At 44.4% G+C, this 52,454-nt stretch overlaps 3 protein-coding genes across 16 annotated transcripts; 1 reads left to right on the plus strand and 2 right to left on the minus strand.

Moving 5' to 3' along the window:
- Positions 1-1,483: 1,483 nt before the first annotated feature.
- Positions 1,484-15,257, minus strand: SDHAF2 (succinate dehydrogenase complex assembly factor 2). 2 transcript variants are annotated; one of them, XM_004264188.3, is made up of 4 exons: positions 15,100-15,257; positions 10,468-10,691; positions 10,278-10,387; positions 1,484-2,220 (listed from the first exon to the last, which is right to left on the minus strand). In XM_004264188.3, the coding sequence occupies exons 1-4, from the start codon at positions 15,133-15,135 to the stop codon at positions 2,090-2,092; spliced, it is 501 nt and encodes a 166-aa protein (XP_004264236.1). In that variant the 5' UTR covers positions 15,136-15,257; the 3' UTR covers positions 1,484-2,089. The 2 variants fall into 2 exon arrangements, with proteins under 2 accessions (XP_004264236.1, XP_033269988.1); XM_033414097.2 differs by lacking the exon at positions 15,100-15,257 and adding an exon at positions 11,123-12,175.
- Positions 15,258-15,288: 31 nt separating this feature from the next.
- CPSF7 (cleavage and polyadenylation specific factor 7) lies at positions 15,289-38,010 on the plus strand. Of its 12 annotated transcripts, none has more exons than XR_007478644.1 (11): positions 15,309-15,358; positions 15,976-16,084; positions 22,573-22,791; positions 23,633-23,736; positions 24,338-24,510; positions 27,376-27,790; positions 28,295-28,413; positions 30,642-30,810; positions 31,434-32,825; positions 34,904-34,938; positions 35,962-38,010. XR_007478644.1 is itself a non-coding variant. In XM_033414067.2 (11 exons), the coding sequence occupies exons 2-9, from the start codon at positions 16,031-16,033 to the stop codon at positions 31,594-31,596; spliced, it is 1,416 nt and encodes a 471-aa protein (XP_033269958.1). In that variant the 5' UTR covers positions 15,309-15,358; positions 15,976-16,030; the 3' UTR covers positions 31,597-31,601; positions 34,904-34,938; positions 35,962-38,010. The 12 variants fall into 12 exon arrangements, 9 of the variants coding, with proteins under 9 accessions (XP_004264235.1, XP_033269963.1, XP_004264233.1 ...); XM_033414067.2 differs by having other exon boundaries at positions 31,434-31,601; XM_004264187.3 differs by lacking the exon at positions 34,904-34,938 and having other exon boundaries at positions 15,289-15,358; positions 24,338-24,483; positions 31,434-31,601.
- A 3,151-nt stretch (positions 38,011-41,161) lies between these two features.
- Positions 41,162-46,304, minus strand: TMEM216 (transmembrane protein 216). Of its 2 annotated transcripts, none has more exons than XM_012537949.3 (5): positions 46,180-46,304; positions 45,496-45,597; positions 44,830-44,922; positions 42,013-42,214; positions 41,162-41,747 (listed from the first exon to the last, which is right to left on the minus strand). In XM_012537949.3, the coding sequence occupies exons 1-5, from the start codon at positions 46,190-46,192 to the stop codon at positions 41,732-41,734; spliced, it is 426 nt and encodes a 141-aa protein (XP_012393403.3). In that variant the 5' UTR covers positions 46,193-46,304; the 3' UTR covers positions 41,162-41,731. The 2 variants fall into 2 exon arrangements, with proteins under 2 accessions (XP_012393403.3, XP_004264231.1); XM_004264183.4 differs by having other exon boundaries at positions 46,166-46,227.
- Positions 46,305-52,454: the final 6,150 nt, after the last annotated feature.

A 52,454-nucleotide genomic window follows, 5' to 3' on the forward strand; every position in this document is an offset into this window, starting at 1 on the left:
CCAGTCTTTACTGGCTGGTAAGACATCCCATGGTTCCTAACAGGTCTGGTTTTCTACCTGCAGGACTCTGCCTTGCATGAAGCTCTGGTGACCTCGCTGACACGGCAGGCCATTTGTGTTAGGCCACAGCTCCTAGATCTCAGGCTGAGGCCATGACCTAACGCTGCCACCTAATATCTACCGAGCGCTTACCGCGTGCTGGGGACCACGGAAGAGCTCCGTGTGCTTTATCTCGTCACGTCTGATCTTCACAGATAGTTAGACAGGGAGCATCATCATCCCCACTTTATAGATGAGGAAATCGAGGCTCAAGCCAATTCATTTATCCAGACAGTAAGCAGCAGAGTCAGGATGTGACTTGTAACCAGTTCCTACCCTCACTTTACGAGAGCTACCGTGGGTGGCCAGGTGCTTACTTTGGGAGGCACCTGGCAGCTTCCTGTTCCCCGTGTCAGCGGTCCCCAACCTTCATGGCACCAGGGACCAGTTTCAGGGAAGACAATTTTTCCACAGACGGTGGGGGTGGGGTGGGGCATGGTTCAGGCGGTAGTGCGAGCGATGCACAGCGGCAGGTGAAGCTTTGCTCACTCGCCCGCCGCTCACCTGCTGCTGTGCGGTCCGGTCCCTAACAGGCCGTGGACCAATACCAGTCCATGGCCGGGGGGTTGGGGACCCCTGCCCTATGTGACACACAGGTCATGGCTCAGAACCGTCAAGTTTCTCTGCTATAACTTCCCAAAGCGTAGATTTCTACACAGTTTCCACCAGTAAGGTAGCACGTTCTGGCAGAAAGTTCATGAGCTTTGGAGACAGACTGAACTGAGCAAGACTCTGGCTTTCTGACTGAGTAGTGACTTCATGTTGGACAAATCACTCTCTCTGAGCCCACTTTCTCATCTACAAAATAGGTGTGACACCACTTGTCTGCAGGAGAGCTGTGAAGCTCTACTGAGATCGTGTAAGTAAATAAAGGCTGGTTCTCTCCTCAGCCAGGGACACTGAGGGGCAGGCAGGACCACGAGGACGCTCCGTGGGGACCGCGAAGCTCAATAGTGCTGGAAACGTGTGCTTCCTGCCTGCGCGCAGCTCTGTGCTCACCAACCGCCTGCCTAGCGATTCAGGCCTGCCTTCCTCCGATCGCACCTTTGATGGTCCTGGCCCAGTCTGGGTGATGGCCGTTCTGATTGGATTACAGCTCCTAGGGGAAAATTCCTCCAGTGAGACTACCCTCCTGGCAATGTCGAAATCTTCTAGTCCTAGAGCTAAACACTTTCAGCTAATTCATCCTAACATATTATTTCTTATGCATTATTAGTTTGTCAACTAAAACGATCGTGGAGACTGTAGAAATATAGAAAATGTTTGCTATAGTGCTGCACGAAGCTAAAACCTACGACTGTGACCTTGTAAAGCTCTATAAACGTATGCCTGTGGATTACATGAGAAGAGACAAAATTAAAATAATTGTGTGAGGGCTGGGGAGTTGTGATTTTCCTTTTTAAAATACTCTTTAATATTCAATTATCGTTCAATTTACAAAGTGAGCATTTTAGAGAAAATTGGATGAGGATGCGTGCCCACACCATTCCTGCCCACTGCCCTCATCTGCCTGCTGGGCCTTTGAAGGATTCCGCTCAGGGGGCCTGGATCAGCTTCCCTTGGCAGAAAGAACCATCCCAGGTTGGAAGGGGGAATTTCACTGGAACAAAGCCCTGGGTCACGCGGGGAGCTTTCCACACAGCACGAAGAGCTGGCTGCCCCTCTGCACTGAGTTCACTTCTGGCTGAAGCAACGAGCTGGCACAATCGCTTCCCCTACAGTGCCCTCCTGTGGAGCCAGAGAAAAGTTGGGCCCGAACACCGGTAACTTAGACAAACCGCTCTGAGGCTTAGAACGGAACCACAAGGTCTTAGAATGAGATACACTGAACATTTACATGTCCTCAGGAGAGAGGCGGGTCCATCACTGGAGGCAGGACCAATGGTCTGGGTGGGCTGAGCGTCTAAGGAGAAGCAGGACATCAAGGCCAATACCCATCATAAGCAGTGAGCATCCGCAGACCGAGGCCAGGCAGGCAGTGGCCCTCAGCTCAATGTGGCTTTTCAAAGAGGTATTCGAGATCTGGGGCCCGCAGTCGCTGCTCTCTGTTTTTGTTCTTAGCAAAGTCTCTCAGCAGGGCCATGACTTCGTTTTCAAATATTTCTGGGGCTGGCTTTGCCTCTGCAAGAGAAGGATGGGCAAAAAGAATTACGTTGGTCAGTCAGTTGCCAGGTATAAGGATCTTGAAACTTGAAACTCTGGCCTTGGCCAAAAAGCACAGTGGATACACAGAGCAGCTCCATTCTTCCTCTGAATATACAAGGCAGCCTGTACCGTGGGGTGGCAACCTACAGCAGCCAGTATTTGTAAAGAGCTTTACTGGGACAGCTGCTCTCACTTGTTTACGTACTGTCCGTGGCTGCTTCTGTGCTACGATGGCAGAGCTGAGTAGTTGCCACAGAGACCATATGACTGCAAGACGATGACATTTACTATCTGGTCTTCCATGAGCAATTCTGCTGACCCCTGGCCTGTCCAACCTTGGCCGTACTGTTTTGCTCTGCATTTGGTACTTCAGTTGTTTTCTGAGTACTGTGTTTTCCCTTCTAGCCTATATATTTCCTGAGGCAAAAATCATTGGATGTAAGTGACAATGACTGATAACTCTAGTAAACTTAAGTATGAAAGAATTTACTGGAAAGCTAATAGAGGCTCCCCAAATTAACATGACCCTGGAGAACCAGATTTGCATGGAGAGGCAACAAAGGCACGGAGAGCAGACAGATGAGGATGCCAGCCTCAGGCCAGCAGAAGAGAGTCTGGCAGGATGCTGCTCACCTCTGGATCTTTCTTTCCAACCGTGAGATGCTCACTTAAGGTTCAAATTACAAGCAAAGCCTCCCACTGGGAAACCTTAGGTAATATGCTTTGGAATTACCCTCCTAGCAAGACTAAGTACAATGCTAGGAGAGGGAATTCCCCCAAACAAAGCTTGATTTCCCCTCACTTGGCACAGAGCCTGGCATCTGTTTTTTTGTGTGTGACGACCAGAATAAGATCAAGGAGGTTTAGGCGCCCCCCAGGATGCTGAAAGTTGGAAAGAACATTATACTCATCCCAACAAGAAAAAGTCAGATCAAGTAGAACTATCACAACTTTCTGAAGTCATCAGAGAGCTGAGGTCACAGGGCACCCAAGAGAATAAAATCTAAGCAAAGAGAGGCCCCTCAAAGGAGAAAATGGATATGAACACATGCTCACTTGAGAGAGGGCACAGGAAGACGAGGCACTGGGCACATACAAACAGGTAAGAAGAATTTAGCTAAAACTGTTCATCAGCTGCTGAAAGCCAAGTAGGCTAGCATGAGAGGTACAAAAATCTCTGGGAGACACAGACACAAGGAGAATTTGCCCCAATGTGCAGGTTCTTCTCAACAATCCCCCACTAAGTATGTGCATGACAAAGACTGTGTCCAGAGCAGGAAGCTGGAGAAAGCCTCCCTCAGTGATACAGGCCAGGAGGAGGGGAGCGGCCAATACTGCCCGCCCACCCACAAAAGCACAATGCCCGGCCTGGCCCTTCCTTCTCCGAAGAACAAAAGCCTCAAAGGGCTGGGAGTGGATCAGCGAATCCTGTCTCCTACAGGGCACATGTGAGGACACATTTGGGCTGGTGGAAGGGTAAAAGAAAAAAAATCCTCTACCCTGATGGGACCAGCAGGATCACTGAGAAAGCTCACCCCCAAGACCCATGGCCACAGGGACCAATGGACCAGGATAATAGAGAATACCCTCCCTTCCCCAAAGCAACAAGCACCAAGTGGAAATCAATAGGTATCTACAGCTGGGAGAGGGCAAGAGCAGCATGGAGAGAGATCTCCTTGAAGCACAGAAATACAGGAGGAGGCACATGGTAACAATAGGGGCTGGTGGTGAACTGAAGGGAACCAAAGCAATCACAAAATCCAAAGTAAGCTTAACTCCTAACTAGACTGACTCGATTCCCATTCCGACTGCTCCGCGGAAGGATCATGCCCATTTCTAAGCATAAAGACCATTTCCCTCAGTTTTTACTGTCTCACTCATGATGTCTAACATTTAATCAAATGTGTCTAACACCCACACAAAAGAAAAGTGAAAAACAACACACTGTGAAAGGACAAAGCAATCAACAGAAACAGACTCAGGGATGACGTGGATGTTAGAACTATTAGACAGGGGATTTAAATAAAGTAACTATGACTATTATGTTAAAGGTGCTAGTGGAAAAAGTAGGAAAAGTGCATGAACTGATAAGGAGCTCCAGCAGAGGTGGAAACTGTGAAAGTCAAATGGAAATGTTAAAAATAAAAATAGAAATATAGTAGCCCACAAGCAGAATGGACTCATCATAATATTTAATGGTCAAGGAAAGAATTAGTGAAGTGGAAGAAAGGTCAATAAATATTATCCAGTACAAATTACTCAAACTAACACATGAAAAGAAAAATAAGAGTAAAAGACACAAAACACAGAATCCAAAAGCTGTGGGACAATATCAGTCTAAACCAAGTGTAACTGGAATCCCAGAAGGAAAAGAGGAAGAAAATGAGGCAGAAGAAACATATGAAGAGATAATGGATGAAAACTTTCCAACAATAACATAAGGTAGGAAACACAGATCCAAATCCAGCTCAATTCCTAACCAGACTGACTCGATCCTGCGTACTAACAGCCTCACAAAAGAAGAGTGCCCATGTAAAGTGCTGAAAGAAATAATTGTGGGGACTTCCCTGGTGGTACAGTGGTTAAGACTCCGAGCTCCCAATGCAGGGGGCTTGGGTTCAATCCCTGGTCAGGGAACTAGATCCCACATGCATGCCACAACTAAGAGTTCGCATGCTGCAACAAAGGAGCCGGTGAGCCGCAACTAAGGAGCCCACCTGCCACAAGTGAGACCCAGCACAGCCAAGTAAATAAAATAAATAAATAATTTTTTTAAATAAAAGAAATAATTGCGAACCTGTAATTCTATATCCACTGAAAATACCTTCTGAAAACGACAAACAAAAGCTGAGAGAATTCATAATAGCCAACCTACACTACAAGAAATATTAAATGAAGTTCTTCAAGCAGAAGGAATATGATACCAGAGAAACACGGATCTACATAAAGAAATGAAGATCTCCAGAGATGATTAAAATGAAGGTAGATATACTGTACCTTATACATAATATGTGTTATATGTTACATACATATTTATATATAATGTGTTATAATTTACTTATTTATAAAATACAAAATACAATGTATTTTCTCCCTTATTTTAAATTGCTCTAAAGATAACTGTCTAAAGTAAAACAACAGAAATGTAGTATAGACGTACAACGTAAGTAAAAGTAAAAAGTGTGACAACAAAAGCACAAAACATGGAAGAGAGAAATTGCAGTGTACTACTGAAAGTTCTTACATTACACATGACGCAGTATACTATTCCTTTTTTTTTTTTTTTTTTAGTATACTATTCTTCAGGGTAGACTATGATTAATTAAAGATGTATACTGTAAATCCTAGGGCAATCACTAAAAAACATTATAGAGAGATATAAATGATAAACCAATAGTGGAGGGGCTTCCCTGGTGGTCCAGTGGTTAAGATTCCACGCTCCCAATGCAGGGGGCACGGGTTTGATCCCCCTACATGCCACACAGTGCGGCCAAAAAAAAAAAGAAAAGAAAAAAAAAATAATAGCTGAGATAAAATGAAATTTTAAATACCCAAAAAAAAAAAAAATCCATGGTAACAGAGGGGGAAGAGAACAAAGAACAGACAGCAGAAATAGGAAACAAAAAAAAAGATGGTAGATTTTAGTTCAACCACACTGGTAATTAATTATGTGTAAATGGCCAAAACACACCAATGAAAAGATAAAGACTATAAGATTGGATAAAAAAGAATGATTATATATGCTATCTATAAGAAGCTCAACTTAAAGACAAAGATAAATTAAGAGAATGGTGTGGTAAGCAGCCTTCTAGGCTGGCCCTCAGTATCTCCCACTCCCCTGTGTACAAGCCCTGTATAATCCCCAGGACTGTGAATATGATGGTCTTCACACCCATGACTGGGTTATGTTATATGGCACAGTCAGGACAGGAAAATTATCCAGGTGGTTCTGACCTAATCACATGAGCTCTTTAAAAGCAGAATCTTCCCCAGCTGGTGGCAGAAGGGGACGTCAGAGAGATCTGAAGCATGAGAGGGATTCCACGTGAGGGAGGATCTCCAATGCTGAGACAGAGGGGCCATGTGGCAAGAACCTGAGAGCAGCTTCTAGAAGTTGAAAGACATTAATAGCAAGCAAGACAACCAGGATCTCAGTCCTACGCCTCAGGGAATGAATGCTCCCTGAAACCTGAATGAGCTTCCGGGCAGGAATGTAGAAGAGATGACGTTGATTTCAGGTTGTGAGGTCTCGGCACAGCTTCTGACCTACAGGACTGTGCGCTAATAAATGGTTGTTGCTTAAAGTCACTAAAGTTTGTCGTAACAATAGAAAACTAATATAAATGGACAAATATATACCATGCAAACACTAATCAAAAGAAAGCTGGAGTGTCTACTATCAGACACTTTGGAACTACCAGCAATAAAGACAGACATTATATAATGATAAAGGACTCAATTCATCAAGAAAATCGAACAATCCTAAATATGTCTTCACATAATCACAGAGCTATAAAATATATGAAGCAAAAATTGTGAGAACTGAAAGGAGTAATAGACAAATCCATAATTATAGTTGGGGATTTCAACACTCCTTATTAATTGATAGAGAGTACAGACAAAATCAACCAGAATACACAAGACATGAAGAACGGTATCAGCCAACTTGACCTTGTTGACATTTACAGAAAACTTCATCAACAAGTGCAGAACAACATGTTGTGTTCAAATAAATGCACATGGAACATTTATTAAGATATACACATTTCAGGCTTCCCAGGTGGCGCAGTGGCTGAGAATCCGCCTGCCAATGCAGGGGACACGGGTTCGAGCCCTGGTCCGGGAAGATCCCACATGCCATGAAGCAACTAAGCCCGTGCGTCACAACTACTGAGCCTGCGTTCTAGAGCCCATGAGCCACAACTACTGGAGCCCACGTGCCACAACTAGTGAAGCCCACACGCCTAGACCCTGTGCTCCGCAACAAGAGAAGCCACGGCAATGAGAAGCCCGCGCACCACATTGAAGAGTAGCCCCCACTCGCCACAATTAGAGAAAGCCTGTGCGTAGCAACGAGGACCCAACACAGCCAAAGATAAATAAATATATTTTAAAAAAAAAAGATATACACATTTCAGGCCATAAAACAAATTTTAAGAAATTTAAAAGAACTGAAATTATATAGCATACATTCTGTGGCAACAACGGAATCAATAACAGAAAAATACCTGGAAAATCTGGAAATATTTGAAAATTAAACATACTTTTAAATAACTCACAGGTCAAAGAGGAAGTCACAAGGGAAATTAGAAACTATTTTGAGTTGAATGAAAATGAAAACACAACACACCCAAATTTGTATCATAAGGCTAAAGCAGTGCTTGGAAATTTATAGCATCAAATGCTGGTGGTGAAACAGAAAACAAAAAACCCAATTAAAAAAAAAGGCAGGAGGAAGATTTAGGGACACAACACCAAAGAGGTATGAATGGCAAATGACTTGAAAAGACCCTCGGGACTTCCCTGTTGGTCCAGTGGGTAAGACTCCACGCTCCCAGTGCAAGGGGCCCAGGTTTGATCCCTGGTCAGGGAACTAGATCCCACATGCCACAACTAAAAGATTCCGCGTGCCGCATCGAAGATCCGGCATGCAGCAACTAAGACCTGGTACAGCCGAATAAACAAATAAATATTAAAAGAAAAGAAAAGAGAAGACCCCCAATATCCTTAGTCATTAGGGTTGTGCCAACTATAACTATAGTGACACATCACTACATGCCTCTTAGAATGGCTAAAAACAAAAACAAATTAAACCCTGACAATACCACGTGTTGGTAAAGATGTGGAACATCTCCTTCTCCCCTCTCACTCCGTCCTGGGCAATCACTGGTCTGTTTTCTGCTATGTAGTTTTGCCTTCTCCAGAATACGATATAAATGGAAATCATACAGTGTAGAGTCTTTGAGGCTGGCCTCTTTAACTTGGCATAGGAGTTGACAAACAATGGCATACTGCCCATTTCTGTATGGCCTGTGAGCTTAGAATGATTTTTTTTTTTTTTTTTTTTGGCGGTACACGGGCCTCTCACTGTCGTGGCCTCTCCCGCTGCGGAACACAGGCTCCGGACGCGCAGGCTCAGCGGTCATGGCCCACGGGCCCAGCCACTCCGCGGCATGTGGGATCCTCCCGGACCGGGGCACGAACCCGTGTCCCCCACATCGGCAGGCGGACTCTCAACCACTGCGCCACCAGGGAAGCCCTAAGAATGATTTTTAACCGGTTGAGGGAAAAGACTCAAAAGAATATTTCATGACACATGAAAATTATACGAAATTCAAATATTAATGTCCATCAATAAAGTTTGCTATAATGTTAAACATACATTTACCATATGACCCCGAAACCCTTTTCCTGGGCATTTACCCAAGAAAAACTAAAACCTACATTCACAAAAACCTGTATGCAAAGATTTACAGTTTAGGCTTTATTCATAGTTGCCCAAAACTGGACATATCCTAATGTCCTTCAACTGGTCAGTAGATAAACGAACTGTGGTACATCCACACGTTGCAATTCCACTCAATACAAAAGAATGAACTATTGGGACTTCCCTGGTGGTGCAGTGGTTAAGAATCCGCCTGCCAATGCAGGGAACACAAGTTCGATCCCTGGTCCAGGAAGATCCCACATGCCGCAGAGCAACTAAGCCCGTGCGCCACAACTACTAAGCCTGCGCTCCAGAGCCTACATGCCGCAATTACTGAGCCCGCGAGCCACAACTACTAAAGCACGCATGCCTGGAGCCCGTGCTCCACGACAGAAGAAGCCACTGCAGTAAGAAGCCCATGCACCACAACAAAGAGTAGCCCCCGCCCGCCACAACTAGAGAAATCCTGAGCGCAGGAATGAAGACCCAACGCAGCCAAAAAAAAAGAATGAACTACTGATACAACAACATGGATGAATGTCAAATGCACTATGCTAAGTCAGGGACAAATATTTTCTATAAAGGGCCAGGGCTTTCTATAAAGCCCACTCTGTGGGCTTTCTAATGGTTATATAAGCCTCTAGACCCTGTATTGTCACACTTCACACTTGGAACCTATAAAACAGCTTCTATTTTAAGGTACAAATAGTGAGTGGAAACACAAAAACAGGAGATGCAGAGTGACAGAAATGGATGAGATGTCTCCTAATATCTATTCTCCCATTTTTCCTTGATAATAGGATCCCCAATTTAGCTGGGCACGTGGAATAGGCTACATTATTTCTTCCTTATGGCGAGGTGTAGCCATATGACTAAAGTGTGGCAGGTGGAAAATAAGTGGAATTATGGTGTATAATTTCTTGAGAAGGATCCATAAAAAATGGGGTGCACTCTCCTACCCTTTTTCCCTGGCTGAAATATGGACATGACAGATGGAGCCTCAGCAGCCATGCTGGGGCATGAGGTAGCCCTACACAGGCGGAGGGTGAAGGAAAAGCAAGTCAGGAGGTATCTGGCCTTCGTGACTCTGAAACCCCTCTGTGCATTCTGGAGATCTACCTCTGAACTTCTGTTATGAGAAAGAGAAACATAGTTGTCTTCTTTAAGCCATTATTGTTTGGGGTATTTTTACTCACAGCCAAAGCTAATCCTAACTATACACAATGAGAATTCATTCCTCACAAAGGTGGTGCCAGAGTGAGACTCCTGAAGACCTCGTGCTATGCAGCCTGAGCTGTCTCATTCCACTCCATTCCGGGCCTGGTTTTCTTCAACCTTCCCTTTGATAAGTTTTGTATGGAGCTTCCGATACAATTCCACTAAATTCCCTTTTTTGCTTAAGTAAGATAGAATAGGTTTCTTTTGCTTGCAAAGAACCTTACCTCATAAAACAAATTTTGCACGCTTTGGAAAAATCTGAAGAGTGTTTGGGTTGAGTGTCTACTACATGATAAAAGAAAAAAAAAATGCCCAGGATACCATTCCAGACTCAAATCAGCCCAAGTCATCCTATTTTTCACCTTATGTTGCTTATCATGCCTAGTACCTGTAGCCCAGTAGTAAATATCCCAGTCATTACTGGGTTCATTAATCAGGCGATCGTAGAGGTTCAGTTGTTTCTCTGTCATGTTGTGCAGATGTGCCTTAGCGAAGAGGCTAGAAACAAGAAAGAAAAAGAAGTTGAAAAGCTTGCCTCCGGTCCAAGAGAAGTGCTATCCCGACTCCTATCCCCTTACCTGAGAAGGATGCAGTTTTCCAGCATCCCCCTCTTCCTGCTCTCATAGAGCAGCCGGGCCCTTTTGGTTTCTATGGATTCATCAGTTCGCTCCTGCCATGGAGGCAAAGGGATTTCAATCATGTCCTTCTGGGAATCTGTCGGGCTGTCACCTCTGTAGCAGCGTCTGAATGATGTCACTCTGAGTGAAGGAGACACTAGGTGGCGTCTTGACAGAGCAAGCACCTGAAAACAAATAAGTCACAAATATCACAGGTTTTTTTTTTTTTTGGCCTCGACCTGCGGGATCTTAGTTCCCCGACCAGGGATCGAACCTGCGCCCCCTGCAGTGGAAGTGCGGAATCTTAACCACTGGACCACCAGGGAAGTCCCCACAAACATCTTTTTAACAAGGACGACCATCCTTGTCATTCACTCAACACTTACTAGGTGCAAAATGCATTTGATCTCCTTCAGTCCTTAAGAAGTTATTCTGATTTTATAATAACTATAAATGGAGTTTAATCTTCAAAAATTTGAACTACTACATTGTACCCCTGAAACTTATAAAATACTGTAAATCAACTATACCTCAATAAAAAAAAAAGAAGTTATGCTGATACTGTCCCCGCTTTACAGCTTAGGAAGCTGAGGCTCGGAGAGGCTGAATGACTTACCAAGTTCACCCAAACAGTAACTACTGTGAAGACTGGAACCGCCCGTGACTGCAAACATGTTCTAAACCAGTGTCTTTCCAGAACCTCTCCAGCAGAAATATTTTCTTTCCTTTGCATTCCCTTAAAATTCTTACAATATGGTTTGCATTCTAATCACCTGCCTGTGTTAAAATCTGAGCATACGGTGATGGTATGGCCCCTAATTCCCCAAAGTTTCCCAATCTAGAGAAGGGCAAAAACTATCAAGATGCAACGAGGGCTTCCCTGGTGGCGCAGTGGTTGAGAATCTGCCTGCCAATGCAGGGGACACGGGTTTGAGCACTGGTCTGGGAGGATCCCACATGCCACGGAGCAACTGGGCCCGTGAGCCACAAGTACTGAGCCTGCACGTCTGGGGCTTGTGCTCCGCAATAAGAGAGGCTGCGATAGTGAGGCCCACGCACCGCGATGAAGAGTGGCCCCCACTTGCCACAACTAGAGAAAGCCCTCGCACAGAAACGAAGACCCAACACAGCCAAATAAATAAATAAAATAAAAAAATAAATTTATAAAAACAAAAATGTATAAAAAAAGATGCAATGAGAAGGTGGTGACGTCAGCAAGATGGTGGAACAGGAAGTCCCACACTCTCCTTCTCCCACGGAGACACAAACTACCCAACAATACACCGACCAATTCCCTTTATGAGAAATCCAGAAACCAGCTAAGAGGCTCCTGAACCTCAGGTGAGCACAAAGCCAGCTGCACTGCAGCTGGAAGAAAAATTCATGGTACTCATTCAACACAGTCCCTCCCCTATGCCCTGGCTTAGCCCAGTGCAACTGGAGAAAATTCTCAGCTCCTGGCTTCTCCCTGGGAGGGAAAGAAAAGACTGAAACATACACCCAACATGCGGCCTTTCAGGGGGATGCCCGATCGACTAGTGTCTGTCTTGTCTGACTCTAAGTGTGATGGAAAAGATGCCAGGTTGGGGGCTGCTGAGAAATAGGTGAGGGTTTGGACTAGCATACACTCACTCGCCATCGTCTCTACCTGTGGCTTAGCACAAAACAAGCAGAAGAAAACCCCCAATTCCTGACTTCTACCTGGGGAGGAAGAGGTAGAATGTGTGTCCTACATTCCAGCTTTTCGGGGAGCTGCCTGCGAGAATGGCTTCTGTCTTGCCTGTCTCAGAGCACTGACAGGACCCAGCATACTCTAGATATTTGGGGTCCTCTGAAAACCAAAGAGAGCTGGCCGGCTTGCTGCTGCCTCTGAGGACCTATGGTACAGCCGACAGAGGCCAATGGAAAGAAAGGAGGAGCATGCATCCAAAACTCCTGCTTTTCAAGGAGCTGCACAAGGGACTGCTTTCCGTCTCGGCCAACCTGCAGCGCTCATGGGACCTGGGATACTCTGAAGCCTGGGGGCTGCTGAGGAGAGCTGGGAGGCTTGCGGCAGCTCCAGAGAACCTGTAGTACCATAAAGAGACACCAGAGGGAGCAAGAGATTATGAGCTCGTGAAAAAAGAAGCCAGCAAATCCCTCTAGTTGGGAATCTACGTGCACAAGTCTAGAGAAGACATTTCTACACAAAAGGTTTGATAGGCCCCCAGATTCTCTACCTGGACCGATTGGCAAAGGTCTTTCCTTGTACAAAGTCAGTCCAAAAAGACTAGGAGAGGTGGTTGTTTTTTCAAATGCATGGATCTAAGCACAAAGTTGCAAGGTGCATGAAGAAATGGCAAAACAAGGCCTAATCAAAGAAATAAAACAAACTTCCAGAAACCAGCCCTGGAAACAGAGGTATACGAATTACCTGACAAATAACTCAAAATAAATGTCATCAAGATATTCAATGTACTGAGGAAAACAATGCAAGAACAAAATGAGAATATCAATGAAGAGAAATATTAAAAAAAAAACAAAAACAAAATTTTGGAGATGAAGAATGACCAAATTGAAAAATTCACTACAGGGGTTAAATAGCATACTTGATCAAGCAGAAGACTCAGTGAACTCAAAGACAGTTTATTTGAAACTACCCGATCAGAGGAAGAAAAAGAATGAAAAAGAGTGAAGTAATGCTTAAGGGACTTATAGGACATCATCAAGCAGACCAATATAAATATTATGGGAATCCCAGAAGGAGAAAAAAGAGAGAAAGGGGCAGAAAGCTTATCTGAAGGAATAATGGTCAAAAACTTCCCCAATTTGGGGAAAGAAATGGACATCCAAATTGACGAAACCCAAAGGAGACAAAGGACACTAGACAGTAACACAAAAGCATTTGAAAGCATAAAGCTCACTGGTAAATGTATATATAGGACAAACACAGGATACTGTAACACTGTAATGATGGTGGGTAAATCAGGTTTAATTCTGGCTTAGAAGTTAAAAGACAAAGACAAAAAACTATAAAATACGCTAATGGATACACAACAAAAATATGTAGTGTGACATCAATAACATAAGGTGGGAGGAGTAAAAGAGCAGCTTTTGTATGAGATTGAAATTATTATCAGTTTAAAATAGATGATAAAATGTTTTATGTAAGCCCCACAATAACCACAAAGAAAACACCTATACACAATAGAAAATGAGAAAGGAATTGAAGCATGTCTCTATAGAAGAAAATCAATGAAACACAAGGGATGACAGCAAAAGAGTAAAAAGGGACACAAAAGCTACAAGACAGAGAGAAAACAATGAACAAAGTGGCAATAGTAAGTCCTTCCCTGTCAGTAATTATTTTAAATGTAAGTGGATTGAACTCACCAATCAAAACACATACAGTGGCTGAACAGATTTTAAAAAACCCACAAGATCCAACTATATGCCTTACAAAAACTCATTTTAGATGTAAGGGAAGGAACATGTAGGCTGAAAGTGAAAGTCTGAAATATATTCCATGCAAAAGGTAACCAAAAGAGAGCAGAGATGGCCCTACTTATATCAGACAAAATAAACTTTAAGTCAAAACTGTCAAAAGAGATTTTAAAAGGACGTAATATAATGATAAAAGGGTCAATTCACGACGAGGATACAACAATTACACATGCAACCAATATCAGAGCATCCAAATATATGAAGCAAATATTGACAGAACTGAAGGGAGAAATAGTAACACAATAATATTTGGAGATTTCAAAAGCCATTTTCAATAATAAATCGAACATCCAGACAGAAGATCAATAAGGAAGTAGAGGACATGAACAACGCTGTAAGCCAAAAGGGCCAAACATACATATACAGAACATTCCACTAAACAGCAGCAGAATACACATTCTTCTCAAGCACACTGAGGACATTCTCCAGGATAGATGGCATGTTAGGTTTCGAAACAAGTCCTAACAAAAAAGATTGAAATCATACAAAGCATCTTTTCTGAACACAACAGAATGAAACTAGAAATCGACAGCAGAAGGAAAACTGGAAAATTCACAAATAAGTGAAAATTAAACAACACACTCTCACTCTTGAACCACCACTGGGTAAAAAGAGAAATCAAAAGGGAATTAGAAAATATCTGCAGACAAAAACACATCACAAAGCTATGAGACTGAGCAAAAGCAGTTCTAAGAGAGAAGTTTACAGTGTTAACAGTCTATATTCAAAAAGAAAAACGATCTTATGAAACTATGTGAAACCATGACAGATACTAAAGACTTAAAAAGAACAGAGAGACTTAAAAAAAGAGAGAAGGGGCGCCCAGAGGCTGTCGGGCCAGCTCCACCTGGGAAATAGGTGAAATCTGAATTGGGTCTCCCACGAAGACTGACGGTTCAACGATATTACGAGACAGACACACAGTGGGCTCAGGCAAGGGTGGATGTAACCTGAATCTTCCTACGTTGCAAGATCGACCTCTCCTTGGGTCTGCCCTTGCCCTGGGCTATCAGGCAGTTGGACGCTTCTCTCGGCCTCCACTTCAGAGGAAGACGAGATACAGTTCTCACTGCGGCCTGCTTAGGACCCTATAACCCCCACTCTCCTCACCCGCGGAAGGGCCGGGAACACAGCAGCCACCGCCATTTTACCCGACCCACATCAGAAGCCAGAGGCCCGGCCACTTCCGGGAACTTCCGGGCACCAGTCCCGCAGACAGCAGCTCTGAGGACCTGAGCCGGAAGATGCGTCCTCGCGTATGGCGGAAGTGGCTGTGCGTGTGACGCCGGCGGCGGGGGACCTGGGGCAGAGAGCGGTTCGCGCGCTTCGGGCCTAGTCCGGACTCGCCGCCGCCGCCGCCATATTCCCGGTAACGGGGGCGCGCGGCCGGGGGCCGGCTGGGCCGGAAGAGGGCTCGGGGACGGCGCTGAGGCGGGGAGGGGGTCGGTTGAGTTTGGGGTACCCGGAGTTGGCGGGCGGCGGGAGGCGCGGGCCTTTGAGGGAGGGGGCCGAGGGCGTCGGGCCGGGTCTGTGGGGAGGGAGCGCGGCGGGCCTAGCTGGGGGCGAGGACTAGGCCTGGGTGGGGAGCGGAGGTGGTTGGAGATCCGAGACCCGCAGGGACTCTAGCCGGGGCCGCTTGGGGCCTCGGCAGGTGCGGCGGGCTGTAGCTGCGGGCTTCGCCGCGATCGTTCTTCGCAGCGCCATCCGAGGGCCCCTAGGAGCAGAGGCCTGCACTTCCTCGTCGCGCCCAGGCAGCTGCGGCGCAGCTCCGGTCGGGCCCGAGGGTGATGGGCAGCGAGCCCCGCGAGCCCCGGTGGCCTGGGAGAGCGAGGGGCGGCGCGAGGCCGGGGGCGGGGCGGAGCGGGTAGGGCAGAGCTCGGGCTGCCGGGATGCTGCGTCTCTGGAGACGGGAGGTTGGCAACCACTGCCCTCATCCCACCCTGGGACCCTTACGCCTCTAACTCTGTTTCTTTCTGGATACTGCAGTGGCATCTTTCTTACCTTGTCCATTTTCCGGGCTCGAGATCTTCCTTCCGGAGCCATGTCAGAAGGAGTGGACTTGATTGATATATATGCTGACGAGGAGTTCAATCAGGTGAGGGGTCATCGGGAACGTTGGTATTTTCCTGTACCAGCTGAGGAATCACTTGCACCAAACTTGCAGTGGTTCCAGGCTGTGTCAGTCCATGAAGATTTTATAGGCCTAAACACCCCTCTGTCAGATCTAAAATTTTCCCTCTAGCACAGACTTCCAAGATTTCTGACCGTTCTGCTTTATGTTAACTTAAGCCTCCAGGCTTGATTTTAAAAACTTTGATTTAAGAGTAAATAAAAATTAGGTTTAATAGAGTGATGAATCAACCTGTGGAACTTGCTCCCCCAGGAAGCCAAAGTTGGATGTCAGTCTCTTCGAAGACTAACCAAAATTAAAAATCAGAATTAGGTTTGCTATAGTATTCATGAGGATGATGTTGATACCTGTTCCTTTGAGATTCTCTCCAGCTGCCCCTGGAGAAATGCAGTCTCCTCCCCCATAGGGCAGTGAGAGGCACGGTATAAAAGATAGCTTTAACGTTTAATTTCAGCTGCATTCCGGTTGTTTTCTGTCTTCCTTCCTTTCAGAGGTAGCTTGACTCCAGGCTTGAGAAGTAAATTTTATTGATGGATCTACTTGTTTGGTGGGGGGAGGTAAAGGTGTTGGACAAACCAGTTACGAAGCAGATACAGACCCAGCCACATGCTCTAAGTTGGATTTGTTGGTCTCTATATGATATGTCAAGAAATACGATACAGTAATCTCCTTTGAAACAATAATTTCATATACAGTTCAGTTCTGAGCTCTTGAGGTCAAATCTCAAGAGTGTCCCAAAATCTCTATTTAAAACTTACTAATATCTTGCCTGGATTATTTTCAGCACTGTTCTACTTCAGTAAGCTGGTTCTTCCTGTTGGCATCTTTTAATGGCTACATGTAAGGACCTGGAAAGAGGATAAAAAAAACAGCCTAGGGAAGGAAAGTGCTCTGATTGGACCCTGGCTTTGATATGAAGCAACAGAAGAGGTTGATATATGCCATTTCTTTCACTTGACATAAGTTAGTCATTTTCCCATGTCTTCTCAGGCAAACTGAAGTCATGTACATGTGGCTGTTGATTAACTTAAATACATGAAGATTTTTCTTTAAATTTCAAACACGTCATAATTATTTCTGGATGAGAAAAAAGGTTTAGAATATTTAGTTACAAACCATTGTTTTCCTGAGTTTTTCATATTACTTTGAATCAGACTTACTACTTTTTACTTTTTTTTTTTAGTACTAGATAGCAAGAAAACAAGGCTCCCTTAGTTGTTTTCAATTATTCATTTTAAAAACTTCTTTTCCCCTAATTTCCTTATCTGTGGGTTGGTAACAGTGCTGCTGGTTCACTTTGGGAAATGGGTAGAACAGGGTCCTTGACCACAGGGACATTTGGTCTGAGAAATGAGATTCCATAATTTCTTAAGCAATGCAGCTTGTAGGTCATAGACAAGACATAGGCCTCATCCAATGGTCACTGCTTTGTCAAGGTAGAAGTCATTGGCCTCAACAATTTGTTCTCTGGTCTCTTTAGTTAAACAGGGCTTTTTTATGGGTCTAAGATAGGCCAAAGATGGTGTGTGAAATCAAGTAGACATTTATATCAAATGGACAGTATTTGATACTTAGTAAGTTGAAAAAAGTATAGGTTTTGAATGTCTTATGGCTGGGGGAAGGTCAGGGGAAGGGTGCTTTTTTCCCCACAAGTAAGTTAATTTTTAGCAAAGCTGGTTTTAGTATGTTCTGGAGGCGCTAAAGAAGTGGTAAAAGCTCTGTTTGGCTAGGATTGTTAGAAGCAAGCTTAGACTGAAGGCAGCAAGTACACATTGTGTTTTAGAAGGTTATAAGAATGTTATTGATTCACCCCAAGCTTACCCGTGCACAAGAACCTTGTCATGTGTACTTTGCTCCCCAGGGAAAATAAGCACTGTTCCTAGATGGAACCCTATCGTGCTGACACCTGGATCTCTTAAAACATGTGCTACAAAAGCGTCTTTTGCAGAGCTACTTCACTCCTTTTACAGTTGGAATCTTAGGGTTCACAGCTGCTCTCTTAGGCTGGGGAGAACAACTAGAAAAGAGACTGAGAGCTGCCATCCTGCTGAGTGTTTTGTCTCTGTTCTGTTCCTTATGCAAAGATAGGTACTTTACACAATATGCTTAGTTTTCCTCATTTTTATCAACAAGTATTTATTGAGCTACTTCTGTTTGCTAGGCACTGTGTTAGAAGTAGTGAGATAAAAGGAAAAAATGGATTTCTTCTACTCAAAAGAGGTTCTATTCCTGGTGGTTGAGAGCAGTGGACAGTGATGGAAGGAGAGTGTGAGGTGAGAACTGTGGAAATAGTAATTATAAAGCCAAAAACTGAGCTTTGGTTACAGTTAAAAGAAAATTATATCAAATGGGTTGCTTTGAGAAAAATAAATCCTAAGCTTTATTATTCCCCTTAGACATCAGGAAAAGGGCTGGCAGGTAGGAACATTGAGCAGACAGGTGGGGAAGTTCTCATTTAAATTCATAATCATGCAAGTTCTCTTTTGTAAACCAAGAGGCTTCATGAGACAACCACAGTTATTCCTATGCTGTTAAATGCAAAATTGTCCCTGGTATTAATTCAGTATTAAATACATACTTCTTTTTTAATCTCCCTGAAATGAATCCCTCCACATCAATGCCTGTAAAACATTGTATTTTTCACTTAATTTGTAGAATTAGATTTTTCTTTACCTGCATAAAACACCAGCTCATTTGGTAATCTGAAAGACCTCAGGCCCTATCTGTTTTTCTGTCTTAGCAACTGAAGAGTAAAGTGAACTGATGTTGCTAGCAGATTTAAATCCAAACACAACTTGATACATTGTTTCTTCAATAAAATCTTCAACAGAATCCTCAACAGGTCTGCCTGTGCATCAGAAAAGTTCCCACAAACTTCTTTGAACTGAGGCTCTGTGGCACAGAGAGACCATTTGAATCTTGTGACAATTTTGCGTTCATTGAATCCTTTTGTGTTTCTTAAAGTGGTAAGGTAATCCATCCACCAGGGTCTTCCAGGATTGAGTCTGTCATATTCTCTAAGGAACCCTGAAAGAGTAGATTGTTTGCCGAGGCTTACAGTATGGGGGATTTCCTGGTGATATGTTTGATGTCTGAGCTGCCTGAGTCTGCATGTCCTCTACCCAATTATCAGCAATAATTTTTGTATTACAACTTTTAGACACACATCTCTGAATCACAGATACTACACGGAAGGAATTGCAGTTTGGTTCCACTGACCATCCAAGATGGTGTGTTTCCTTATTCCCTTTAAGTTCCATTTCACAATCCTTGATTTATTAAAAAAAAAAAAAAAAAGGCACCCTGGTTTGAAGTGTGAAGTAGTGTTGTCTGAGGATTAGAGCATTGGAGAAGATTGAGTGGTTTCTAAGTCCTTTCTCTACCTTGAACCACAAGGGCAAATCATACCTAGTACATGAATAAATAAATAAGTGGTTTGGGGCTTCCCTGGTGGCGCAGTGGTTGAGAGTCCGCCTGCTGATGCAGGGGACATGGGTTCGTGCCCTGGTCCGGGAAGATTCCCACATGCCGCGAAGCGGCTGGGCCCGTGAGCCATGGCCGCTGAGCCTGCGCGTCCGGAGCCTGTGCTCCGCAATGGGAGAGGCCACAACAGTGAGAGGCCCGCATACCGCAAAAAACAAACAAACAAACAAAATAAGTGGTTTGTCTAGAGTTAGGATTGTTTGAGATGTAAGGCTGTGAAATATTTTACACATAAAATGTTGAGTTATTAGCCGTAGCTTTCTTCACCTTTTTAATTTATTATCCACCCTGTGCTCTCCAATGTTAGCTTCTCCCCGTTCTTCACATACGCATCCTTTTTTATGCAAGGTCCTTATTTATAGGTTTGACTACCTAAAATAGTTTTCCTGTGCTTATTTGCCTCACTGATTCCTTTTCTTGCTTTTAAGTTGCCCCTAAAAAGTTTACTCCCTTTTGCCATTCTCTTTGCGAGATTTTTACAAGCTTCAAACTCCTCTCCTATGGGGCTTGTTAAGAGTGTTTGTAATACTTGAAGCTATTTACATGCCTCAGGAAGTAGAATCCTTTCCCCCTCAATACCAGAACAATCCAATAGTATTATCATGGTGTGCATGTTCTTCAGATAAACTGAGAAACTAAAAGATTGTTTCCAAAAGTTGCTAATGGTATGTAGGTCTAAGAATGCATTTTGTAGTTAGTCTCTTCTCTAGTCGAAGTTCAGGATCGGCAGTTCTTGTGATGGTATTGAAGGGAGAAAGTTACTGGAGCTTCCTGTCCTGAGTTGCATTAGGGGAAATGATTCTCCTTCAGGCAGTTAAACAAGTTACTTAATACAGGTTCTTTTATTCCCTTAGTATAGGCTCTTTCTTTATTCCTGTTTTTAAAAGACAGCAATGACATGAATGAGCTATAGTTTCCCTAAGACACTCCGAACGTCTCCCTGTACTCTCATTTTGGCAGTATCCTCTTTAGCACTGTTTGGATGTTTTAGAATGTTACCTGAAAATATACTTGTCTGATCCTTAAAATAAAAAGATCCTCTCTGAGATAATGACATTGCAAAATCTGAAACATTAAGGTCCCTTAGTAGTAGTTCTTTTGATTTTAGGAATTTTTATATAAGTGTTAGCTTGGGCTGCTGTAACAAAATAGCAAAGACTGGGTGGCTTATAAACAAATGTATTTCTCACAGTTCTAGAGGCTGGAAAACTGAGATCAGGTTCATGTTCTGGTGATCAGCCTCTCTCAGTTGCAGACTGCCAACTTGTATCCTCACATCATGCAGAGCATAGCAGAGCAAGCAAGCTCTCTTGATTCTTATAAGGGCACTAATCCCTTTCATGGGCTCTACCCTCAAGACCTCATCTCATCTTAATTACCTCCTGAAGGCCCTACCTCCTAATACCATCACATTGGGGAGTAGGGTTTCAGTGTATGTAGGGGGGAATCAAACATTCAGTCCATAACAGTAATATATCACATAGGCAAAAAGTATATTTTGCCTATCTTGCAGAATTCACGTTCATATTTGAAAGCTTACTATAACACAGCTTATGATATCGGTGCTTGTCCTGTTTCCTGACCTTTATATATTTTTTTTTTTTTAATTTTTATTTATTTATTTTTGGCTGTATTGGGTCTTTGTTTCTGTGCAAGGGCTTTCTCTAGTTGCGGCAAGCGGGGGCCACTCTTCATCGCGGTGCATGGGCCTCTCACTGTCGCGGCCTCTCGTTGCAGAGCACAGGCTCCGGACGCACAGGCTCAGCGGCCATGGCTCACGGGCCCAGCCGCTCTGCGGCATGTGGGATCTTCCCAGACCAGGGCTCGAACCCGTGTCCCCTGCATTGGCAGGCAGACTCTCAACCACTGCGCCACCAGGGAAGCCCCTGACCTTTATATTTTAGAGAACTTAACTGTTTTTGTGTATCATTGGACATCTCTGGTATTGCTCAAAGATGTCTCATAAATGTCATGGTAATGTATTGGATCTGCATGTCATTTGAGAAATAGAACTTATAATGGAAAATCCCCCCATTATTCACTTCCCTTTTATTTTTTATATTTCTTTGATGGTTAATGGAAAGATGGAATTATGTACTATGAGTTTTAGAGCTTCTCTAAATCATTTGTGTAAGTCAAAGAGTTTAAACCAATAACTCCCATTCTTTTTTGTGTTTTGGTTCCCACTTTAACATGCTTTTCCCCCGATTTACATTTCTAAATAAATATACTCCCTTTCTTTCCTTCCTTCCTTCCTTCCTTCCTTTCTTCCTCCCTCCCTCCCTCCCTCCCTTCCATTTTTGGCTGCATTGGGTCTTTGTTTCTGCACATGGGCTTTCTCTTGTTGCAGGAGCAGAGGCTACTCTTCGTTGCGGTGCACGGGCTTCTCATTGCGGTGGTTTCTCTTGTTGCGGAGCACGGGCTCTAGGCGAGCAGGCTTCAGTAGTTGTGGCTCAAAGGCTCTAGAGCACAGGCTCAGTAGTTGTGGCGCACGGGCTTGCCACCAGGGAAGCCCTACTCTATTTCTTATTAAGTAGAAGAGTAAGTTTTGTGTAACTCTTGATTTTGGAAATAGCATAAGATGTTGAAAACAAATTTTCATTAGTGTATCTTAGATGTGGTCTTGAGAAGCTGGCCACATTGATAGCAGTAGCAGATGCATCTCTGTGCATTCTTAGTTTGCTTGTTTAATCGTCATATACCTTTTGAGTCTCACAGTTGATTAAAGCTAGAAACACTATAGACTGCTAACAGGGTCTTAGGAGAAACACCTACATACATAAGTATAATTAAGTGTTAAAATTGTTTTACATGGGGAAGTTTTTCTTCCTAGTTTCCTAGAGTAGGACAAGGAAGTTTTGTATGTTTTATAAAATATTTGACCGTGGATTGTAAGTAAATTAGAGTAAAATAGAATGGACAAAACGAAAGGTTTTCAAACCCACCTTTGCCAACCCCTCGTCTCTTAGGACCCAGAGTTCAACAATACAGATCAGATTGACCTGTACGATGACGTGTTGACAGCCACCTCACAGCCCTCAGATGACAGAAGCAGCAGCACTGAGCCGCCACCTCCTGTTCGCCAGGAGCCATCTCCCAAGCCCAATAACAAGACCCCTGCAATTCTCTACACCTACAGTGGCCTGCGTAATAGGCGAGCTGCTGTCTATGTGGGCAGTTTCTCCTGGGTGAGCATGGGTAACCAAAAAGGCTTGTGGGTGGGCTGGAGGGAGAGCACTGGGAGGTGATGGCATTTTCAGAAACCACTGTTGCACTGTTTTGTGCTCTGATGGGGTTGGATTTCTTTTTCCTGGGATCAGGTTGGATTGATCTCTGAAAGAGAACTATCCTGAGGACGTACTGGTGCCGAAGAAAGCAATGATTAAGTGGGTAGTTGCTTTTTCTGCCATCTTGTTACCGCCCCTGACCCTGGGGCTTTTATGTCTACCAGGGTCATCTGTGGGATGAGATTTCAGAGTGAACACCTTGAACTCTTGGTGGTCATTAGATGGTCCTATGATAATGATGGGTGAGAGGGAGCAAAGACCTTGATAGCTGTAGTACGCTCGGGGTAGGTGGTGATTGTTGTTCTGCAAAAGTTATTGTGTGACATGTTTGGGGGCTGGTGCTGGGAGGTGGTGTTTTCATATTAAGAAATGTATATACTGAGGGGAAAGTTGCTGTCAGTGATCAACTCTAGCCTATCAGATCTATAACTAAAAGCTGCTAGTAATCACCGTTTGAGCTGATGACGAGCCAGCCCAAGTGGCAGTCAAAGTTATAATAGGTTTTAATTTTCTTAGTCTCAAAGACGGGGATTGGGGCAGGGGTGGGTGGTTTTGGAATTCTGCATGGGTGAGGACAATAGGAAAAACGTGCTCTAATTGAAATATTGATGGCCTTCTGGGTTTCCTGTGGGAGGTCATGATTGTGACTAGAATCCTAGGTTTGAGGGGAGGGTTTGGGACATTCTGGGGGAGGGGGGTGTAGCTCTTGACATTTCTTCCTTTTCCATTTTGCCGGCCCCAGTGGACCACAGACCAGCAGCTGATCCAGGTTATTCGCTCTGTAGGAGTCTATGATGTGGTGGAGTTGAAATTTGCAGAGAATCGAGCAAATGGCCAGTCCAAAGGGTGAGGTCTGGATTTGAGAAGCCCCTTTTAGTTTGTAGCCATTGGGATGACATATCTGTACTGTTATTTTGGCCCTGTAATTTAATCCCTCCCACCCCTGGCCCAGTTTACTGCCTTGGTTTTAACAAACCACCTTAGAATGGGGACCTAGCTGCAATGTAGGAGAACATCCATCCATTGAGAGGCAAAGAAAGCTGATTTCTAATTTGAAATAAATAGGAAAATTTTAGCATGACACCTGTTTGTTTTTAGTAGTTTTGTGTGTTTAATATTAGAAAGATAAAAAAAAAAAGGGACTTCCTTGGCAGTCCAGTGGTTAAGACTTCGCCTTCCAATGCAGGTGGTGTGGGTTCGATCCCTGGTCTGGGAGCTAAGATCCCACATGCCTCAGGGCCAAAAAACCAAAACATGAAACAGAAGCAATATTGTAAAAATTCAATAAAGACTTTAAAAATGGTCCACATCAAAAAAATCTTAAAAAAAAAATATTAGCAAGGTATCCTTGGCTTTACCAGTTTTCACTAAAAGTGGAAGAGAATTTCTGTGTTCCTGTCTTGGTTGTCTAGTAGATTTCACTCGTTTTTAATTTTTCTTCCTCAAGGTATGCTGAGGTGGTGGTAGCCTCTGAAAACTCTGTCCACAAGTTGTTGGAACTTCTGCCAGGAAAAGTTCTTAATGGAGAAAAAGTGGATGTGAGGCCAGCCACCCGCCAGAACCTGTCACAGTTTGAGGCACAGGCTCGGAAACGTGAGTGCGTCCGAGTCCCAAGAGGGGGTACGTGGAGACCATCTGTATGAAGGGGGGGAAGTTTGTGGGTTTGTTTTCTGTGGTGTAGGCTTGGCCTACGATGTGGAAGAGTTTGAGAGAGGGTGGTGGTGATTATGGGTGACAGCATGGCAGTAGGTAAGCCAAAAAATGAGCCTCATGTGCTAGGAGTCAGGTAGGTTCAGGTTATGGCTCAGTTTTGCCACTAACTCATTATGTGACCTTGGGCAGGTCACTTTACTGCTTAGGGCCTACTTCCCCATTTGAACTAGACACGCGACATATAAAGTTCCTGTCAAGTCTAAATTATGTGTTTCTATCTAAAAAATCAAGTGTATAGCAAATGGGCTTAATTGTAAGACGTGTGTATAAATTATTAAGAAGCAACCACCATAAAATATAAATATGACACATAAAGATGGCTGTAATCTTGTGAACATACACTGGAAGGGTGTTCTGTAAGGAGTCGACCAAGAGGAGTGCTGGAGAGTAAGAATTTAACAGTGTTTCTCCAGCATTGACTAGGGGGGTTGGGTACCCTTTCTGTTACCTGCGATTTTAGTTTGCTTGGCAAGTGTTTCCCATTAGTAAAGAAAGTTGCATCATGCTACCTTAGCCTGATGATAGTATGCCTTAAGCTCACCTTATTCCCTTTATTCTGACCCTGTGCTCACCAAGACACCTTCTGATACTAATTTGGTTTCCCAACTAGGCTCTCCTACTGGGAAGAGAATGCGCTGACCAGCCGACACAAGTATTCCAGTCTGCTTGGCAGTTATATTTCTCATTGTAAATTAATAAATTGTCATTCTGGTTTATGAATCAGTCTCTTGTGAGTTTGGATAGTGTGAATCAATCTCCTAGGGTCCAGTCATCCCTGGGTGAACTGTTAAAATCAAGTTTCTGAACCTGCGAAACCTGGGGACCAACCTTGGATTGTCCTGACTTCAGAAGGTGCAGCCACCCTGCAAGGCCCTGCCTGAAACAGTCAACTGCCATTACTTTCCTTTTACGGGGTATGGCAAAGTTTTCGTTACCCACTTTCTGTCACTGCTTAGGTCCTGCTCTCAAAATAGTGCCTTGTATTTATTGATTGGGTAGTCCACTGGGACCTTGGATAGGTTGACTGAAGGTGGAAATATGGCCACTCAACTCTTGCATAGGAACAACTATGTTCTTATAACTATATTGAGAGCCTAGATGGAAGTGGTGTGAGCTATTGCTCTGGGTTAGAAGGCACATACTTTTCTTCCTTGATAACCTGAATTTTCAAAGTCCATTGTGTTTCAGAGTCTTTCTATGATTCACGCCTCTTCTGGCTTTCTTAAGATGTATAATTTTACAGCTGCATTGAGCACCTAACAGTCCTGGCACCACCTGGCTGTTTACTCCTTGATGTTAGCTTTCTTTGCTGAAGTGATGGTGCTGACTGAGTGGTGTTTTTCTGCGCTGTCATGTTGATGGACTTGGGCTCTGTTAATTCACTAAGTATAGCTGGTTGACTTAGTCTGCTTAACAGTGGTTGCTACTCTTGGGATTTGTGGCCATAGATACAAAAAGAACCCTTGCTAGTGTGGGAACGGTAGCTGGGAAGGTAGCTAACTTTCAGAGGATTACACTTGCTAATACCTCTTCTTTCTTCAGCTTGAGAGAACTCAGGGAAATAGCACGTTGCCATGTGTGTGAGACATGAAAAGCAAGAGAATGCTGTGGTAGGCACTGGTGATAAACTATGTTAGAGGAACCAAGGTGGTTGCCAAGGGGATTAATTCCACCTTGTGCTTTCATCAGGAGTTAGTGTTTACTAACAAGTTTTTGTTTAAGGAGCACTCTTCTTTCTCTCCACACTTGTCTCCTAATGGCACCTTTCTACCTCCAAGACTCCCAAGACCATGTGATCACATTCTTCTGTTGGATTCCACATTAACCAGGCTTAGAGTAGACTGTTAAATTGGAAAGAGGGAACAGGTTTAACCAAATGACTTGACGGTGTCAGAGCCATGTTTCCAGCTGTATACAAACATGTTTTGAGCCCCTGTTTTGCACAACACCATACCACCGTTCCACGATGATGTTCCTAGTAGGCTGCCCTGTGGGGTAGAGGGTTTGGGCCATTGAAATGTAGGGGGAGTTTCCCAGGTTTCAGGCATATTTTGTACCAGGCTTTTGCTAGGAGTCCCTGGTGTCAGCTGTGTGCCATCTGCTCATTCTGTGGGCAGATCTTTCCTTGGCTTGTCTCCCGTGTTTTCTCATTTAACCTCCAGTCTTCTACTCTCTGTTCTGTGGCTCTTCCCCGTCCCAGTTACCAGTTTGGGTACTTGGATGGAGGAAGTGTTATCCATCCCCTGCCCTTCCCTCCCTTCCCCCAAATTCCCTGGCCAAAGAGCCATGGCAAAGAGAAAATTTCAAGTATATAGCAGGATAAAGAAGGTTAACTATTACTAGTCTAAGGAAAGAGTCCCTGAACAACTACCAGAGAAAATGGGATTTCGAATCAGCTTGAATCCAGCTGACCAGTGATGAACATACCTCAGCACTGTCATTTTCTCATGGGTTATCAGGGTCCTTCTGCATTTAAAAATAGAAAGCAAAGCTAAGGGTAACTTAAATGTGAGGCACTGAGAGTTCTAGATAAAGAGCATTCTTTAACATACAGAATTTAGGGTGGCTTTGCTTCCTGGGTTTATGTCTTAACTAGGTTGCCTCTGAGCTTTCTCTCTGAGGCCAAAGAAAAACAGTAGGTGATTTTACCTTCTTTCTCAGCTACCTGTCACCTTCCTTAGTATGGTGTCAGATGACTTGCTGAAGGATGACCTGGTCCCGTGGTTATGTCTAAAGGTTGGACAGTAACAGTGATTCTGTTTTGCTTCATAGGAATACCTCCACGGGCCCACTCCCGAGATTCTAGTGATTCTGCTGATGGACGGGCCACACCCTCTGAGAACCTTGTACCCTCATCTGCCCGTGTGGATAAGCCCCCCAGTGTGCTGCCCTACTTCAATCGCCCTCCTTCAGCCCTTCCCCTGATGGGTCTGCCCCCACCCCCAATTCCACCCCCACCACCTCTCTCCTCAAGCTTTGGGGTCCCTCCTCCTCCTCCTGGCATCCACTACCAGCATCTCATGCCCCCTCCTCCTCGATTACCTCCTCATCTGACTGTACCTCCCCCTGGGGCCATCCCACCTGCCCTTCACCTCAATCCAGCCTTCTTCCCCCCACCAAATGCCACAGTGGGGCCTCCACCAGATACTTACATGAAGGCCTCGGCACCCTATAACCACCATGGCAGGTAAGGACCATCTTGTTCCTTTCAGATCTGAGCCAGGCATAGTGGGGTAGACAGTGTTTTAAGCATTTTGTTCTCCCTGAGGAAGTAAGTGAGCACTGAATTCTTGTATTTTCCCTTGTGGAAACTGTTGTCATAGTATTGAGTCCTGGGAAATAGTTAACTATTAGAGAATGTTTTTGTTTGGTATTTTGTTTGCGTCTTACCTCTCAACCCAAACCATGTCCTTCGTATCCCTTTTTAAGGCAGTTGATTAAATGGAGTGCTATAAGTCACTGTTCGGAATGCTATGAGTGTCGAGCACTGTTGAGTCATGCCAGAATTACAAAAGTATATGACATAAATCCTGTCTTTGAAGAGAACATGAACATATAAAACATGTGAACAGGCTGAGAACCATTTAAGACATTATACAGGAGAGCACAGTTAAATAGCATAGTACTCTAGAGTATGGTAAAGTTAACAAGGGGTGTGGGCAGTCAGGAGTGGTATTATTTCTGTGTGCAGCCGAGATTCGGGCCCTCCGCCCTCTACAGTGAGTGAAGCAGAATTTGAAGAGATCATGAAGCGGAACAGAGCAATTTCCAGCAGTGCCATTTCCAAAGCTGTATCTGGAGCCAGTGCAGGTAACTCATCCTTACCGTTGCTGCCTTCTCCTTACCTTTAGTTTTTCCATTGTTTTGTCATTTCCATTGGCAAGAAATTCAACAAGATAAAGTTGGAGCACTAGTAGATTCGCAAGAGTAGCACATTTTGAAAAGCAATATGGTAACCTGGTTTCCTGGCTTTTGGGGAGCTCCACTGGTGCTGTTTGTTTAGCCTGTGTCTAGACCTGCCCCATGAAAACCAACTTAGTGCCTAGAATATAAATAACTAATGCTCATTGTGGTGTTTGTTATAGAATGAACTTCCTGCCTCACGGAGATCTTGATCTCAGTGGTTGATCAGTGGATCTTGTGTCTATGTAATGAGTCCAATGCCAAGTGTAGACCTTGGGTTTTTAGAACTGATGATGATGGTGGATATGGAATCTGATTACATTTGGGGATCGAGGCAGAGCTGGTGGCCTCCATGTAACCTATCCTAGAAAGAGACAAGTCTGTTGGGTGTCAATCTTAAGGCATAATATACCCTTACAACTAACTTTTGCCTTGCTGTCAGTATTAAGTGGGCAGAACCAGAAGCCATGTCTTTGAGAGCCAGGGGAACATAACCTTTGGTTCCTAAGAGAAGAGAATATAGGAAGTTTCCGGGTTCTGGTCCAAGTTTTGCATTATAGCACTAATCATATTCACTTTCTTCCTGTGAGTTTCCTACATGAATGTAAATATAGATTGTCAGATCTCCTAAGAAATAAGTTAACTCTGTTATCATCCATTTTCCATAATTTCTCATCTTTGACTACAAAATTTGAATGCAGAGTGGACTAAAGACAGAAAGTATGTATATTTTCTCTCTCTCTTTTTTTCACCAGAAACCTTCATGACATCTGAGTAAATCTCTTTAAATTAGAAAATAATCTATGCTCATTGTAGCAAGTCAGATATACAGAGTATAAAGAAAAACAGTCATTGTTCTTCACCAGTTCCTTCACACTGAGATGATCAATAACTGAACCTCTGTCTCCTCCCTTTGCTTTGTTCTCATTCCAGTCATTCAAACCACAAATATTTATTGAATTCCTACAAAATAGGCAAAAATTCCCTACTCTGGTAGAGCCAAAATCCTGGTGTTCTTAGATCTCCACAGAATTGCAGGTCCTTCACAGTCTCTGTTCTGTTCTTCACTGCCTCGCACAGGGGGAGCTGCTAGTCCACTGTCACTGGACCCCTGCCTGGTTTCATGCTTTCCTTGTATTATCTTGTCCTTAACGCTAAGAAAGCTTTAGTTTGCAAAAGCATTGTTCAAGTACCCACCCTGACCACTCTCCTTGAGTCCAAACATTGCTCAGATGTGAGGAATGAAGGAGCTAGTTCTTATGGCAGCATAATTAAAAATATGTGTGTGCATATATAATATATATATGCACACAAAACATACATGTCTTAGATATGTTACTTGTATGTATATATGTATTTGGTTATAGATTTAAAATAATTCAGACAGAAATATGCAGTGTTAATAAATGAAAGGCTTCTGTACAAGGACCATCAATAAGACCACCTTGTACAATTTAGTGTCTATCCGTCAGATTTTTTTTCTGTGCATGTAGCAAAATATATATGTAATTTTGATGGAATATTGTTTCACAGCTTTTTAAAAATACATTCTGGACATCTGTTACATCAACTAATACCTAACGTTTATTGAGCCCTTACTGTGTGCCTGGCACTGTGCTAAGTGCTTTACATGGATTGCTTTGTTTACATACAGATTTACCTCATGCTTTTTAATGACTATGTAGTATTCTGTAGAACCAATGTTCCATAATTTATATAGCCAGACCCTACTGAAGGAACCTTAAGTTGTTTTTGATTCTTTAATACAACAAACAACGCTGAAACAAACATTGTTTAAATTATATACTTGTGAACAGAAGTAGAAAATTTTTAGATGTGCTGGGTCAAAAAGTATGCACATTGTTTATTTTAATGGATGCTGTCTGATAACCCTCAGACAATGACGTGCCGGATTATACATCCACTAGCAGTGTCTGAGAGCATCTGTCTGATTCCAGACCACTAGAATATAGGTGCCATACAGTTTTATACCTGCCACTTCTGCCTCATCCATTTTACTGTGGTTCTGTGGGACAGCTTTTTACTCTTGGTTTGTGTCCTCCTGAGTTCTCCTTTTCATCAGTTAGTTTACTGCCTCTGCTCATCCTTGGCCTTTCCCATCCATCCCCTGTCAGGGGATTACAGCGACGCGATTGAGACGCTGCTCACAGCCATTGCTGTTATCAAACAGTCCCGGGTCGCCAATGATGAGCGTTGCCGTGTCCTCATCTCCTCCCTTAAGGACTGTCTTCATGGCATTGAAGCCAAGTCTTACAGTGTGGGTGCCAGCGGGAGCTCATCCAGGTGAGTTGATGATTGCTTCAGCAGCCTGCCAGCCCTGAGCAGCACTCTTCCAGGGACTGGCAGGGGGAGGAAAGGAGCCCAGGGTATCTGGCAAGGACCTAGTTGAAAGAGCAGACCTAGCCCTCATGTCTTTAAGGGAAAAAAATTAATCAAACGTTTACATTAATAAATGTTGTAATGTCTGAAATCTGTGTTTGGTGAGGCAGTGGGCTTATTTAGGAGGAAAGACTGATGTAGTTCAGAACATGGGCTTTGGAGCCACACATTCTTGAATTTGAATCTCAGTCCTGCTCCTAACTACCTGCATGACCTTGAATATGGAAGTTACTCAACTTTCCAAGCCTCATTTTTCTTATTTTTAAAAAGGGGACAATGGTAGTACTTATCTTACAGACCTGTTGTAAAGATTAGGTGAGATAATGCATGTAAAGCTCTTAGCACTGTGCCTGATACGTTAGTAAGATCTCAACAAGTTTGTTATTAATTTTCCAAAAAAGACTAGGGGCCATGATAGAGTAACAGAAGAGTGGTTTAGGCAAATAGTAGAAGACACCAAAACACAATACTCTTAGAAAGAATGGGGTAAGCCCTCTGAGTGAGGCTGAAAAGTATCCTTCTAATAGGAAAAGACATCGGTCCCGAGAGAGGTCACCAAGCCGGTCCCGGGAAAGCAGCAGGAGGCACCGGGACCTGCTTCATAATGAAGATCGGCATGATGATTATTTCCAAGAAAGGAACCGAGAGCACGAGAGACACCGGGATAGAGAACGGGACCGGCACCACTGAGAAAGGTGGGATGAAGCCTCATTGCTGGCTGGTTGATGATCTCTTATGAAAGAAAAATTATTGATAGTAAAGATTTCTCTCTCTCCTTTTAAAACAAGAAAAGGGTATGGGAAGACTTCCTATTTAGGTAACCAAAAATTCAGGAGGGCAGGTTTTCTGCTTGTTTGTGAGGAGTCGCACCCTGAAATGGACCTGAGATTAAGCTATTTTTGCTTGTTTTTTGACTGCTTTCACCTGGTATCTGAGACAACACGGCATAATGGCTAAGAACACAGTGTCTGCAGGTAGATGCCAGGTTATGAATTCCAGCTCCTCCAGCCATATTACTTTCTGTTCCTCAGTTTCCTCATTTGTAAGTGGAGATAATAAAAGCGACTGTCTCATTGGATTGCTGAGTATTCAGTGAGCTAATCCATATAGAGCATTTAGCACTCATAGTACCTGTCACATAGTAAATTCTCAATAAATGATAGCTATTGTTATTATCATTGTTATGTTTTATTTGTTTATTATTTATTTACTTTCTTTTTGGTTGCGCCGTGTGGCCTGCGGGATCTTAGTTCCCTGACCAAGGATCGAACCCGTGCCCCGTGCATTGGGAGCACGGAGTCTTAACCACTGGACCGCCAGGGAAGTCCCTCATTGTTATACTTTAACCCCACCAAACTTTCAAATGAAAAAATCAGAAAAATTGACCAAGACAGAAAAAAGTAAGACCATTGCCTACTTGTAAGTTTTCAAGGTGCAACATTAATGATTTTTAAGAATTAATATGTATTAAAAAAGATTTTGAAAATCAGGATACTTTAGTCAGGAGAAAGCTGATCTGAAAAAAATTATCTTTAAAGCTTTAGAGACTGTGGAGGATATTTCAATGGCAGGATATAATTGTTTTGGAAAAACTTACAGTGATTTTTTTTTTTTTTTTAATAAAGCAAAACAAAGGCAGGAGAGTTAGGGGTGGGGAACTACATTAACTCAAGTAACTGAAAAGTTGAGTTAGGCTTGGCTGGTTCAGGGGCTTCAGCTCTGTTATTTTCATTCTCACGCTCCAGGTTACATCCCACCAGCTTGGCAATCCCAACTGAAAACAAGCTTCCAACAAAGACTGTTTCTAGTATATAAGCAAGCAAGAGCAGTTGTTGACTCTGTTTCTTTGGAGAAAAAGTAGTCGAGACTCTGGCGGGGATGGTACGTTTGTGGTTCCTGAAGGCTATTGCATGACCCAGGTGACTTTGGGGTCTCTTCTCAATTTTGTGGCTTCACATCAAGTACATTAGGATAATGTCCTTGGTGTTTGGCTGATTTGGTTGGTCTGAAGTAATGGTAATTGTGGAAGGTGAGTAGGAATAGTTCTGCTTGGTATCTTTGGGGTGGATAGATGGATGACTGGATGCAGAAAGGAAAAGAAACCCTCCCCCCTTCTGGTGAGTGCCTGTAGTTCACAAGCGGTAGCTGGACTGTAAACTGTTGCCTAGTGACAACCTACTAAACAAGTAAGAAAGGAGTCTTGTTATGTTTGGCTACTGCCCTCTACTTTGTTGTTTCTGCCATTAACTTAAGCGGAGTTTTAAACAGCGTTGGCCTAATTGAGTCTCAGGCAGTGGGCGGGAGGGTGGGTAGAGTGGGTCTGTGATCGATCTCATCCCTCCTGTAGCAGTAGCAGCATTTCCCTTGTTTGAGCTAGCACAGTTGCTAGTGTTGCTTGTAGATTCAGTATCAGTCACCACCCTCCCCAGTCCTGCAGCACACCGTGTGTGTCCTTTGGAGCTGACTAGGATAAGAGTGATGAAGGAGGTAGTACTTGGTCTGTGCAAAGCATGAATTATAGTCTCTGGGGCCACGTAGGTTAGTAGTCGGAACGTGTAACTGCATGTCACTGTTCTTGGCGGCTTTGCTCCTGACAGCCTTTTGATAGAAAAATTGTGAGATCCTCTGATCATTAGAACTTCAGGGATTGAACACCTGAACCTGAGACTTCAGCTGTCATCTTGCTTCATTTTTTTTCCACCTGTAAAGTGGGACTTTTCTTCCATTATGAGGATGATTCAATTTGAAAAACTGAAAAATCCTATAACCCAGTAGTTCCCAGAAAACAGTCATTTGGCTGGTGCAGGCCTATGACAAATGAGGAAAATTAACTCTTGAGGCAGGTTTTCCAGTTCCCCACTTTTCCTAGTCACCCCTTTAGGTACGTTGGTTATTCCTTCTGGTTAATTAGTCCAAAAGAACTGAATTTGACCCCCCAAAAATGTCCATTTCTCACATTCTCATCCTGGGATTCTTAACTTCATCTGCAGGTACCAAGTTGTGACTTAGGAGATGTCATGTTGAGGAGATGGTGCCTGGGCCTCATTTACCTTGATAACTTTGCAAGCTCTGAGTACAATACCTTTTAGTTAGAAAATACTAGTATTTATACTATACGGAGAGCTGTTCCCTGAGAGCAAAGGGTATATTCCATCTAGGGGCAGCAAAAACCAGCAGGCTTTTTTGTCCATCCTTCCTCAGGATGGGCACGACCTCTGGGACCTGAAGTCTGATTGACCCACTTTGTCCTCTGTCTGCATTCAAACATTACCACCAAAATGGAGCTATAACCTCTAAGAAATGGGTGCTGTTCAGTTCACCCTTGAGCAGTGTAGGGGTTAGGGGAGCTGACCTCTGCGTAGTCAAAAATTCGAGTATAACTTTATAGTCAGCCCTCCATTTCTGCAGTTCTCCATCCACAGATTCAACCAACCTCAGATTCTGTTGTAGTACGTATTTATTGAAAAAAAATCAGCATGTAAGTGAACCAGCGCAGTTCAAACCTGTATTTTTCAAGGGTCAACTGTAGTTTACTTCTGATGCATTAGTTATCCTCTGAGTCTTGTTTTGTAGCAACAGTTCCCAAATTACATCACTTTTGTGGTATACGTGTGTACGCTTTGGAGTTTGAGGATATTCTTAGGTTGTCTGTGGCTTCAAGTTCTTGTAGTTGTTGGCTGTTGTCTCATTATTTTAGGACATTATCCTGCTTGAAATATAGTAATTCTCACCTCATTGCTATCCTCCTGGTCCAGTGAAAACTGAGCATTCTGTTCAATTTTGATCTAATGCAAAGATTCGGAAACCCAAATGGTATGAAATTGAGGAGTCACTGAGGGCTTTAGTTTCCTCTTACAGAAAATGAGAAAGATACCTGCCTGCATAGATGCTTAGAGAAACCAGAGGCCATGACAGATTCTGAGGACCCCAGGGTGAAATGGTGCCATTTCAGAGTGTAGAAGGATCAGGCAGCTTATGGATGTAGTTTTTCTTGCAGAGCTCCTCCCGGTTACAGAAGTGCATACATTAAAGGTGAGCATTTATGTATAGGCCATGTGGCCACTTTGGGTGTTAGTAGAAATCCTAAGCCTGAATTTAATTCCCCCTTTTCCTTTTCGCTGTCAGTTCTATTTTGTGTGGTAAGATTGACGAGGCCACCCCCTGCAGATGGATGTTACAACGTTGGAAAGAGGGCTGAGTGTACTGGGGACCTTAAGTTAGGTCAAGATGTGACAAGTGGCTTAACAGTCCTTCACTGCTCAGCAGAAGTTCTTAACCGTGCTTTTAGTTTTCTTGGATGGTGACTGCTGATTCTCTTCTTTGACCTCCGTGCTCTGCTTTCTGCTCTGGCCTGACCACATCACTCCTGCTTGGTGTTAGTATGCTTCTTGGTCCCTCACCCACACCTGCCATCTGGGGAGGACTAGAATCTCTTGAGTGGTGGTACTTGGAACATCTCTGGCTCTATGTGTATGTGTATGCTTCTTTAAAAGAAGGAAAAAAGTTTAGTTTTCTTGTGTAAGTACATGCTCCCTGCAAGGGCCTCTTGGGTATTTGGGGATTAATGGATTTGGTTATGTACACACTTGTTTTCTTACCATTGTACTTCCCATTTCCAGATTTTTCCCCTTCCCCTTAAGGTAAGCTATGACTTGCTCAGAATAGATTTTCTGAAACAGTATTTAAACTCACCATGCTCCCTTAGAGCAACTTTTCTTGAAATGTAGTAGTTTCCAGCCAAAGTCTCCTTTTCAGTCAAACTGCTTTGATGCCTCATTTCATTGTCTATGTTTTGCCCCCTAACCTTAAAGTAAAATGTCACTCCTCTTTCCTCTGTTCTCCTCCAACCATTCCCTCACTACTCACAGTGCCAAACACTCCCAGACAGTTCTGCTGTCTTTTACTTTCCCAGGCTTGCATTCTCTCTGTCTGCATCCCCTACTTCATACGTTTTAACTTTTGAAAATGCCAGTATAATTTATATAAGCCCCTGTTAATCGGAAAGTAACCTCTAACTTGTATTTTCTTTCTTCTCTTCTGATGTTCTCATTGCAGGAGTCTGGTTGGAAGCAAATGTTTTTTTAATGGACTTGCATCTCCTCACCTTGATCAGGACTAAAGGACGGAGGCCGCTCCACCCCTTCCCCTTTCTCCAAGCCCCTAACCCCTTCCAGACACCCACAGGGAATACCCTCTGCCCTGCAAGATTGAAGATTGCCTGGCAGCCCTCCCAGTCCCACTCCTGTTTGCCAGGGTAAAGAACCTAAAGACTTCATGTGGTTGGGAGGGTGGCAGACAGGAAGAAACCATGTCCAGGTCCCTGGTCTCCATAGAGAACGGTGCTTTGTCCAAGGAAACGTATGAGTTTCTGATTCTCCAGGAGCAGTTCAGTGGTGAGGTTGATGGGAAGACATCCTTCCCAAAGGAAACGGATCCTCCCTGTGGGATCTAGGAGAGTGACTGGGTGTGCCAAAATATGCCCAGGGTCCTGCCCTCAGCACTAGGTTTGATGGGGCAAAGAGGGTCCAAACCCCTTGCTAACATACCACTTCTTTAACTCCTTTACCTGCCCAGCCCTTTGAGGAGGGACCATGAGAACAGAAATTACTTTATGGAAAGCTTCTCCTGTTCTTGCTTTTCCCTCTTACTCATTGACGGTTTGTTTCCCTGACCTCCCAGGGGGCTAAAACCCTTTTAACTCCCTGCTGCCCAGCCTGCTCAGTGGACTTGCCTCTCCTAAGCAGAGAAGGCCCATGAGGTTGCTTTCTGCTGGGGAGCCTGGCAGAGCCAGTTACCACCCTCTACTGCTTCTTGCTTGGTTCGGTTGCCTCTTGCAATAACCAGCTCCACTAGATGTTCCCTTTCCCTGGGGCTTTTCCATTTCACATGTGGAGCCCTTCCCCCAAGAAGGCTGCTTCCTTGTTTTAGAGGAAGGTACTGCCATTGGGAGTCGGGGACATCGGACCTCAGCAGTGAAGAACCCTTGTGAAATACTAGGAGTGGGGAAGGAGGCAAGTTGGGCGGGATATGGCCTACTTCCATAGGCTTTTCTTTTTTCAGGTTTGATGTGAGCATGGGCTTGCATCCTCCAGGTACATACTTTTACTTATTGTGAGATAACCCGGCACTAGTAGGTAAAGTCACAAATTTGGTATTTTTTCACCTTTTGAATTTTGACTTAATAGCTCCCCTCGCTCTGCCTGGAGGTACTTGCTGCCTCTGATAAGGAGCAAGGAAGAAGTGGAGCCTGACTTTAATGAGCTCAGCTCAGAATTCTAAGGACCACCACTCTGGGGGCCATATTCTACACAGGCAAATGGAATTGCTTTTCCCATAACATCCAAATTGTGAGGTGGCTGCTGCTGAAAGAAGCAGCAGCAACAGGGTCCTGCGGTACCCACGGGGCGACAGATGCTACTTCTGCACGCGTCTGTAGGGCACGCGACATCGAACAGGAAACGTGGCACGTGGGATGTAGGGTCGCTGGAGACCCTTCTGGCTCAGAGGGGAGAGACTGAGCTGGACCGAAGCCTTCCTCTGTTCCTTGCACGTTTCTGACATAGCCCTCGCTCAGTCACTGAGGGAGTCCCCCAGGGTAGGAGAGGCACATTCCCTTGGGACAGAGGCTACAGGTTTGTAGCTTTTTTCCCCCTGTCCCCCAACCCCATCCCCACCTCCACTTCAGAATATGGCACCCTGCCCAGCCGGCCAAGCGTTAAGTGATGTGCTTATCCTCAAGAGCAGCTCCGGGTGTCTTTTTAATGTAGAGAAAACCAAGTAAGGTGACAGTTTAAGGAGAAAAAAATATATAGAATACCAGAAAAGCCGTTTACCCGGAGAATTTTTTTCTCCCCATTTTTGTTTTGTTTTTACTTGGTGACACAATTTTTAGTTTTATTTCCTGATAGCAAAAGGAAAAAAACCCAACCCTCAAAAAGGCCAAGGCCCCGTCCCCCTGTTGGTGATTTGTTTGTCTTTCTGATAGGTTGAAAATTGTGTAATAAACTTGATGACACTGTCAATCTTTTATACTGCATTGTATTTTTTTTCCTTTTGTAACAAAATATTTTTAAATAATAAATGGGGTGTGAGCTGTTTCACGGATTCTGCATTGAATAGATTTGTTGAGGTGTCTGGGACACGGGTGTGGGCTGATGTAGAGGCTTTGGGAGGGGAGTGAATCCCTGAGTTCTCAACTGGAATTGCACGGTGGGCGTGTGTAGTGCGTGTGGTACACCTCCTAGGAGACCTCGTGCGAACCTTTGGAGGTGCCCCTTGAGGTTTAGCTTTTTTCCTTAGCCATCCAAACAGCCTAGTTAATTCCAAGTCAACTTTTATCCTTCAAGGTTCCTAAGATTTATTCTCAGAATAAATGTCCTACCTTGTACAGTTCAGTTCCGATGTCATCAAGTTCATAAAGGGAAGAGTCCTCTGCTAGGCGTTAGAAGATATGCTGGCTAGTGCCTCCTTCACATCTAAATCTGTCTAACCACGGACGAGCAGCACAACCTCAGTCTCTTTCGTTTGTAAGATGAAAATGATAGCTGTTCTGCCTTCCACATTGGGAGGTCTGAAGAATCATAACAAATGTGAACGTGTTACGTAGACTGCGGTGCTATCTAAATATAAGGGAAGTACAGATTAGAAAGCTTAGCAAAGTGCTGCGGGGTAATCCTTGGGATTCCTGAAAGGCTTTTTAAAAAGTCGGGCAAACAAGAGGAGAGTTAGCATAATAAAAAGATTGAACCAGCAACCAGATGACATATAATGTGTTGCTGAGGCCAGTAAAGGCAAGAGCAGTATAAAAGCAAGAAACCCTTAGTAGAAGGGAAATTCCTTGAGGGTCTATGATGTTATAAAACTTGGAGGAAAAAAAATAGTTGGAATGCCTCTCAGAACTTAAACCAGGGTTCTCAAGTTGAGTTCCACGGTTGCCTGCATTTCAGTTACGCGCCATGCTTGCTAAAATGCCTTACTGGCTGCATCAGTCTCTGAAGTCTAGAAATCTACTTTTTATGCTCCAGATGACTTACATAAACTAAAGCATGAGGACTGCTAGTTTAGAGAAGCAAGTACGTTCTTCAGTTTCTCCTAGGGATTACCATGGCAGTATAGGAAGGGAATGAATGACCTTTGTGTCACCTCTGTGTTCCTGAGTGCTTCCTGAAATAAGCCAGACCTCAGCCCCTAGAGACCACCACTGCAGTCACCTGACTAGGCATGTCAGGTGTGACATGTCAGTTCTAGGCATGAGTGTGGATATCCTAGCAGGCCTCTGCCAGCTCTTGTGACCAGGGCCTGCTCCTTGGCCCAGTCCTCTCACTGTCCCAGAATGTTAGTCCTTCAGGTGTGTATGGGGTATAGTGGCTTCCCTTGACACTACAGTGAGTACAGCCTCTGACACGTTAACCCTGAAAGACTAGCTGTGCTGATTCCCATCCTCCACTGCCTCAGTTTCTGTTGTATGATGTTCTACTCTGGTGTGACTAACTGCTTCCACACAGCTCGCCCCAACAAGCATCAAGAAGAATGAGCATTTATGGGACGTCCCTGGCGGTCCAGTGGTTAAGACTCTGCGCTTCCACTGCAGGGGGCACGGGTTCAATCCCCGGTCAGGAACCAAGATCCTGCAAGCTGCACGGCGCGGCCAAAAAAATAATAATAAAAATAAGAAGAATGAGCATCTATGGAGCCACGCCTGGGAAACACAACACGCTAAGCTTCCAGATACCCATGAAGAAAATGTGAAGACTTCCTGTTCTAAGCCCCATTTTCAATCATTCATTCTTACACTCACGTGGTACCTGTTCAGGAATGGAATTTACTTGATCCGGATTGAGACACGTAAGACAAAGTTTCTAACAAATTAGTAGCCAGTTGTATGATGCTTGGCTATGTTGCTTCCTCATCTCTAAACCTGCCAAGCTGGGGTGAGATTAAGTTGGTCTCTAAAGCCCCTTTGAATTACAAGCCACCCCTAAACTTTCAGCTGAGCCTCCTATTCATTTTTCTGTGTTGCTGGGAGGGGGACCTTAACCAGTGAAACTCTAAATGGAATAGAGAGGCCATGGGGAATGAGTTCTCCAGTTTGATGCCAGAGATTTCTTCAAAGCAGGGCTAGACAAACAAGCAGTGTGAGAAGCAGCAGAAAATTAAGGTATTAGTGGGATATGTGATTGAAATGTCAGGGAAGTTCCTATTGGGTTTTTTGTTACTGTTTCATGCTTAATCAGACCTATTAATAGTCTTTGGATGGACCCCAAAGGCAGCTCTTAGGCAAGGACACGGAGGGTTAGGAAATAAGAAAAAGCATCAGTGCTTTGGAAAGTGGAGACCTACATAGGGTGAGAATGAGCCTCATCACAGGCAATAAGCAGTTAAAAACCAGCATGACATTCTTAAAGGCCAATTACTTTTTACTCTGAGGAAGAGCAGATATTCTAGGGTTCACCTGATAGCAGATGGGCCACATGGCTCAGGGTTTCCTAAAGTGGCTTCTGTGATGGCTTCTTGGGGCTGAAGAAATGGCTGCTATCATGCAAGATGAGAAATAGTTTTAAAGACGGTTACTTGGAGAAGGGAATGATTCACTCATTTAGGGCAACACGCCTCCAGCTTAAAGAATAAAAATAGGGACTTCCCTGGTGGTGCAGTGGTTGGGAGTCCGCCTGCCGATGCAGGGGACACGGGTTCATGCCCCGGTCCGGGAGGATCCCACATGCCGCGGAGCGGCTGGGCCCGTGAGCCATGGCCGCTGAGCCTGCGCGTCCGGACCCTGTGCTCCGCAACGGGAGAGGCCACAATGGTGAGAGGCCCGCGTACCGCAAAAAAAAAAAAGAATAAAAGTATGTGTTCCTTTTATATTAACTTGAAATTTTAAAACAAATGACCAAAAAATATTGGTAAGTTTAGAATATGTTTCTTCCAATTACTCATGCCTCACCCTGGAAAGATGACAATTATCTGTAAGAGGAATGAGAGACAAGATGCTGGCTTTGGGGCAGAGGTGAAGAATGTGAGCAGGCAGGATGACAGATCTGAAGAAGACACAGAAGCTGGCAGGGCCTTTAGGGATTAATTGAGGCTGGAGCTGTGGGAAGAAACTCAGTGGGACACCTTCACCACTGCCTCTGTGTCCACACTGAACCACCAAGCGCAGCCGAGAACAAACCGCTGGGATAGTCTCTACCTTCTCTTAAAGTGGAAGAAATTCTAGGGACGGGTGCCGTGAGGAAAAGGCTACTACAACTTCCGCCACAGAAAATACATCTTTATTATAAAATAATGTTTTGTTTCATGATGAGAGTAGAAAAATAACACTATGAGCTCCAGAGAAAGTTCTGGAGCTCAGTCTCTGAGAAATGGGATTAGCGGCTTTTGCATCACTCTGGGAGCACACCCTCCTGAGGTGCCCCGTGCTCCTGCAGAACGTGGGGCGCAGCACACACAGGGAGTGTGCAGCTCAGGTCCTGCTGGAAGCCCAAGGAGCCTACACGGTCCACACAAGATGCTCTGGCCACGATGATCAAAGAGGAAAACTTGAGGTCAGAAGGGAATTAATTGGTTCTGAGAAGGGCCAGGATGGCGACAGCCTTGCCCCTCCCTATACTGGAGTGTAGAAGAGTCTCTTGAACGGATGATCCTGGTTTAGAAGATGGTGCCCAGTGGGCTTATGCTTGGTTTGTTCCCCAAGGTGTCTGTGCTGAGGAAAAGCTGCAACCTTGCCCAGGACAACTTGACCCACCATTTCTCACTCGTATGGCTAAAGTACCAGAGGTATGTGTGGTCTCAGCCTGTGAGGGCTGCTGGCTGAAATTTTTGTACTTCAAATCCTGTCCATACTGATGGCAGAAAGAAAGAAAGAAACAAAATGTTAAAAGACCAGTGAATAAGAGCAGCTGGCTGGAACTGTTCTATATCCCAAAGCTCTTGGCCCCAAAGAACAAGGAGAATGTCTACCCTAAGTGGGAAAGGCAGTCCCACAGACAACCCTATTTGCCCTTAAAAATCTTCTAGACCCCTCAGGCTTTAGACAAACAATGAATCCCCCCCTGGGATGGGAATCCAACCCTCAGGTGGTAGGAAATGGTCCCTCGGCAGCAGTACCTGGAGAAGGCAGCCAGGGTGAGCACCTCAAGCAGCAGCTCTGAGCCACAGAAGAAGAGCAAGATGCCGTTCATGATGGCTTCCAGGCGGAGCACGTAGGTCTGCAGCAGCAGGTAATAGGAGGCCATCATGGCAGATGGGAAGGTCAAGGCCATGCTAATACCAAGCGGCATCTTTCGTTGGCAGAGGTTTCCCTTTGTACCTGTCAGACACAGCCCATGGAATCACCTCCAAGTGGCCTGCCTTCCCTGGCCTCAGAGGAAAGGCGGGCGGGATGGGATGGACTGGCAAGCAGAGGAAAATGCTCCTGAATGGGGATGTGCAGGTTTATAAATGCGGTCCCACCGTGTTAAAAACTAGAGGCTTGGGCTTCCCTGGTGGCGCAGTGGTTGAGAGTCCGCCTGCCGATGCAGGGCACACGGGTTCGTGCCCCGGTCCGGGAGGATCCCACGTGCCGCGGAGCGGCTGGGCCCGTGAACCATGGCCGCTGAGCCTGCGCGTCCAGAGCCTGTGCTCCGCAACGCAACGGGAGAGGCCACAACAGTGAGAGGCCTGCGTACCGCAAAACAAACAAACAACAACAAAAAAAAGTAGAGGCTTTGGAGCAGCTATAGGATTGCAGTCATTCACCGAAAGGTCCTGCTTCCATTCTGGCTCCCAGTCAAGGGACAATGGGCTCTTTATTTGAGGAAAAATTTTGTAAATCATAAAAATAATATATAATCATTGAAAACTTTTCAGTTAATATAGAAAATACAGAGTTCCCTGGCAGTCCAGTGGTTAAGACTCCAGGCTTCCACTGCAGGGAGCATGGGTTTGATCCCTGGTTGGGGAACTAAGATCCCACATGCCGTACGGGGCAGCCAAAAAATAGAAAAAAATATATAAAAAATAATTTTAGAAAATATAGAAACTAAAAGACCACATGACTCAGCCCTTAGAGATAGCCATTATTACAGAATGATGTATACTGTTTCAGACTTTTTTATGTGTATGGTCACATATTACTATTTATTATTCTAAAAATAGAATCATACTCTGCATACTGTTTTGCAACTTATTTAACCACTTAACATAGTTAGACATCTTTCCACACATAACTACCTTACCCTTTTTTAATGGCTATGAACAATTTCACTGAACCAATGCCATAACTTATTTAACTAATCCTGTACTGATAGATGTTTAGGTTGTTTCTAATGTTTTGATGTTAAAAAATACATGGCAGGGGCTTCCCTGGTGGTGCAGTGGTTAAGAATCCACCGGCCAATGCAGGGGACACGGGTTCGAGCCCTGGTCTGGGAAGATCCCACATGCCGTGGAGCAACTAAGCCCGTGCACCACAACTACTGAGCCTGTGCTCTAGAGCCCGTGAACCACGACTACTGAGGTCATGTGTCACAACTACTGAAGCCCGCGCACCTAGAGCCTGTGCTCTGCAACAAGAGAAGCCACCACAATGAGAAGCCCGCGCACCACAACGCAGAGTAGCCCCCGCTCACCACAACTCGAGAAGGCCCGCGCGCAGCGACGAAGACCCAACACAGCCAAAAATAAATAAAATTTAAAAAATAATTTATAAAAAAACTATACATGGCAATAAACGTTCTCATACAGATATCTTAGCATATCTGTAGAACTATCTGTCTTTTTCAACCATTTTGGAAGGGAAATTGTTAGGTCTAAGAATACGAATTTTACCTGGTAAAACTATTAGCAAAAAGGTTGTACTAATTTATATTCCCAGAGGGTGTGGGAATATAAATACCCACAAGAGTGTGAGACCACAGAGACCTGTTCCTCACAGCCATTCGAATGCTGGGAATTTGGAAACCTTTTTAATCTGATGGGTGAAAATGTTACCTTGTTTTTTCAATTTGCTTCTTGTTAGTGAGCCTGGGCATTTTATCATGGGTATTGGTCCTTGTAATTATTCTTATGTGAATTGCCCATTAGTGTCCCTTGCTAATTTTTTCTTTTTTTTGCTAGTGATAATTTTTTTTTAATTTTTATTGGAGTATAGTTACTTTATAATGTTGTGTTAGTTTCTACTGCACAGCAAAGTGAATCAGCTGTATGTATACATATATCGCCTCTTTTTTGGATCTTCTTCCCATTTAGGTCACCACAGAGCATTGAGTAGAGTTCCCTGTGCTATACAGTAGGTTCTCATTAGTTATCTATTTTATACATAGTATCAATAGTGTATATATGTCAATCCCCTTGCTAATTTTTAAAACTAGGTTTTTTTCTTAGCACTTTATGTGAGCCTTCTTTATCCTTTGTTATATGTGTTGAAACTATTTTTTTCCCCTCAGTGTGTGTTTTAACACCGTTTTCAAGGATGAGATATTCTAACTAATAAGGGCTTGCTCTGTATTTCTGGGGATATAAAACTTGTCCTAGAGAAATCCTTATTCAGAGAAGTGGAGGGGATCTTAGTGCTGACCTGTGCAGGCGTCTACTGCCCTGGATAGGTGTCTACTGCCCTGGACATGGAGGTACAACTGAATCTATTCTCCCAAGCAAACCAGTGAGAGGAACCAGGAACTCTTGTATTAGTTAGACAACTGGGAAGGAATTATCTAATATCTCATGTCACCACCTACTTCTGGCCCTGCAGAGCAACAGACAAATAAATCCTGACCCAAAATATGAAGCAGCTTGAAACTTCAGAGAGGGGGTAACGGGATATACCACCAGATCCAATCTCTTATGGTGAGCCTAGGTTATGTATTGAAACTTTTCCTTGTTAATCAGGTTACAGATACCAGCTCGTCTCATAAGGAATGGAAATATTCTCTGGACAACACTCACCAAAAAACAGTCGAATTACTTCAATTCCAAGATAAAGGAAGAGCATCGCCACATCCAGTACTAGATTGGCTGTTGGATATGGTAGCAGGAGACCTGCCAATACAAAAGTCAGAGCTTGCAAACAACATAGAACAGGACACACAAGAACTCCCACACACCTGGGAATAAAGACAACACGAGTCTTATCAGCGTTCCATGAACTACTTAGTGAGATGTGGGCAGGATCTGTTAACCTGCTGCAGAATCTGTTAACTCCTGGTGCGGCTACGTCTGTTAGAGGCAGGCTCGTTATTACGGGGTTTTACTCCTAACTCGGAGAGTCTATGGGGACTTTGCTCTCCACAGTAATCAGACGTACATGGGTACACAGGCTGCTGAAATGAAGGTTACCAATGGGCTTAAAGTGGAGTTCAGCAAAGAGGTGGTGGGGGAGAGTCAGAATGGAGAAGTCCACATTTCCCAAACTCAAGAAAATCTTGCCAAGGGGCTTCTTACTAAATCATTCTCAAGGAAGTCACCTGATGAAGAGACTTCCACCTTGCAACGAAGAGGAGCCCCAGGGGGCAGAAAAGAATGAAAAACAAGAAGGCTTTGGGTGGCAGCTGGCACTGGGCTGAAGTGGGGAAGGGATGTTGGGGCAAGGGGAGTCAAAACCCCAGGCCTTACCTTTATACAGAAATACGAAGAGTTCCAGCAGGAAACAGGTAGCATAATACCACCCGTTCAGAAAGAACAGGATTTCCAAGGGGGTGGAGGACAACCGTTTACCTGAAAATATGAAAACAGAGAAAAGAGATGGGCTGGAGGGCAGCTCAGCCTCAGTTATTTCAATGGTTCTGTGTCTAACTTGGAGGAAACACGAGGCCGCAGCTAGTGGAAAGGGCCACGTGGGGGCACTTCTGATTGCTGACGAGGAGTACGTGTGTATATACGGTGTGGAGGGGGGTTTCCTTCAATCCCCTTCTTTCCGGAATACCGTCAAACTCGACTCCTTCGGCTTTGGGGCTGAAAGTCAAAGCGTCTCTAAGATCTAACCTCGTCACTATTTGGGAAGGGAAATTGGGGCTCAGAGACCAGCACTGGCCTGTTTGAAATCACGCTGCAAATTCGCAACTGACCTGTCCTAGAATAGGCCCAGCCAAGGATTTGGGGGTATCTGAGACCCGCACCTCGAGACCTTCGGGCACTCAGGGTGGGTGAGTCCGCCAAACCCTGCTTTGGACAAGTGAGGAGTGATGTCCCTAACACCCGAGAAGGAAGGGTTTAGGTCGAGCACTGGGAGAGAAGGTTGGGGGTGGGTGGGTACTGAGGAGAGCGGGACCAGCGACTCACACACCTCCGGAATCTCACCTCGCGACGCCATCTTCAGTCCCCATGGAAACTGCGTACGCGGCTACAGCTACTCCTGGAGCAGCGAGGCGTTGCCGGAAGCTGGGGACGGAGCGACCCTCTATTCTGGCCTCTCTACCCGCCTACCTCACTCTATGGTTACGTGGTGCCTGGGATGTCTCGGTGCAGTCCGCGCGTGCCAGCAAATTGCTTTCGCTGGGGTTTAGGCTGCCGAGCTGAGAGAGAACAGTGGCCGCCCACCGAGCAGTTGTCCTCGGGACCCCGGGAGCGGGAGCGGCTCTTGGGCTTCCCCATACCAGGTTTACAATGAGTCGTCTGAGTGTAGCCAGTAGTGGTAATGTGACCGCAGGATTGGCAAATAGGCCCCGGCCCCAAGATTCTCTTTACTAACAACGATCTGAAAATGAGAAACGGTGTGCACGACAGTGCCATGCAAATGCACGGTGGGGTTTGGGGTCTTTTGTCTAGCAAGCAGCCTTTTTTTGGGGGGAAAGGGTAGTAGGGGGTTTTGTGCCTCTGATTTACGAACCAGGTAGTTAGAAGACACCAGAATTAATCGGAACTAGAGGCTCCTTTCAAGGAGCATAAGTGAGACGGGAAGATGAAACATGATCACCAGGTGACCCAAGACGTGTATGGGAGTCGAGAAGACAAAGTACTCGCGGTGGGAATTGAGAAAAGTTTACAAGAGATGGTCTGTAAACTGGGCCTTGAAGCCTGCTTATGCTGTGGAGCAGTAAGTGTGTTACCATTCTCAGAGGAGTAGAAAGAAGGGTTTTGTTTTTGTTTCTGTTTTGGCGGTACGCGGGCCTCTCACCGTTGTGGCCTCTCCCGTTGCTGAGCACAGGCTCCGGACGCGCAGGCTCAGCGGCCATGGTTCACGGGCCCAGCCGCTCTGCGGCATGCAGGATCCTCCTGGACCGGGGCACGAACTCGTGTCCCCTGCATCGGCAGGCGGATTCTCAACCACTGCGCCACCAGGGAAGCCCGAAAGAAGGGTTTTGAAGTGGACTCAGGTTAACTTGACTGTTAGTCACTGTCAGTAAGGGTAGGACAGGAAACATGGCACAGTCAAACCAGGTAATTTGAGTAGAGTGACTAATTTTTTTTAAACTAAATTTGTTTTTTTATTTTTGGCTGTGTTGGGTCTTCATTGCTGTGCTCAGGCGTGCAGGGGCTACTCATTGTCGTGGCTTCTCTTGTGGAGCATGGGTTCTAGGCGCGCAGGCTTTAGTAGTCGTGGCACGTGGGCTCAGTAGTTGTGGCTTGCAGGCTCTAGAAGGCAGGCTCAGTAGTTGTGGTGCACAGATTTAGTTGCTCCACAGCATGTGGGATCTTCCCGGGCCAGGGCTTGAATCCGTGTCCTTTGCTTTGGCAGGCAGATTCTTAACCACTGCACCACCAGGGAAGCCCCGACTAATTCCCCCGCACCCCCCCCAACCCCGACTAATTTTTTTTTTAAGTGTACAATTCAGTGGCATTAATTACATTCACAATGTTGGGTAACCATCACCATCATTTACAAAGCCTTTTCATCATCCCAAACAGAAACTCTGTAACTGTTAAGCACCCACTCCCCCCAGCCCCTGCTAACATTTAATCTACTTTTTATGTCTATGAATTTGCCTATTCTTTATATTTTAAATAAGTGGAATCATACAGTACTTGTCCTTTTGTGTCTGGCGTAATTCCATTTAGCGTGTTTTCAAGGTTCATTCATGTTGTAGCATATATCAGAACCTCATTCCTTTTTATGGCTGAATAATATTCGTGTGTGTGTGTGTGTGTGTGTGTGTGTGTACACCACATTTTGTTTATCCATCTGTTGAGGAGTGGACACGGATTTCCGTCTTTGGGCTAGAAAAATGTTGCAGTGAACATCATTATAGAAGTATCTGTGGAAGCCTCTGTTTTCAGTTCCTTTGAATATATATCTAGGAGTGGAATTAGAGTTTTTTGGTAATTGTATGTTTAACTTTTTGAGGAACCATCAAACTATTTTCCACGGTGTCTGTAACCATTTTAGATTCTACCAGCACTGTACAAGGGTCCCAATTTCTCTGCGTCCTCATCAACACCTTTTATTTTCAGTTTTTAAAATGGTTATTATCACTATCCTAGTAGGTGTGCAGTGATATCTCACTGTGGTTTGGACCTGGGATCCGTTGCTGCAGTGCTTGCACCTGGACAAACATCTCCCGGAGCAAAAGAATACAAAGAAACTATAAGGGACTGAAAATAGCTGCATGCATGCATGGTTTGGACAAATTATGACCAATAAGATACAAAAAGGCCAAAACCCAACTGCTGCTTTTTTGGGGGGGGCAGAAGCAGGGTACTGCGCATGATCGCGCATGATCCCTGCACACAGCACCACCGAGGGCGTGGGCAGACCACCAAAGCCACCCCTCCGGCCTGACCCACCCCTACCCTCACCCTATTTAAGGACCCAGCTCACTCCCGCCCCCTCTTTGGGAAGTGAGCAAGGGCACCTTTTTCTTGTTCTCACTCCCTCATGCTGCAGCATGAGTTCCAGTAAAGCTTTGCCTAAATTCCTCATCTGGCCTCTTACCAATTTCTGTTGATTAAGGAGTTCAAGGAGTCAAGTTGGTAACAGCTGCACCAATTTACATTGCCACCAACAGTGCAGGAGGGTTCCCTTTTCTCCACATCCTCAACATCGCTCGTTATTTGTTGTCTTTTTTTTTTTTGGCAGCATCAGGTCTTTGTTGCAGGATCTTTGTTGCGGCATGCAGGATCTTCCAGTTGCAGCACACGGGCTTAGTTGCCCCGCGGGCTTAGTAGCCCCGTGGCATGTGGGATCTTAGTTCCCTGACCAGGGATCTAACCTGCACCTCCTGCATTGGAATGCAGACCCTTAACCACTGGACCAGCAGGGAAGTCCCTGTTGTCCTTTTGATAATAGCCATTCTGACAGTTGTGAGGTGACATCTCATTGTGGTTTTGATTTGCATTCTGAGTGACTAACCTTTCAGACAGTGCTGTACTCATAGCTAGTTGGGGTGGAGGCGTGGGTCAGTAATTGTTTTTTCTGGGCTGAAAGGAGAAGCAGCAGAAGCAATTCCCTGAAACTGGAGAGAGTAATATTCAGGGAGAAGTCCCAAGTTCAGAAGTCCCAAAGTCTGAAAAACTGGTGAATTTATATCTGAGCTCTTCCCCTTCCCTCTCCTCTGCGCTCTGATCTCCGCTTGTGCCTCCCCTTGGAACTGAACTGCAAGCCTGGGGTCTTTCTTTAGTGTCAGCGGAGCAAGGCACACAGCAAGGCTGGGAGGGGTGGAAAGGGCTCTGGAGCCAGCACATCTGCCTCCACTGCCTGCTAGACAGGAGTTACGCAAGTTCCTTCTGTGAACCTCAGATGTCCAACTCTAAAAGGAAGGTGGGCCAGCTGTTTGTTTTTGTAAGTAAAGTTTTTTGGGGGAACACAGGCACACCCACAGATTTACATTTTGTATACAGCTGCATTCATGCTACAGGCTTTCATGCTAAGTTAAATAGTTGCAACAGAGACTATATGGCCCATGGGCTTAAATACTTACGATCTGGCCCTTTAAGAAAAACTTTGCTGACCCCTGTCATAGAGGATGGCAAGGATTAACATGCCACAACTCCACAGGTGCTACAAGTAGGCAATAAGATTGAACTACTCATAGCACAGCAAACAGCAGGAGCATCATCATGGCAGCCTGTTTCCCCAGTACCCAAGTCCTACGAATGACACAGTGAGCCCCAATGGTGGTGCGTGCAGTAGGTTATGCCGCATCTGAGGAGCCCAGGGCCAAGGGCTCAGAACCTTTTTTAGCAAGCAGCAAATAAGCTAGGCTCCCCCTACTCTGGGGGAGGGAACAATTACACTGTAGTCACACTGTGGTGGCCTTGGCCTACCTACTTGCCTATGTGCTCAGTGTCAGGAGACAGGCCTTTCGTTTTGGAGTTTTCAGCAAAAACAACGTGCAGATCATTGTTGCTTTTGTTGTGGCCATCCATTTACAAGGCTTGGTGTCAGTCTATCTCTTGTAAAAATAAAATACAGTGTGTGTGTGAAAAAAAAAAAAGACCCAGGAACTAGGAGAAGGAAAATGTTTATGATGCTTCTATTAAAAAAAAAAAAAAGTGACCCAGCAATCCCACTACTGGGCATATACCCTGAGAAAACCAAAATTCAAAAAGAGTCATGTACCAAAATGTTCATTGCAGCTCTATTTACAATAGCCCGGAGATGGAAACAACCTAAGTGCCCATCATCGGATGAATGGATAAAGAAGATGTGGCACATATATACAATGGAATATTACTCAGCCATAAAAAGAAACGAAATTGAGCTATTTGTAATGAGGTGGATGGACATAGAGTCTGTCATACAGAGTGAAGTAAGTCAGAAAGAGAAAGACAAATACCGTATGCTAACACATATATATGGAATTTAAGAAAAAAAATGTCATGAAGAACCTAGGGGTAAGACAGGAATAAAGACACAGACCTACTGGAGAACGGACTTGAGGATATGGGGAGGGGGAAGGGTGAGCTGTGACAAAGCGAGAGAGAGGCATGGACATATATACACTACCAAACGTAAGGTAGATGGCTAGTGGGAAGCAGCCGCGTAGCACAGGGATATCAGCTCGGTGCTTTGTGACCACCTGGAGGGGTGGGATAGGGAGGGTGGGAGGGAGGGAGACGCAAGAGGGAAGCGATATGGGAACATATGTATAACTGATTCACTTTGTTATAAAGCAGAAACTAACACACACCATTGTAAAGCAATTATACCCCAATAAAGATGTTAAAAAAAAAGTTTTCTTTTGACTTATTAGTAAACTATAGAGAAAGTTGAAAAAATAAAAAAATAAAATAAAATGGATAACCAACAAGGACGTACTGTATAGCACAGGGAACTCTGTTCAATGTTATGTAACAACCTAAATGGGAAAAGAATTTGAAAAAGAATAGCTCCATGTATATGTATAACTGAATCACTTTACTGTACACCGGAAACTAATGCAACATTGTTAATCACCTATACTCCAATATAAAATAAAAAGTTAAAAACAAAAAAAACAACATGCAGGGGCTTCCCTGGTGGTGCAGTGGTTAAGAATCTGCCTGCCAATGCAGGGGACACGGGTTTGAGCCCTGGTCCAGGAAGATTCCACATGCCGTGGAGCATCTAAGCCCATGCGCCACAACTACTGAGCCTGTGCTCTAGAGCCCACGAGCCACAGCTACTGAGCCCATGTGCTACAACTACTGAAGGCCGCATGCCTAGAGCCCGTGCTCCACAACAAGAGAAGCCACTGCAATGAGAAGCCCGCGCACCACAATGAAGAGTAGCCCCCACTCACCGCAACTAGAGAAAGCCCACACGCAGCAACGAAGACCCAACGCAGCCAAAAATAAATAAATAAAATAAATAAATTTGTAAAAAAAACCCAAAACGTGTGCACCAAGGCAGGCTGCCTCTCCCAACATCCAGTGAGTGCCCTTGGTAGATCAATTATTTCTAGTAGGTTTTTGTGATTCTTTTGGGTTTTAATGTACATAATATCACATTATCAGAAAGTATAGTTTTACTTCTTCCTTTTCAATCCCTGTACCTTCAATTTCTTTTTATTACCTTATTGCACTGGCCAGGACCTTCAGTATAATTTTGAATAGAAGTGGTGATAATGGATATTCTTGTCTTACTCCTAACATCAGGGGAAAGTATTTATTTATTTAATAAATTTATTTTATTTTTGGCTGCGTTGGGTCTTTGTGATCATATGCTTTGCTCCCTTTATTCTGCTAATGTTATGAATTACATTGATTTGCAAAGGTATAATCAACCTTACCTTCCTGGAAAAAACCAATATGGTTGTGATATTGAACAGAAAAGAGTTGACATAGCAGGCCTGAGACGGCTATCCTTAGAAAGTCCTACTTGCAAGGTTGGCCTTTGCCTGGTGTCTGGGAACTTGTATTTCAGAAGGGTTTCCACCAATCCAAAGTGGCTCACTGTCTCTAAAATGTTAGTACGAACTATGTGGTTTATGCTGGACACCTGCTTCCTTCTGAAGTCTGGAATTTTGGTACATGCTAACTATTCTTAGTTTGCAGAGAATTTTTATCATGAACGAGTGTTGAATTTTGTCACAGATACAGCTAATTAACGATCAAATGTTTTTTCCCCTTTATTCTACTGATTTGGTGAATTTCACTCATTGATTTTTAGGTTTTTTTTTTTTTTTTTGCTGCGCCATGCAGCTTGGGGGATCTTA

Source organism: Orcinus orca, chromosome 8, assembly GCF_937001465.1.
Source record: "Orcinus orca chromosome 8, mOrcOrc1.1, whole genome shotgun sequence".
NCBI classification, from domain to species: domain Eukaryota; kingdom Metazoa; phylum Chordata; class Mammalia; order Artiodactyla; family Delphinidae; genus Orcinus; species Orcinus orca.

Coding starts and splice junctions, on each gene's coding strand:
- TMEM216 (XM_012537949.3), bottom strand. Junction 44,923..45,495: donor CTTCGTATTTCTGTATAAAG/GTAAGGCCTGGG, acceptor TTGTATTGGCAG/GTCTCCTGCTACCATATCCA. Junction 42,215..44,829: donor AGTAATTCGACTGTTTTTTG/GTGAGTGTTGTC, acceptor TGTGTCTGACAG/GTACAAAGGGAAACCTCTGC.
- SDHAF2 (XM_033414097.2), bottom strand. CDS start 11,239: ATGCAAAGGAAAGAAAATATTTCTGCTGGAGAGGTTCTGGAAAGACAC. Junction 10,692..11,122: donor TTACTGTTTGGGTGAACTTG/GTAAGTCATTCA, acceptor ATTTGTTTTCAG/GTGCTTGCTCTGTCAAGACG. Junction 10,388..10,467: donor GAAAACTGCATCCTTCTCAG/GTAAGGGGATAG, acceptor TCTTGTTTCTAG/CCTCTTCGCTAAGGCACATC.
- CPSF7 (XM_004264185.3), top strand. CDS start 16,031: ATGTCAGAAGGAGTGGACTTGATTGATATATATGCTGACGAGGAGTTC. Junction 22,792..23,632: donor ATGTGGGCAGTTTCTCCTGG/GTGAGCATGGGT, acceptor TGCCGGCCCCAG/TGGACCACAGACCAGCAGCT. Junction 23,737..24,337: donor GCAAATGGCCAGTCCAAAGG/GTGAGGTCTGGA, acceptor TTCTTCCTCAAG/GTATGCTGAGGTGGTGGTAG.